Here is a 71,134-nt window from a genome sequence, read left to right on the forward strand (position 1 = left end):
TTGTTGTCTGACAGTTTTTACACTCCAGGTTTAGCAAAACTGTTCACGACTGCTATCCGCTGCATCTGCAAACCCCTCTGCTCCATGAGACGGCACAGTGTTGCTCTGCAGAAACTGTCTTAGAAAATGATGCAAGTTTTTAAAACATTTTTGGCTGAAAACTTGATAATCATATTTAAAAGGCCACTGAGAGTGTATTTACAATAGATCAAAAGATGATCAGAAAAGATCTTTTAACCATCTCAAATACACTTACATATACAGTGATCCCTCGCTATAATGCGGTTTATTTTTCACGGTTTCGCTACTTCACGGATTTGCATCGTGCATTGTGTTCTGCAGTCTGAATGGCAAAAGAGTCACTCCACTTCTTCTCTACCTGTGCGTCAACAACGTTGCAGTTTAAAGTGTACAGGTGCGTCAACAACGTTGCAGTTTAATATGTACACGTACGTAAAACAGCTTGCCAAATTTATATTACATATGTGAAAATTATCTTGCAATTTCGAGTTTCTCTAAAACCCATAGGAAAAAGAGCGACAACAACTGCCTATCACTAAGTTCTTCTCCCGAACAAACACACCTGTACCGCGGGCTTCAAAAAAAGAAAACAAGATGCAGCGGCTCAGTCTGAAGAGCAGTAAAATACACCTGAGTCACTATTTGTCCGACTGTACTTTGTATTTTTTTCATAATCATTTTAAATTTCCTCCCGTTTAATCCAATTACTCGGGTCGCAGTTGGTGGTGCTAATCTCCGCAATTTGAAGCCTTCCGTTCAAATCTGTTAAAAATTTTTATTTGACAGTACAGAGGTTATTTGTTTCTAAAGTACTTTTATTTGTGAAAAAAATGTTTGAGCCTTTAAAATGGTTTGTTCTTTCTTTTCAATTTATAATAGAGTATTTAATTGTATAATAATTGTAAAAAAATATAAATGTTTCTACTTTACGGATTTTGCCTATCACGGATTCTTTTTGGAACGTAACCCCCGCGAAGAACAAGGGTTTACTGTATTTTGTTGTGAATATCTGTAGAGATGGTCAATGCTAATCGTTTTAATATGCAGTTTGAAAACCCTGAACCGAAAATAAAACCAAAGGAGCAGAGGTGGGGATGGTCCCAAGCGTGCACCTCCAGATTTTTTCGTGCCTTGTCCCATCAGATGAGATAATGCAATGACTGCACCTCTCTGTGACTCTACGTTCTTTAAATCCAACCAAAGCCCATTTTCAAAGCAAAATAATACATTTTTGTTGTAGTTTTCATGTTTAATGATGATATAAACAAAAAAAACATGTTTTGCTTGTTTTCTTTTAAAAACCCACTCGAATCATCTTTTGATTGTTAAAGCATCCCCAGAGATCTTTTAATTATATTTATGCCATTTTAGTCAAAATTACAAAATTCTATGTTATTTTCTAGGACATAGTCTCAGGAAAGCGGCAGTAGTTCAATAAAAATTCACCTCTAAGTTGTGGACCGCCCCCCCCTTCCCTTCCCCATTACTGCGAGCTCTCTGTTTACAGGCTTTCCATATTTTATGGAAAGCCTGTGCGAGCTCACAGCCCCTCACACCCCCAACTCACCAACAAAAATTGAGCCGTATGCAGCCGTAAAAAATCTAGTCAACGTAGTACAAAGTAAAATATGATCTTTTTTTCAAGCAACGATTTAAATAAATAAAAACTCAGGTATTGGCTTACTTTTCTTCATATATTTGTCCTCCATAAGCAGAAAAATTGCAAAAGATCACTTAAAAATTTGATTGATGCACTAATAATTCTTTATTTGTGTTAACTGCAGTGTGAGAGAGCGGGGACTTTTTGGCAGGTTTGGCAGGTCCAAGAAGGGCGGAGTGATGACTTTAAATGGTTTCTTCCACAACCTCATTAGTCACATTTTTATTAATGAAATTTGGTCAGTTTTTTTAAAGATACCAATCATTTTAACCATTTCAATTTTTATTTACAGGAAACTGTCAAACATTTAAAAAATATTTACCAACAGGGTTGTTGTCTAACTAAAAAAAAGTTAACGGCAAAATGTTTCAATTCAATATATTCTATAATAATAATTGTATTTTATTTCTGTTTTTCTCACTAGTCTGTCTTCAACCCCTTCCTCCAGTCTTGTTATTTTTAATTATCCAGCCTTTCTCTCCTCTTTGCTCCTTCTCTCATGGCCACCACCCCCATCCCTCCTGTCTTCCCTGTCTTTAACCTCCAGACTCTCCCTCTGTTTTACATCAATCTCTCCCTGGAGAAAGAGGGACTTTTGAAAGGGAGCCGGAGAGGGAGGCGCAGCATCAGAGGAGGAGGTTGAAGTGAAGGGGTGGATCTCTATAAGAGCAGCTGTGTCCACGAAGTTGGGAGAAACCACACCAAGACGCAGGGAGGGAATCATACTCACAACTTCACCCCCCAAACCAGGTAAGAGAAGCTTGGATGAGAAGGAGAAGGTAAAGCAGAGAAGGAAGTGTGTGAGCTTTGGCCCCTGCTCCTAAATCATTTCCTTGTATGATATTCTTTGACGTTATTTGACATCTGCTTTAACTGTTTAACTGCAAAAAAGAAGATAGAACTCCTAAACTTAAAGCTATGCAATCTTTGTTGGGATGTAATATTTTAGTTCATAATTTCTTCCAGATCCTTAGGACAGAAAAGAAACCCTAACCTTTCCCTGATTTTGTGCAAAAATAAAAATAAAAGAAGAACAGGTGGTGAATGACACACAGCCAGTTTTGTGTTTAAGGGTGACGCTGATCAAACAGTTTAACAACTTCCACTGAGTCAAGCAGCTGGATTTCTCAGAAAACAAACTGATGCCATTTTCTCTCTAAATGTGATTTTTATTACTGTGACTGGAACAAGGTGAAGCATTTGTTGTGCTTGAACTCCTTCAAGGCAAACTCAATGAACCAGGAGGTTGTTGTTTTTTTTTTAATCAACTGGTGGTGAGAAGATTTTGATTAATTTGTAATTTGTTGTAAAAACTAAGTAATTTAGATTTTCCTTAGTTTTTTTTTTTTCAAATGCTCCACGTTATCCAACATAAATTGTTTAGGACAAATTCTGTCTTAATTCGGGGAAGTTTCTGAAGTTTTTACTCAAAAGCACAAACTTAACGTTTCAAACAGCAGAATTGTAGTTTCATGGGTTTAGTGAACATGGGTTGTGATGTCCAACATGGCCGTCCCACCGGTGTCAGTGTGTTCAACAAAAGCAGGAGGGATGTACTTCACTGGAGGTGAGGAGGTTTCGAAGAGCGCTGGTATTTGGCAAAGATGGAGGGAAAGGTCACAAATAGCTTGTCTTGATTAGTCATAGTCGTTAGGGTCTGATTTACTGCTGCACCCTAGTGAGTTCTCTGAGCCGAGTTTCAGCTGGAATATTTTGTTTGCGTATAATCTGTTGCTCAGTGCTCAGTAAATGACCTTGTGTTGCTAAATCAGAGAAAAAACATGCAGAAAATCAGCCTATTAGATGACTGCTTTTGGATTTTGCATTTGCCTGAAGGTTACTGTGATTATAATTATGAGCCTCAGGCCAAATGTTTATTTAGAAGCATTTTGACGGCTATTTATGATTTTTTTTTTTTTTTAAATCAGAACCATTTCATCAGCGAGCAATGGGTCTTCCAGGTTGTCTGCTTTTTGATTCATTTACATTTTCAGTGTAAATTTCAACATGAAACTGTCATTTGAATTATTCTGCATTTTGAGTTTAAACCGGTTGGGATCTATGGTTTATTTTTCAAACCTGCCTTCCAAATTTCAATGACAGGAGATTGAAGAGACATGGATGAAGGGGAGGGATGACACGGATTTATTGATTATCTTTCTGCAACTGTCCAGATGTGGCCGGTGATTGTTTCTGCGTGTTTTACAAGTCTGAGTCATTGGAAGGCTGGGCTGCAAAAGCACAATAAATAGGAAGGAATGAAACATCAATTATCATCCTGAAATGACTCTAATGAATCACAATTAGGGAGACAGCTAAATAAATAAGTGTTTATGTTGCTCTTTTTTTTAGAAGAATAAATGTGTAAAGATGTCATTTCAAAATAAAATAGGACCACAAGTATAACGACTGTGTAGGTTAAGTGTTGTGCAGGCAAAGAACAATCAGAATAAGCTGGTTTACTGATGATGATAGTTGTAGTGTAAATTGTTGAAAGTGGACCTTTTTGGAGAGCCAGTCATGACTGGAAGCTACTGGTCTCATTCATAAACATTACCAACCAAATTCAAAGGTCAATTGTGCAGGATGTGATTATATTAATGTAGTGGGCGGCAGTGGCTCAGGCGGTTCAGCAGATCGGCCAATGATCGAAGGGGTCGGCTTTTCGATGTCAGCCCCCCCCCCCCAGTCGACTGTCGTTCACCCCACCCTCCAGTGTGGCTCCACTGGTGTGCGAATGTCCCGGTGATGGAAGCCACACCCCTGTCAGCCTGCGGCAGGTTAGCTGTGGCTCCATCAGTAGCTTACCATCACCAAGTATGAAGGAGTGAATGAATAATGGACTCTGTTAGCGGTTTGAGCGTCTGGAAAAATACAAATAAATCCAATCCATTATTTTTGTCATTATTATTATTATCAGTGTTATATTTAGCAAAATAGGATTGAGATTGCAACTAACACACCACCCATCCTTGCTTTCCTTTTAAGCCTCACTTGCTTTTACTTGTTCTAGCAGTTTCCTGTTTTATTTTGAAAGTCTCAACTTGTTTTCATATGACCTTTTCTTATTTTATTTTTAAATCGACTTTTTGAAGAATAGTTAGAAACTGCCTTTAACTTTTATTACACTAATGGTTTAAACTCAATTCACTAAGCATGTATTGTCATCTCAAAATTATATTACATTTGAAGACAACACAGCCAAACTATTTTTCTCACAGTTTCTTCTCATACTCCCTTTTTTTCTGTGCATGTGTGATCTGCTGAGCAGGCCTCAGAATTATCTTCACTTTAGCCTTGGAGTTTCTCTCCAGTCTCTTCGTGGGCGTGATTTTCACATGAGGTCCATCAGATGATCTTCTGAATATGCAAATGCAGGCTTTATATACCAAGCCCATCTCTGAGCTCGTTGGTTCAGACTTTGAATGCACCATGTTCATCTGTCTGTCCCCTTCGTGTTTGTACGAAGTGAAACCTCCACAAAAGATAAGTTTTGTCTCTGAGTCATCATTCATTCATTTCTGTGTGCAAGAAACGGATGGGGTACGAACCTAATAATATTTAATACAGTCCTTTCTAGAGAATCCAGTTTCTTCACAGCCTTTATTGTATTTAGGTATCTCTTTAAATTGTTCCATTTCTCTGCTCTCCTCACAAGTTTAGCAGTTTAATAACATTTATGTTTGGCATGACTTCTTTGCTCATTTTGATAAAACTGTGATTTTATTTTTGTTAACTAATGACTGTCATAATTTTTTTGTTTTGTTTCCTCCATTTGGATTTTGTTTTCAAGCATTAGATTATTTTTACTTCTCTGGGAAAAAAATGTTACAACTCATGAAAAACATAAAATGTTTTTTTTCCATCTTTTTAGCAACCACATTGTCATTTAGTTTTGTTTAAACCAGCATACTTTTAAAGGACTCTAAACAGAACATAAGAGAAATATCACTTCCTGAAGAGTTATATTATCAGTGGATGTGACAAATAATAAAATATTTCTTTTTTTTTTAAATATATTCTATGCCCGATACAAATGAGCTGCTGATTTCAGGCTGTTTTGAAAGTCTGAACAGTCCTGGTTTAGGAGCAGATTAATGAGATTAACACTGCTAATGCATTGAGATTTGGTTTTCTGATAGAACTTTCCAAACAAACTTATATTGTAAAAGTTATATATTAATACTTAATGTAGCGTCGGTTATTTATGCCACTAATAACTATATTTTAATTTCTAGATACATCCCACTGCTGTAAGGAAAGCGTTATTAGTGCTGCCTTTTGTGCCTTCAGGCAGGTACGTGTCATAAAACTCATTACTGAGAAGTGTGTGGTCTGTGTCAGGAAAACTTTTTGAAGTATTAGCTTTAAGATGGAAATAATTAACGTTATGATTAAGCTTATATTCCTGCTTAGCCGGAGGCTTACTCTTCCCCTCACCTTGAAATAAAAAATAAATAAAAAACACAGGACGCGCTGACACATATTTAAGACTCCCCCCAAAAAACATCTATTGCATCCTTAAAAATACTAATCATAGTATTTTGGCTCTTATCGGGGGAAAAAATAAAAATAAACGTGTGTTAAAACTCTGCAATACTGTTTTACTAATACCCATAAAATATGGTAGTTCTAAAATTGTATTCATTAAAATTTAATAAGTCAAGAGTCCACAGAGTTAAAATAAATATAATAAAACCCAGAGAATCGTTATAACTTTAACTTTAAATTCTGAAATTTCTGGGTTTTTTATTGCAACAACCACTATCAGATTTATTGTTTAGACAGATTGTAAGATTGATTCAATTTTCATTATTAATGGATCATTACATTGAAATTCATCCCAAATTATCGCAAAGCATCCTTTAATTACACAAAATTGTCAAAAATACAGAGAAAGTCTTTGAAAAGATCATTTTCTAATATTTACTCACAAGGTCCCATTCACACTTATCTATAAAGTGATTTCTTGGTTCATTCCTTCCACTTCCAATCCTCGATTTACATAATTCCTCCCCTTATGTCTTTCCCTGCATTTCGTTTACAAGTATTAACATATGTAGGAAAAAAATACAACTTTTACTAATGTCTCGTCTTTTGAGAAGCTTCAGTATTTTTACTTAAAACTTAATTTAAGGCTATTTAATGGGAAAACACAATCTGTTTTACTACACATGAGAAAATACAACAAAGAAAATTACAATCAAACAAACAAAACAGTAAAAACAATTTCATTAGTTCACCAGTTTTCATGATAAATGAACAGACATAGACACAAAAGGAAATCCAGACTCAGTCTGAGTAAAAAAATCTTTTATTATCTTCTAACGTCTAAATTATTACACAAACAACCTGACAGGACATTTACCGACTAGCGCCTCCATTTCCTGGTCGATGCCTCATTTATCTCATGGCTCTGAAGTTCCCCTTTAATCTGCCTCCTCTACTTCAGTTCTGCTGAATTTGTTGATTTCCTCCAAAACGAAGCACACTTCATTAGCTGCACACCACCTTGACCCCTTAAACCATTGGATGTATGTGGAAATGGGAGAACTACGTGAGACGTACCCCGTAGTGCTGGTTCAGGCAGCGCTCAGAACTGACTGTAGACGTGGGGAGTTAATCCAAGGATGCAATGTTCCCAACACAGCAGGATCTCTGGCCATCCATTTGTGCAACAAGGATTTTACAGATCTTTTTTCTCTCCATCTCTTTGCTTTCCCCACTGCTGTTCTTTTGCCTTCAACACTTAAACACAACAACAAATGCTGCTTCTTGTTCAGACGTTCAAAGGTCTTTTTTTTTATTTGTTAACTAGATTTTTCTTTGATCAGTTAATAAGTTGTTGTAGTTTTGAGCAGCCTTGGAGCAACTTAACAGCTACTAAATAGAAATATGATGCAGCCAAAAATCAAGATAGTTGACATGAGGAAAATCATTCAATTTTCTCAAAGTTTAAACTCTACCAGGATTAAAATATTGGTTTGAAAACATAGACATTTAGTCACATGTTTAGCTCATCTTAAAGAAGAAGGAAATATTAACTTTTGTTCTGAATTAAGGTTTAATAAATTAAAAATGGAGAAAACATCAGTGTCACAAATCAGTCAAAACACAACAGAAAGGCATTCATAGGTCCATGACTTTCAGAACATTTCACACATGTTGACCCTTATTTTGGTGATTTATGGTGAACTTCTTGATATATTGGAGGTGCAATTAAGGGCAACCACTCCACAATTGAGTAGATAACAAAGTATGCAACACTCCAGTCAAAGTGTAACTTCACATCCTCTTTAAGATATAAAGGAAAATGTCACATGTTAAATCTACAGAAAAATAAGAGAAAAGATAAAGCATAAAAGTGTAAAAAACAAGGCTTTTACTAGAAATCTCTTCCAGGACTTCCATGCTTTAGTTTTAATTTTTGCTTTTTGCGCTCAGATAAAAAAAAACAGAAAAGTCCTGTGCAGGGTATAATTCACTTTAAATGTTTGTTTTATGAAATGTTGAGGTTTTTGCCACAAAGGCCTGAGTCCTAAGTTTTTGATCCCACACCACTGGTTCCTGAAAATGTCCAGTGATTTCTAAGAGGTGGCAAACAGGAAATTAGTGTTAATAACGTTTGTTCAAGTTCAAACAGATCAAATGAATTGTCTCCTTTATCAGCGCCTAAATTATGATTTGAAATCTTTGTTGGAGAAAAGGTGTAATATATCCATAAAGTGCCTAAAAATTGACAGTTCAACAAAAGAGGTGTCAAAGCTGATGGCCCGACAAAGGGGAACTGAAAAGCAGACACTTAAAAATGTTGAGGACAGTTAACAGAAACTACAACTGCTGTGGGGGTACTACGAACATCCACCTGAAACATGACCAAAAGCCAAATGATGGCACTGAAAAAAACTAACTCGCGAGCACAAATCTAACAGACATTTAAAGACTCATTGTGATGTTGAAAATACACTGGACGGGCCACAACCGCTGTTAAGATTTATCTTGACCTCCTGATACTGAGTTGGAGGTGTGTTTCTACGTAGGGTCAACTCCACAGCTACAGGGGGCAGTATAGAGAGAACGTGAGTCCTACCCTACCAGGTATGTGGAGGTAGGAAGAAGTGACAGTGTGCAGGTGTGGGTTTTGTGTGGCAGTCATGGCGAGCTCCTGACAGACAAACGTTTCAATGCTTGGATGACTTTGGTGACGCCATTGGTATGTTCAATTCATACTGTATATTCTGATATTTGAGGGAACATTATTCGGCAAGTGAAATAGTTAAACGGTGAAATATTTGCAAAAGTTTAAAGTAGCAGTATTATCTTAACAAACACTTCTGATATCTGTTTAATCATCTTCTGTTTATTTTAAGGTTATCAAGCTCTCATCTCTTCTTGTTGGAAAAAAAATGAAGTTGAATGAGTGGAGCTGTCCAGCGTCATCCGTTGTCTCCTGAGGCTGGTCGAGTTAGGCTGGCATTGAAAATGAGGAAAAATAACTCGACAACCGCTTCATTCCGATGCATCCACTCGTAGACGACTAGATCCGTGCACGTCTTCGCTTTCCTCCGCTGGCATCTGGCTCAAATTGTAGGGCTGGAAAGCTCCGATATTTATTGCCGTTTTTGTTGCACCGATCGTTTTAAGCTGGAAGTGTGAGGAAGGGGCAGTAAGCTAGTGGGAGAGAGTGTTTAAACGGAGCGCTCCAAGTTATGGATGCTGCAGGAAAGGTAGGGTTACTCTGCGTCAACGGCCCACAACTCAGAGGTGAATTTCTGATCTACCGCTGCTCTGCAGAAACTATGTCCTAGAAAAACATTTGTTTCGGCTAAAAACGGCATAGAAGTGATAGAAACTGGGAACGCTTTGAAAATAAATCAAAAGATGATTGTAGTGAGTGTTCAGAGAAGGCGACTGATTTACATTTAGAACCCGTCTTTATGCATTGGTTACTGTAGTCATCCAACACATCGAGAGACTGGGAATATGTCAAAAAACAGGGACTTGAAAAGGCATTTTAGGATTTTTCTGATGTCTCTCTGAGTAATTAAACTATTTGTATAATTTCTAATTAAGAAAAATAAAGGAAGAACATTTATTCTATCACCAAGCAGTTGTTCCCGAAAATACTTTATTTTTAATTCTTTTTTTTTTTTTTTTTAGATGTATGACCTTAAAAAAGATGCAATTGTTACCACTGATGTATATATGAACAAAGATTATCTTATCTTTCAGTGTGCATGTGGATAGGAGAGACTGAAAATAGATTAGGTAGTTCTAATCCTCCTCAGTGCAAATCTCTACCCTGAACATTGCGGGATCAATAATGGATCTGTTTATCGGGAACACATCCATACTGAGGAACACAATGTATTTTCAGAGGGGAGAAAACGAGTTGCCCTTCCCACTAACTTTCTACATTTCAGCAGAAAGAAAAAACAAAATAGCATTTTCATATTTGTTAAAGTTACTCATCGACGTCCAACATCATGGATTCACTAAATGCGTTATGAGAAAGCTCTGTGAACATCCCTCAGATTAGGAATAAACCTGATTTAAACATGATCTGAAACTGTAATTAAAAAAGGAAAAAGTTCATTAATTAACTGTAAATTTAACAAAGGGAACACATTTCATTAAAAAAAACCCTGAAACACACTATTTACAACATTACATATTGAATTTAGAGAGTGTAAATATTTTTGATGCTTTTAATTTTTCATGAAAAAACCTTAAAACACTATTATAAAATGGTAAAAAGGTCAAACTCTCCTGTAAATTTTAAAAAGTATTCATGTAAAAGTCAAAGTTATTATATTTTGAGGGTAATGCAAGACTAAGAGGTTACCTAACACAATTGCTTTCAAGGACATATTGTGTTTCCATCATTTTAGTGGCTGCAGGATGAAATAAGCAAAGATGTCAAAACACCCAACAAATTCCCAGAACTGCCTTTTTCTGTTCCTGCATGGACACAACATACAGAAACAGGAGCTACAAGGGAAACATGTGTATTACTGTAAGAGTTGTGTCATGGTAGACCTGCGTCAATGTGAAAGAGTCACCACATGCAGTGGAATTTAGCACAGTCAGTGAAAAAACAGAAAAGACCAGACGCACATGAATCTGCTGTTGAGTCAAGCGTGAATAATCTGGTTTTAAGTTCAGCTTTGGGCTGGGAGTCATTTCTTTAATAAATTCTATTTTTGATGAGAAAAAAATTGCAATAAGGGATAAAATAAAATGTGGCAGCTGTTGATAACAGGGTTTTATGTGCTTTGAGTATTTGTGAAGACTGGGCTTTCAGCATGCTCTCCTGGGGTGTACCTCCCTAAGCTGGACAGAAACAGTTTTGGAGTTTTTAGTCTTCGCCGTTGTTGTTTTTTTAGAATCATTTTTAAATCAAAGGGGTATTTTGTAGTTTTCCACAATGTGCAATGTTAGCATGCAGTTTTAAGCAGTGAACTTATTAAAATCTGACTGGTTGGGTTTTCAAGGAACTTCAGGAGAATCTGACAAAGCAAAATGCAGAACTTCAGCAAAGAAAGAGGAACATCTAGGAATGTAGTGCGGTTTCTTCTGGGGGTGTTCTGCTGCTCCTGATACTCAACTACAGGCAGTGATTACTATCCTGTGGGTGGAGGAGGTATCCATAAATCAAGTGTTTGTCTCATCTGTGTTTGATTAAATTGTGTGGGGGGCTTGTATGGCTGGTCAAAGTAATGTTTTGTATAGCAAGAAAATTCACATGGCATTTTAAACTTGTGTTTCCTTGGCTTATCTGTATTTTATTAGGCTATTTTTTGATTGTGACATCAATAAAGAAATAATAGGTCTCAAAATGTCTTTAATGTGAGAAATTTGAAAATATTTCTTTCAGAAAATGCGAGTATTTCTCTTAATTGTAAAAAAAATCCTGTTAAACTATGACACCTTTTCAGTTATGCTAAATTGCGAAAGCTTTTTGGATACGGGGTAAGACTTCAGCTTTAGAAAACTCACTTCAGTTGATTATTCAATGCTTTTTCTGCTGTTTCTAAATGTTTATGAAGGACATTAAATAAGATGACTCCATTGCAATTTTAAATAGTGTTTTCTCCAAAAAAAGTGCCTAAAAATGCCTAAAAACAAAAACATTTCTGTTGATTCTTTGGATTTTAATCACTTGAAAATTATCCCAACCCCATGAAAACTATCCTAATAATTTATATTAGTCGTCTGTAAGGTTACTGATATTGAATTTTAAATTCTATTTTTGGAATTTGCTTGCCTGTAGAATACAATACAGGAAAGATTTTTATTTGAAGCTTTACTAATAATTTCTGTAAATAGCTTTTTAAATTATACCACCTTATTGTTTACATTTATGTTACATTTTTTGTTTTTTATTATTCTTATTCTTTTTTTCTCTTCTGTTTTACAATGCTGTCATTTGTTACGGTAACAATCAAATTTCCCACATGTGGGATCAACAAAGTAATTCTGATTCCGATTATCTGACTTTTAGTACAAAATGAAGGCTATTACTAAATTCAACATTGTTTTAAATACACCTCCTAATTGTAACTTTATGATGTCATGGTTGTGTCTTTTTTCAGCAAAAAAAAAGGTGTTTGCATTTTAAACCATTCTTATGCTTCTGTTGTGTTTTTCCCCGTAACGTCACGGTCCCTGAAGGGTTTTAGAATAAATGTTGGCTTAGTTTTCTTAATTACAAAGTACTTATCATCACAATATTGGATTACAGACCCTCAAGTAACTGATGCATGTCTTTTTTATCAAACAAACTTCTGGCAAACTAATGTGTTTTTAGGATTCCATGTAGGACTTTACCTGTTGTACCTATGAGACGACTCCTTCACTGGCAAAGTCAGTTTAAAAAAGATGGAGATACGCTGTGAACAAATGAACTCTTTGCTAGAATCTTCACCACACTTCCATACTCATCTAAACAGAAGCTCTTCTGCCCCTTCTTCCATTTTCCTTATCAGGTGAAAGAAGAAACACTCGATTAGGAATGAACTGCAAGGAAAGGACATTATCAGCTTTTAATTAGCTTTAATAAAATCCAACATTTAAAACTTTAAAGCTACTTTTTCTTGGACAAATTAACTTTACTTCTCTGCTCTTAAGCTTTGCAGATAATGACAGCTAAGAGGAGTATTTGTAGTACCTGTTATGTGCAAGTTAGAATGCATTTTTAGAATGTCTTGCATGAGAATCTTGTATGAAACAATGACTCAGTTTGTAGCCAGAGGCATCAAATGAGGCATCAATTAAAGAAGCTAACAAGTTTGTTTAATGAGATGAAAACTCTGTTTGTGTTTTTGACGTCACAGTCACCAGATGAGTCTGCATCTCCAAGAAGAAGGTCAAAAATGTTCTCCTCTAACTGTCTGCCTACAGATTTATCCCCCCCCCCCCTTTAATATCATTGTCATTTATTACTCTTTAACAGATGTTGGTGTGGCTGCACGAAGCTGTATTATTGATAAATCTGGATGATCTGGCTGTTGAAACTTTTACATAAAGAAAATTCTGGACAGCTGCTAACGTAATGCAGGGCATGGATAAATATTGAAATTGCATTTCAGTTACTTTAAATATGTTAAGAATCTCTATTTGACAAATATCAGTTACTCTCCGCTAAAGGTTAGTTTTAAAGGAGAAGTCTGTTACAGTGACTTAATGTTGATTTTTTTTTAAAGAAATGGCATCAGTAAACTAATATCTATAATGGGTACATAGAAGACTACTAACTATGTTTTGAATCTATTAGGTCTCAATAATATTGCAATAATTAAATGAGACTCAACACCAATCATGATGAATAATGGTTGATTAAAAATTACAACTGCTAAAGAAATAAAATCAACATTCGCAGAATAATATTTTATATTTTGTTTAAGGTGCATCAAAAGAAATCATGTTTACCAAAAATGCTCCCCAAAATCCCTAAATTCCTCCAACAAACTTAACAGCATGAATTTTAAGCAAAGTACAGAAACAGCTTCACACAGTTAGACAATAGCAGTGCAGGTAAGGGATACAATGACGGTAAACAGAAATCTCCTTTCAACAATTTCCTAGCATTTTATTTTTATTTAACCCTTTGTAGTTTGGGGAATTGATAGCAATCTTTTTTGGATATCATGCATGATAAATTTTAACTAAATTTCACAATAATTCCACAATAAACCTGAAACCAAACAAAAACCTTAGTTCTTAATTTTGTGTTTTTCTGGAAAAATCTCTAAAAATGAGATCAAACTGTTTTTATGTTTTAAAACAGCAATCTAAAGTATCCAGATATAAGAAAAATATTGTACATCCAAAAGCAAAGCAAAGAAAAAGCCAAAACAATGAGAAAAATGTTAAAAAAATCAGGTGAATCTTCAATAAATTATATAAAACCTTCCAAGGATTTACACAAAGGGGCATTGCAGTTATCTGCCATAACTCTTGTGTTTTCTTTTAACAGTAAATGTCGAAGCTAATAACTTTTTGAAACCTTAATGTTCAATTTTGAACGATGACTGTACTAATGAGGGGTCATTACAATGTCATTTTAAACAGCCGGCAGACGGACCGGTGAGTGCAGAGACAACTAAGAGATTAACCTCAAAATGAAAATAAAAGATCTTGTAAGGAAAAAAACCCATCTGAAATACAAAAATGGAGCCTAGAGAAACGTTTCGGGTATAAAAACATTTTTATCAGCATGAGCCTAAACTGGTAAATGGATCAGTCCACCTGCGGACCTGCAGTGATGTGAGAAATGTGAGCAGGTGGAGAGACGGATATTTACTTTTTTATTATTATTTATTTAACCTTTATTCATCTAGGCAACACAGATTAAGGGGGGGGGGGGGGGGGGGGGGGGTTTTTAACCCTTGTGCTGTCCTAGGCACTTTAACGTTGGGAGTTGGGTCATCTAGACCCACTAGACAGTGCTCTGAACCTTTTTTCTTCAATGATTTGTGATCTTCACTGGTGTCCATGGATTACATGAAATCTTTCCACCTTTATCCACCTTTGTCATGGTAGGGAGAACACGTCAAAGTAAGGGTGGGGTCATCTAAGATAGCACAAGGGTTAACTGTGGCCTGCCAAAAGACAAGACCTTTTGAATGATATCTGAAAATCGGAGAATGTGAGAAAAACAAGATTAATCAAATGTAACAGCTTGTTGATGATTCGCTGAAAAGACGATGTATCCAGATCTAACTGGATAGAAACCAAAATGCAAAGTTGCATGATGAGCAAACAATTTTCCTGACACAACTTGTCTTAAGCTACAAATATACTTTTTTTTATGTAAATCTTAAGCTATGGTTTATATTGTCTTAAACTATAGTTCTAAACCTTTAATGATGGTCAATTAGTAAAAGAGACATTTATTGTGTGAATCTAAATTCTTAAATACATAAAGGAAATGCCAGATGACTTAACAATGATGGTTTTGGCAATAAAAAAAGGGATGGAAATACATGTATTTATTGTTATCATTTATATAGATTTTAATAGAGAATATTTTAGAAAATTAAAGCTGAGTGAATAAAAACAATTAAGAGAAACAATTTTTTTTCACAAACATGTGCGTGAACTGAAACAGATGATTTCCAGTCCATACAAAGTTCTCTGTCCCAGCTTTGTGGAGCACTGTTGGGTGGTGTTGGACTGAACGTGTGCGTCTGCTTTGTCTTGTGTTTTGCAGCAGACGGTGGGACCATGAGGACGGTGGTGGCTCTGCTGTTTCTCTGCCTGTGTGATCCTGGACACAGTGACTGCCAGGCGGACTGTCTGTCCTGCAACAACATCCTGTCCAAACATCTCAGTTTTGACCCCACGGTGAGGCCTCCACGCACACACACAAACGCAGAGCGTCAGCTCAGAGTCTATCTTAGTGTCGGTGCTTCAGTGCTGTCAGTATAATTGTATTTGCCAAACATTTTAACAAAAGTGGACCATGCTGACACAAATCAACTCATGCAAAACCCAGTGACCCAACTGGGACTTGTTTGTATGTAGTGATGAAATAAGTGGAAACCCCTCACCCCACCTTCTTGTTCTCATCCTGTCCTCTCGACGGCTCCCTGTGTGACTCAACAAATTACCCTTTTGGCATTTGAGTTTTAATTTGTTGTGGCTAATTGATTCCCGGGGACAGAAGTGCGTTTCTCTTCACTGTGGTTGTTTCTTTCTGTGTAATGACATGTCTGCATCTCAGACATTTTCAGAAGCAACACACTAGAAGGCTTTTAAGTACAGAGGGCTTTAAATATTATGCTTTGAACTGGTTGTGTTAGGCCCTCAGATAACGGCGGTATTAAAAGAGACTTCAAATGAGGACAAAATTGGACGTCGTTTCAGCAGCGCTGTCTCATCATGACAGACGTCTATCTCTTAGTTCATCCTGTTTAATTTCTTTTTTCTTTTAACCATTTAAAATGGCCTCCATGTGTACATGTTTTATCTATTTTTTTCATGAAAAGTTTTTTGAGAATTTTATTTGTGCTTTTTTTTAAAGTTATATGTCATTTTTTCTGAGTAATTCTTCTCAGATTACCTTTGGACTGTACATTTTTTAAGGCTGTACTGATCAATAACTAGGACCAACGATATCTTTGGTATTGTACTGTGCCGTTTTCTTCTAAAACTTAAATTATTTATTCATTTCTTTTTTTAATGAACTTTATTAGGCAATAAATACAATTACAAATCACACCACTAAGTACTCCATCTGAGAGCAACCAATGTTATCTTTAAGCAAAACATAACAACTGCTAGTAAAAAAAAAAAAAAAAAAGATAATAACCATATTAGCAAAAGATTTCTCAAGAGAGGGAACTTCTCATTAAAAGAGCATGTTGTTCCAGTGTTATATCCCTCGGATGTATTAATCTTTTTAGGAAATTCATAAAACTGATAGATCTCTATCATAAATCCAGTAAAATTGCGAGTGTTTTTACTCTGCACTTATGTAAAGAAAAGTGTCATAAGTCAGAGTTGAGTCTCTCCCTCTGGTCACCAGCAGGAACCGTCTCCAGAGTTCTGAATGCACTACATCTCCCAGCAACCCCGCGCACAGTTCCTGGAGGCCGCACACCTGACTATCATTCCTTCATCAACCACAGTCTACTTAAGCACTGCACTGAGCCTCACTCAGTGTGAAGTACTGTTTGTGCCACTCTGGCTTCATTACAAAGTGTTATGTCAAGCTCTGATCTTCTGATTTCCCGACCCTGTTTTGTATTTGACTCCATATGCCTGCCCCAAATATTGCCTGGATCCTGACTACCCCTATTTCTTCTCTCGTGCTCCTAAGCTCGTTATTGACCCCTGCCTACCCGACCTTGATTTAGCTTTATGGACTTTCAGCTGAGCTAATAAAACCTGCTACAATTGGAACCAGCCTTCTGCCTTTTCTTGTGACAAAAACTTTGATTGGATATGTAACAAATTAATACTATTTGCTACTCTTTTAACATCAGAATTAACATATGTGAGAATTTATTTGAAATTTAACATAACATTAAAGTTTACTTTGGAGCTTATAAAATGTTTTAATTGTATCCAGTAGTCAAGTGAGGATTTACAGTGGTAGACAAGGTGAAGAAAGGAAATATTACAAAACAGTTATCGTCTGAATTGTTGTTTTATTTTGTGTATCCTGCAAATGTATATACTGCCAAAACTGAATATTAACCCTTTTGCTATCCTAGGCACTTTGACATTGGGAGTTGGGTCATCTAGACCCACTAGACAGTGCACTGAACCTTTTTTCTTCAATGATTTGTGATCTTCACTGGTGTCCATGGATTACATTAAATCTTTCCACCTTTATCCACCTTTGTCATGGTAGGGAGAACACGTCAATGTAAGGGTGCGGTCATCTAAGATAGCACAAGGGTTAAGAAAGTGAAAAAAAATACTTGCTTCAAGCAAAATAGTCTTATACTCTGTCTTGCAAGAAAGAGAAAGTTTTTCAGTAGCAAAGTAAATTATTTTAAGTGACTTACCGGCAAATGCTTTGCTTAAAATAAGAATTCTTGGTAAGACCATGTTCTTACCCCATTGGCAGAGTTTTTTCTTATTTAAAGAAATTTTTTCAAATGTAAGATTTTTTTATTTTTTTATTTAGAGGGGCCTGTTTTTGGATTGTAATGCTCCAAATAAACTCACCCAAACTGCTACTTGTCTTTTTCCCCCCTCCAAAATGACAAAAAACCCAAACCATTTATATTTGGGTTTTGTCTCCAACAGGTATGTCTCATTGAATGTGAGGGAAACCTCTCCCCTTCCTTCTACTGGAACTTCTGCCAAACAACCCTAACATCCCCCATTTCCACCATCAACAGCAGCATTAAGAAAAGATCTCGAGAGGAAGCTGAAGCTCTGTTTCCTAAAGAAGACGAGCAGATGGAGGAGGATCTTCTCCTACCACTAGCATTGCAAAGGTTTGATCATGTAACCCGGGCACTAGGCATAAATGAAAAGGACCTGGGTGATGAGAGCAACCAGCTGAACACGGCCTACAAATCCTTAAATGCTTTGTCTCTTGAAAATGAATATGACGAGCAGGAGGGAGAAGATGCTAATGTGGCAGGAAGAGAAAAAGGAGATGCAGGTTTCTCCAAAAGGTTTGGCGGCTTCGTAAAAGGAAGACACGGCTACAGGAGGCTGATGTCTCCAGGAAGATCATATCAGAAGAGGTACGGCGGCTTTATTGGCATCCGGAAGTCAGCTCGCAAGTGGAACAACCAAAAGCGCTTCAGTGAGTTCCTCAAGCAGTATTTGGGGATGAGCACCCGGGCCACAGAGTTCAACAGCCTGTCAGAAGACCTCACCGAACAGAATGAAGTTTAGGAGGAAACGCACATTTAAAAAGCATACCTAACCTTTTCACACTTCTCCAGTTTTGTTTTACAATCACTAAAAATTAAAAGCTTAAACTGTGATGTCAAAATTAACAAGTCAAAATTAACAAGTCAAATCTAACGTTCTTCATAAAAACAACTTAAGATGAAGGACTTCCATTGAAAATCATGTTTTCTAAAGAAATTAAAACGGATTTGTTGGTTTTCCTTATGTCTTAAGCTCCCACCAACTCAGCTTTATTTTGTCATATTCGACTCCTGTTCAGCAAATGCAACCTTGAAATGTTAGGACTAAAGATTCTATCCGCCTCCTGTATAACTAACATTTAAACTCAAATACATTTTCTGTTTTAACCTTTTACCTTTGCTCACCAAAACATTCCTGCTAAACAATTGCAGACCCTTCTGCTTCACGGTACTGCCATCTAATGGTCAAATGTACAAATCGCTCTCTGTTCAAAACTGTTTTTTTTTTTTGTTTTTTGCTCACATGTTGACATCTTGACCAGAAACATTTAAGCCGTACATAATGTAAAATCAAAGAAAAATACAATTACATGTAAAAAAATTTCAGGGCTTCTCATGTTAAAAACACACCTGAGACAGGCCTCAGTTAATGCCTAAAAGACAGAGTAGACATTTCAAATTTATAATGATTCTCTCACACTTGTGTTAAATGGAGCATTATACTTGATTGGCTCCTCTGTGTAAATGTTGCTGGTCTGTATGTGAAAGGAAAAAAATATGTATTTGAACTGTATTGATGTGAAATGTTTTTGTTGCCCAGTATGTGAGACCTTGTAAATAGCCGAATCTAAACATGTCAATAAATATAGTTTACTATTTTCTTTGTTGTTCGTCATGCAGAAAAAAACAATTCTGTGTCTTGAAGTGTTTTCATTAAAAAAAATTCCATAGTGCTTTTTTAAAAATCTTATCCTTTTGTTGAACCAATAGACTTTTGAAGTGAAGCCATTATTTATTTCCTCAGCCAAAGCAAAGTCACTAAGTCTACATGAACGTGTTTATTTTGGTTGGGACATTAATAAAAGAGACAAACTGCAAAGCATCACAACTGATGAAAGGGTGCAAGTTGATGGTTATTATGAAAAATGTCCTGAATCGGTTAAAAGTTAATAAAGACAAAAAAAAAGAAAAACAAAGAACCAAGTCTATTTTCACAAACTAAGTTTTTCAGTTTTTTTAGATTTATTTGTGTTGTATCATCTGTAATATTGTAGCATTGTATTAAACAAAGAAAGTCAGACTAAAAGTGAACCCAAAAAGATAATAGCAGTTAATACAATACTAATACAATATGCGCGGATTTTTCCTATGGAAGGAAAAAAAATATTGGGACCATATTTAAAAAAACAGCATAAGAAAAAGTTTTCTACCAAAATAAAAATAAATAAAATAAATCATAAAACAATGGTGGCCAGGGGTAACCACTTTCACACCAGACTCAACTCGCGCGTCAAATTCGCGTCTCCAGCCTCTCTCGACGTGCGTCCAAATTACTGCTCGACCGAAGACTTGACGCCCCGGCCGCAGAGCAACCGTCAACGTTTTTCTGGACTTCATTCGTCCCCACGTCATGGAAAACTAAACATAGATGATGTTAAACGAGTAGCTTGGGTTATGATATAAGTTTTGAAGATCTTTGCAGAGGCGCCGGCAAGCACATTACCTTGTCAGGGGAGAAGCCCCTGGCTGTAGTGGGCGGAGTTAAACACATTGAGCCCCGCCCACAATGTGATTTTTCGTCACAGTAAAAGTTGGCATTACAAAAACACCAAATGTCTCAGCTTTGAAAAGCTGGTCTGGTTTCTTCAGTCAGTAATCTGCTCTGTTTAGGAGAAGGTTCTCTCAGTCCTCAGGTCCAGGTTTGGCTGTGGAGCCGGTTCTAGATGGAACTGTTCTTTCTTGCGGACTCTAAACTCTCTTTTCCTTTTATCAATTAAAGTGAAGTGGTTCCGGATTTTGCTTATTTTTCCAGCGTCACTCATTTCTGTACGTTTTTGTGTTGATATTGTCTCTTCTTGTTGCACCTGACGCTCTTTCCGTTCTCGTGCTGCATGAAGTGCCTCAAACCAAGGACTTTAAAGTTACTTCAGACCGAAATAGCTGCTGCCCCTTTCTCAGCATAAACACGCATTGACAAGGTATGAGCGACTTGAAGAGGAAAAAAAGAAAGAACGAGTGAAGGAGAGTTTAACAAAAGGCCTCCCACTAAGAAGCCGGCTCTTGTCGTTCGCTCTATCCCTTGTGCTATCTTGTGGGGTCCAGATGACCCCACCCTTACATTGACGTGTTATTCCCTACCATGACAAAGGTGGATAAAGGTGGAGAGGATTTCATGTAACCCATGGACACCGGTGAAGATCATAAATCATCGAAGAAAAATGGTTCGGCACACTGTCTTGTGGGGTCTAGATGACCCAACTCCCAACTTTAACACGCCTCCAAGGCACGTTAACGTTGGGAGTGGGGTCATCTGGACCCCACAAGATAGCACAAGGGTTAAAGGTCGGTTTATACTTCATAGTGATCAGTCACGCACCAGCTTTATCCAAAAGCACGCGTTTAGTTCATAGTAATGTTGTTTGGAATTCGTTGCAACTGTCCGCGAGAACTGCGAGGAACTTCTGAGCAGCATTTTTTTTGTTTCAATCAAGGCGATCGTCTCCAGCGTTTATTTACAACATGAACGACATCCTGCTCATTCACTTGCTGCTATGAATGTGCTGAGGCAGAGGAGGGTGGTATGTTCGTCCGCTCAGCAGAAGCAGGCAATACCGATGCGGAAGAAGGAGAGAATTTGCATTCTCTAATCTTGAGCAAAATATGATGTTTATCTTTATGAGATAAGAGGCGTTTCGTTCGCGACCGACACATCACTGTTTTGTTCAGTTTGCCCTTCTTGTTCCTGTAGCCATTAATAAAAAGGGATGTTTAAAAAAAAAGGTTCTTAAAGCAAGAGAGTACACATCCTAAAATCAAAATAACTAATCTTTTCTCAAACTATAAAATATGTACATGATGAACCTTAATTTAATCATCTCAGGATACACGCTGAATCCATAGGTGGCAATCTTCCAGGTACAATTGGCGGAGTACAACGTGTTTAACATCTGTTTATTATTCTCTCAATGAAATTAAGATAAACATCATAAGCCCATGGAGTTGAAGTGATCACGGCCACTATGATGGCACCCACTTTCCGTCTGCTGGGCAGCCAAGCGCCCGTGGGCCGGCATAGCGAGCCCTGCTGTTCGGGGTCCGGCAGTTGGACCCTGAGTAGCGCGGTTTTATCCTCTTCCTCTGCTCGCTCTCTGCTGAGTTGCCGGAGGCTGTCTCAGTTACCGTTTGGCCAAGGCGGATCAGGTCGCCAGCCTGTTAACGAGTCCATGGAACTGGAGCTACCGAACACTGCTGCCCAGGGTCCGGCCGGACCGCGGGTGCTGTCGTAGAGAGCTCGACCTGGCCTTCGCCCAGTAACTGGGACAGCCTCCGGCAACCCTAGTGGGTTAAGAAAATGGATGGAAGTTTAGGACGAAATCATCACATCGAGCAGCCATATTGGATTTATTTGTCTACCCCTGCGCCTGGCGCCCAAATTGTGCCGCAGGACATCAGATCGCATTTCTACACTGACGAAACTCGATGCTCTTGACGCGCGAATTGCAACCGGTGTGAACGCACCTTATATCATATGGAATTGTTTGTTTTTCAAATCAACTTCTGGCATTAGGAGATGAGAGGTTAGCACTGATAAAAAGCAGAAAAGTGTTTGTGAAAAAAAGCAGTTAACAAAAGCAAAAAACCCAGCTGTGACCATAATTCCCAGTTTCTTTCTTTTTTTTTTAATTATTGAATGTGACAAAAAATGGTTTAACATATAGTGAAACTTTTAGTTAATGAATAAAAAACAATTAATGATAATGATCAATGTTATAACAAAATAATCACACATGTAGTAATGCCAGGGGTCTTTTTAAGGTTATATTGGGTAGAATTTGATCTTGAATTACTTTAATTCAAACTGGTAAATAATTAAAAGGAAAAAAAGTACAATAAAATTAAAGAAAAAGAAAACAAATCTTGTAAACTGATTACAAACTGTAATGTAGCCCAATTAAATATGTTTTACCTCAAGTATTTTAATTCATACCAATTCTGTTAACATATCATACATTTTTTCACAGATATGCTTTTTTTTAAGGATTTCCAGTTCATGCAAAGTAATTTAAAAATTGAGTTTTTTTTAGCACCCAGTTTATGTTTTCCAATTAGTGTCTTACAGAAAATGAAAGAAACATATGCTGTTAAAACAATAAAACATAACATAGAAACAGGCTTTTGTTTTGAAGGTTCACACCGGAAGCAGCAATTAGTTATCAAAACAGGTTAACATTTCCAGTACTTTTAACTCACATCACTGTCACCGGCTGTTGGTTGAGCGTTTAAATCCATCGACCGCCTATCGATTTAGTTGGTAAGTTAAAATACAATTTTAACAATAGGTTTAACGTCAGAAATTGTGACGCAGTTGTTTTTTTCTCCTAGCAAAGCCACTGGGATTAGCTAGCTTTCATGTCAGACTAGCAAGACTGTGACACTGTGTAGCTACACAACATCAACCTTTTTAGCGCTAACTTTACTGTTCTGGCGTCAAGCTTTTAAAATGTCAGGACTCTGTTATGCCACAAAGAAAGGTCGATAAGCTAAGATACTTTATCTGTCAGCATATATCGCGGGTAAGAGTTATCGCGACAACTGAAGGGCTTGTAAATGTTGCAGTTTTATGGTGCTAAACAACAGCAATAATATTTTGACTGTGGAAAATTGGGGAAGCACGTTAACCTTGAAGGACCTCCCATTACTTTCTCTAGTACTACAGCGACTCGTTTGTAGTATTTAGCAACACCTACGTATACCGTATACGAGGCACGATTGACCTTTAGGTGTTTGTTATAATCTTGACGTTAATGCATGTTGTTTGCTATAATCTGCAACGTTTTGTTGTCGATGTGTGGTTTGCAGAAAGCACAGCTATGTGTAGCTGTGTTCGGAGCTCCAGCAGGGCTCTGTCCCCAGTCTTGCTCCCGAGGCTGCTCCCACAGCCTGGATTCAGGGTGCCTGAGCGTGGCCTCTGGACCTCTCCCCAATGTCTGGCTGTCAACGGAAGCTCCCAGCAGCCTCCTGTGCCCAGCCGAGCCCGGGTGGTGATCTGTGGAGGCGGAATCGTTGGAACATCAGTGGCCTATCACCTGGCCAAACTGGGATGGACAGATGTTGTGCTTCTTGAGCAGGGCAGGTGAGATAAATTTGTCATTTAACTCCCTGTAACATTGCATATACTGCACCAATATAGTTGTCATAACACTCCTGTGGATGTAACATCTCCTTCTGGAGATAAATGTCGGTCTGCAAGGACATTATTATGACTTATACCATGGCCCGGTGAATTCTTGATTCTGATTGGCTGCTGGGTGGGCATTAAAAAGTGATAATGCAGTGATAATACACATCTAAAAAAGATGCTTCATTCACATTACATAAATGTTCTCTATCACTGTGCTGGCATCTTTAAGACAAACCTTTGCTTCCTCCTTTTTGCAAAAACAAGCAGTAAGAGGTGAACTTTATTTCTGATCTAATGCTTTGTTTAATCCATCGTGACGATCAGCATATATATTGCTTTCCTTTGCCGCTGCAGTCGAGGTCCGTGCAGGCTGAGCTGGCTAAGCAGCGTGTTGTCACAGTAACAGTTATAACGTGCCGCACCACATGACAAATAGTTCGCTGTTTGCGAAAAAAACGATTCAAACTTTAAAAATAACAAGAAAAAAGTACTAAAAACTGATGAATATTTATTTATTTTGTAAGTGACCATGGTTAAAGCGAGTTAATGGCCTTCGAAGTGTGCATTATCAGAATTAACGCACTCCGCTTTGCGTTGGACGGTTCAGGCTTCCGCGGCGTGCGTTAATTTTTGATAATGCACACTTTGTCAATCATTAACCCTTACTTATTGCTTTATTTTTCTGCTCTAATCCCATTCAGACTCGGTGCCGGAACAACCCGACTGTGTGCCGGCATTGTCAGCATGGCTAAGCCTATTTCCATAGAGTGTCAGATGGCCAGTTACTCCGCCAGTCTTTACCAACGCCTGGAGAAGGAAACAGGGGTTAAAACAGGTCAGACTCTCAGATTCTTTTGATTTTCTCATAGCTAGTTCAGTGTGTTGACTTATAAGTCTATAACCAGGAATAGACTTGAACTATGTTGCTGCTCTATTTGCTTTAACTTTTTCTGTCTAAACAGAAATATAAAAAAAGTGTATCTCAGTGCTTTTGACCATAATTCATATTGCATAGAGGCTGGAACGTTTTTAAATACCCACTCCAATGAGAATTGTGTTTTTGGTGTTTTTAACATTTTTTCTGATGATGGTGGACATTAATAAAGAAATGTAATCTCAAAACTGTATTTCTGAGTATTACTTTTTTCAAATTGTTGTGAATCAGGAGCAGTCTGAAAAAGAGCGTAATTTTTTATGTTGAAAATACGCTGGGCGGGCATCAAGCTTCCTGCTCCACTCCATTCTGATGCATCCACGTGTAGACAAACAGATCCACAAGTGTCTTTGTTTTCCTCGTTCGAGGTGGCATCTGGCTCAAAATTTCTAATGAAGTACTGCCGTTCTGCAGAAACTATGTCCTAGAAAACAAAGTTTTTTAATTTTTTTTATTTGGGCTTAAAACAGCATAATCATAATTAAGACCACCCAGACCACATTAAAAATAGTTTAAAATATGATTGAAGTGGGTATTTAAGCATTGATTTGGAGGCTTAGTAGTTTCATGTAACACAAACTGAATTTTTTGTTTTGCAGGTTATGTGAAAACGGGTTCTCTGTGTTTAGCACAAAATCAAGACCGTTTGATCTCACTTAAGCGCCTAGCGTCAAGACTAAAGTAAGAACTGGATTGATTTGGTATTTGCTTTGCTCCTACTATATTTTGGGTTTTTATCTCATCCTCAGGGTTTTAGGGATCAACTGCAGCATCATCAAACCTAAAGAAGCGGCCAAACTCCAGCCTCTTGTTAACATTCATGATCTGGTGGGAGCGCTCCACCTCCCGTCTGATGCTGTGGTTTCCTCTCCAGACGTTAATCATGCTCTGGCTGTGGCTGCGGCTGGACACGGTAATACTTCAGTGGCATTAATGAGCAGCATTGACATGCTCAATACAGATCTTTTTCATTATTCTTCTTACTCCATCCTTCTTTTATCTGTTCAGGAGTTCAAATCTTGGAGCAAACGACAGTTCAGCAGGTTGTGGTGGAAAAAGGCCATGTGAAGGCGGTAGAGACTGACCGCGGCTCCATTGAATGTGACTATTTTGTCAACTGTGCCGGTCAGGTGGGCTATTTTTAAATTGTCTTCATTTCCTAGTTTTTGTGCAGTTTTTACCCTCTCCTATCTCAGAGATTGAAAGCCTGTATCTTGTATTTAAGCATCTAATTTCCATAAAGGAGTATGTTGGACGTGCATCAGCTGATATTTGCTTCTGTTTTGGGCTCCAGTGGGCTTATGAGTTAGGTCAGGCCAGTGAGGTGAAGGTGTCGGTTCCTCTCCATGGCTGTGAACATTTCTACCTTCTCACCAAGCCTCTCCAGGAGCCAGTTTCCCCTGACATGCCAGGTATCACACTTTAACACATACATTTAGTTTAGCTAAAATCTATCTATCTATCTATCTATCTATCTATCTCTATCTCTATCTCTATCTCTATCTCTATCTCTATCTCTATCTCTATCTCTATCTCTATCTCTATCTCTATCTCTATCTCTATCTCATCTCATCTCATCTATACTGAAAAACTTTGAAGTTTTATTGGGCGCTGTATATCCTTTTTAGTGGTGATTGACATGGATGGCAGAATATATGCAAGGCCATGGCAGGGGGGGATTCTCTCTGGAGGCCTTGAGAAGAACCCCAAACCTATCTTCACAGAGGGCCGCAACCAGCTGGAGATCCAGAACATGCAAGAGGACTGGGACCACTTTGGTAAACACAGTTAACTTTAGTACAAGTTGTTGCTTAGAATCTCAGGGATTTTTGTGTTTGTTTGTTTTTTTTTTTTGTTTAGGTTGTGACATAAAATGATCCTGATTGCTTCTCTGACTTGTAATAATAAAGAGAAATTGAAAGGTTCTTCTTGCTGCTTTTCCGTTTCAAGCTATTTAAAATCTTTTTTTAACTCTTTGAAGCTCAGGCCCACATTTAAATATAAACAGAGAGCTGTCATTTGACCATGACCTTATGGTAGTAATCTGAGAACCTGCAAGTAGAAATGCATGAAAGGATAATTCATTACCAGCTAAACTGAAACTGCAGCAGCTTATTACACATTTTTCATTTATAAACTGTAGAGATTCGGGTTGCTCCACATTTAAGTTTTTACTGCTCTGTCTTTTTTTCATAGTTATTTTAATGTTTCCGAAATATTGATTGACTATACATGTCATTTATTGGTTTTATTTATTTTATAATGACTTTCTCTTCAAGCAACGGTAAATGTGTATTGGCGTGTCTTGTTAGAGAATGTATGGCAGACACGTTTTTCTCCTTTACCTCCAGAACCAATTCTCAGCGCTCTGCTCAGGAGAATGCCCAGTCTTGATTCAGCTGAGATCCATCAGCTTGTCAACTGTCCCGAGTCCTTCACTCCTGACATGCGCTGCCTGATGGGCGAGACCCCGGGGGTGTCCGGCTACTATGTGCTGGCAGGAATGAACTCGTCAGGTCTGACCTTCGCTGGAGGAGCTGGCAAGTAAGTTTGGAGTATAACGAGTATGACCGCCTTTCTCTGTTTGTTGAGCAGATTTGGAGGCTAGACTTCATTTTGGCATCCATCTGATTACATGGATAAGAAGATGGATCCAAGTCATTTGTTAGCAGCAGCTTGATATTAAAGTCATGAGCGCTGTAATGGAGACAGCCTCTTGGATGATCTTTGTTGGGTGTTTGATCTCCAGGTACCTGGCAGAGTGGATGACCTACGGTTACCCCACTGCCAACGTCTGGCTGCTGGACATCAAACGATTCGGCAACCTGCAAAGCAGCCGAACCTTCCTCCGGCACAGAGTGATGGAAGTCATGCGTAAGTACTAGCATCTTTTACTATTTTTAGCCCAAAACACAAGTCGTCTGTCTGTTTGGCTGCAGCTGAGCAGTGAATCGCCTTAAGAAAAGTGTGCAGGTGATAGTTTACTTTTCTCTCGTCTGACAATTCTTCTCCATATTTGTTTCCACTCACAGCCCTTCTGTACGAGCTGAAAGTTCCCCGCTGGGACTTTCAAACTGGTCGTCAGCTGAGGACCAGTCCTCTGTATGACCGTCTAGACACACAGGGCGCCCGCTGGATGGAGAAACATGGCTTTGAACGACCCAAATACTTTATTCCTCCTGGAAAAGGTACAGCCGTCCTTTGGATTTTCTAAGTACAATAAGTCGTAAACAGCAGCTACAGACATTTCTCGGGATGCTCTGGTCCAAAGACGACATTTAAAGGGATTATTTTCTTAGTACTGATGTGACATGAAAACAAATACCTTTAGAAGAAGTTTCCTTACATGAAATAAACATCTCAGTTGGTTTGTTGTTGTAGATCTACTGTCTTTGGATCAGAGTAAGACTTTCTACAAGCCTGACTGGTTCGACATTGTTGGAGCAGAAGTCAAATGCTGCAAGGAGGCGGTCTGTGTCATTGACATGTCGTCCTTCACAAAGTTTGAACTGACAGTGAGTCACGATGCCCCACAGTCGACACAGTTTTACACCAAGTAGAACGGAAAATCTAGCCTCTACATTTCTCATTTTTATACGTCTATCTTTAGTGTTAAAGCTTCTAATCTGTCCTGTTGTTTTTAGTCAACAGGGGACCAGGCGCTGGAGCTGCTGCAGCATCTGTGTGCCAATGACCCAGATGTTCCTGTGGGACACATCGTCCACACTGGAATGCTAAATGAGAGAGGAGGCTATGAGAATGACTGCAGTGTGGTCCGCCTCAGCAAAAACTGGTCAGAATATTAAATCGCTTAACTTTTTCTCTTAACATATCTCGACCAAAAAAAAAAAAAAAAGAAATTCATAATGTTGCCTGTTCTCCAGCTTCTTCATCATCTCTCCAACAGACCAGCAGGTTCACTGCTGGTCGTGGATAAAGAAACATATGCCCAACGATCCGCACCTCCACCTGGAGAATGTCAGCTGGAAGTACACAGGTGAGCATGCAGTCATTCCGCTAAGCCTGCGATGATGTCTCCATCTAGTGGGACAAAGACAGAATTTAATGATCCACCCATCCTCCTACCCCCTGTTTGAGTAATAACCTAGTTTGAGAATTTTTAATCAGACTCCAGGGAAGCATGGGAGGTTAATTACAAGTCCAAAATGTAATTTTTCATTTGAACAGTATAATTATATAAAGTTTTAAAGGGCAGATGGTGCTTGACCTAAATTCCAACTCCAGGCACAGAATAACTCTGATTTGAGGATGTCTCATTATGATGGGGGCCAGCAGGGACTTTTATTTTGGAGGTCCTTTTGTTGATTCCTCATTATCTGTCTTCTGTCCTTCCAACAAAGCTCTAAACCTGATTGGACCTCGGGCAATGGACGTTCTGGCTGAGCTGTCGTATGTTTCCATGACGCCTGACCACTTTCCCTCCATGTTCTGTAAGGTAAGAGAGATGCGTTGACGCTGAAGTGATGAATGGCTTTAGATGATGATTCTACATCTGTCCTCTTGTGGTGTTTTTCAAAGCAGTCACTGACTTTGTCTGTTTGCAGGAGATGAGCGTGGGTTACGCCAACGGAATCAGAGTGATGAGTATGACTCACACCGGAGAGCCAGGCTTCATGCTCTACATCCCCATAGAGGTGCATCCTGCTTACACATGAAAGCTATTTAGTAGACAAAACACAGAAAGGCTTGACCCTATTAGACAAACATTAGCTCATACTTGAAGGAACTTTTAATGTTATGAGTTTATGAAAAGAGGCGAGGAACAAAGTCAATGAGTCACACAAAGAAGATATAGGAAAGAGTAGCGAAAGCTTGACTGAGGTGGAAAGCATTTGTGAGCAACAGCGAGGTTTTATGCCAAGATAGAGAACCCATGATGCAATATTTGCTTTGAGAAAGCAGAAGAATAGTAGGTCAGAGGCAAATTTCTAATGACCCCTGTCGCTCGACAGAAACTATCCTAAATAAATACTTTTTTTTTAAAATTTGGGCTAAAAACAGCATAATCATAATTAAAAGATCACTGGGAATGCTTTGAAAATGGATCAAAAGATGATCAGAGTGGGCCTTTAAAAGATAATTGAATTTTGTTAATTGTATTGCACTATACCCTCTTTCCCAACACAAGCAACGTGGAAAAGGGAATCAAACCAGTTCCCTTCTTCCGAACGTTTCAGCATTTCTTCCGTCTTGAGAAACACTGGTGTATTTTTCTGCCCCCCTACAGTACGCCCTGCATGTGTACAACGAGGTGATGTCGGTGGGTCAGAAGTACGGCATCCGCAATGCAGGATATTACGCACTGCGGAGCCTACGCATCGAGAAATTCTTCGCTTTCTGGGGTCAGGACCTGGACGCCTTCACCACCCCGCTCGAGTGTGGACGGGAGTTCAGGGTCAAGTTTGACAAGGTCAGTGGAGGAGCCCAGAACTGCATTTTCTCCCTTGCTTACTCATTTTCTCATTAAAGACATATCTAACCTTTAGCTCAACTTCTCTGCTGTAAATGGACCAAAGAGCTGAACAACACAAAGCTTCATAAATGGTTTTTGCAGAAGTTTGGAGGAAAGGAATAACCAGGCTGCACCTGCAATCTAATGTGCTTCTGTCAATCAGCATTTGTAAAGAAACCATCAGTCTTATTATGAAAACAGGGGATCATCAGGCGTTCTCATATGTCAGGTTGCAGTATTGTTGACTTGTCTCACAGATGATTGTTAGATGAGCTTTAAGTTAATAAAGACATTTTTGTTTCAACAATTGACCTTATAAACTGGACTGAGTGACTCCTCCCCATGGCGTTTCAAACAGGAAGTACCCGCTGGCTCCAAAAAGTTATAATCCCATAGACTTCTATTGAGGAATAAACAGCTGTTTGTCAGTCATTCTATTGGTCAGAATAACCATTCCTGCTCTGATACCTTCAGCAACATGTTCTTGTTACATCCAAATTTGTTTTTGCGATATTTTTGGCTTTATTGCAAGTTCTTCATCATAAACTGACCCATCAGATGTTTCAATAAAAGTAGGTGGAGCCTGCTGGCCCCCACATCAAACGTTCAAAACATTTGATTGACAGATTTTCTGTAGCCCGCTTTCAAGTGGTCAGTCAAATTCACTCCTGATTGATGAGAGCGGTTGCTACGGAAACATTGATTCGGAAACGTGGACCAATCATTGCTCACTAACTGGCTCCAACATGATGGCATCCATACTGCAAAATAAACAACCTTATTTTGTAAGCTAATATTTTTTTATGGATGACATCAGGTTCGCTCGGTCTAGTCCTCAGAATTGGTCAATGGTTGCATCTGTTTCCTCTAGGCTTCCATGTTTGTAGTTTTTTTTCTTTTCTTTTTGTTCCTTTCCTAGAATATTTCTTCTCTGTTTCCTTCCCAGGACACTAACTTTCTTGGACGGGAGGCCTTGTTGCAGCAACGCCAGGAGGGAGTGTTCCGTCGGTTTGTCATGCTGGTTCTGGAGGACCACGACACCGAACTGGACTTATGGCCATGGTGGGGAGAGCCCATCTACCGCAACGGTCAGCTGGCCGGAACGACCACCAGCAGCGCCTACAGCTACACTCTGGAACGCCACGTCTGCCTGGGCTTCGTGTCTCCTCCTCCAGACGAAGAGGGGCTCCCCAAACCCATCACTCCCGACTTCATCAACCGCGGTGACTACGAGTTGGACATCGCTGGTCAGCGCTATCCCGCCAAAGCCAAGCTCTATCCATTCAGCTCCCTGTTTGCTCAACAAAAACGCCGCAAAGAAGACATGGAGCTCACCAACCTCCAGGCAGAGGAGCAGAAGTGAGGCAGACGGGCAGAAGCTTTCCTCCTTTCTCCCTGCTCCTCCTCATCAAGGCTTCAACGCTCTTTGTCTGCTGGTTCCTTTCCAAGTCTTGCTGTCAGACTGCTTGTATTTAGGAAGCACAAACGCTTAAGGCCGTGTTCCCGTCTCCCCTAAATTCTCCCCGTCCTGTTTGACGCTCAAACTCCATCCTGTCACGCTCAAGTGCCTTTATCCAGGCAGGATTTACATTAGCCGTTGCAGACTGGCTGAAGTGTGAAGAACTGATTTACACCTACAGTCTCTCCAGGTGTTTTTCCAAATACTCTGCACAGTCTGAGGGAAACGTCAGCGGCAATGTGCAAACCCACACACGGTCCATCTGCTGCTGTACAGAACGAGAGACTTCAGACACTAAACTTTTTGCACTTTTGTCAGCTTTACAGCACCTGACAAAAAAAAAAGGAAAGGAATTCTTTCCAAACGGAGGAAAGGGCTCAATAATCTGAGAAGCCCAATGATTACCAAACCTATGATGTATTTGCCATTTATGACACTCGAAACAAATTCTTTCTCCGGTTTAATGTCCTCATGATCCGCTTTGAGCTGCTGCGTGATGTTTTTGCTCAAACGTTGCTTCAATCTGTTATTTATGTTTTACGATCGTCCTGAAACCTCGATGCACTTTCAGGCTGAAGTTCAGTTTTGGATGTTTTGTTGAATGTGCTGCTGATGAAGCATGGATGAGGGGAAAGTGGTGTGCTGTCTCCAGTAATTCATTTTAGATGTTTGTGTTCAGGGTTTTGCTGCAATTTCAAAATAAACGATGTATTTTTGTACGGTCGGGTGTGCAGGACATCAGTTTCTGAGCAAAGATTCAGCAAAGTTCTTATTCGGAAATGAATATTGAAGAAACAGATTTGACTTTTTAAGACACCATTTGATAAAAAAAAGCTTTAAGTGCTTTAAAAATGTGGGCAAAGAGTTTTAAGATGTTAAAACTATTTAAATTGATTAAATATATATATATACACTTTCTATAAAAGGGGATCATGATTTGTTATTTTCCAGTGTTCGATGGTGAAGGGGAACATTAAAGACAGAACAATTTAGTTACAAAAGTGTGATGTTGCAAGAGTGGATCACATCTAAATTAAGATTATAGAGTGAAATTGTATAAAAGGAAGAGAAAGAACAGTTTTTCTATAGTTGCAAACTGAAAATGCCACATTTAACCAAAACAGCAATCGATCTGATCATAATTTATAAGATCTGCTGGGTTATTTTCACAAAAACAATAAAACATTTTCTTACCTGAAGTATTATTAGACCAAAAGGAAGCCATAACTTATTGTTTTCAGAACAACCAGCCTTTCCTCTTTGTCCCCATAAAGGACTAATTGTTGAAAAAAATAAAATAATTGAACGAATGTGATTCAGATGTGGAATGTAGAAAATCTTACGGATCTGGTGTCTTAATTGCTCGTGCGTGTACCAGGAGTCGGTCGCCATGACTACCATCTGTGTGAAGCCCTGTGCTCTTCACGAGCAGCCGCTTTCCGTTCACACATCAATCAAGACTGCAGCCGGGGGTGCTAGAAGTTTATTCACGTGTCAGCGGCGGCGCGGGACGGGGACACCTGTGCTTTGTTCATTAGGAACGCCATCTGCAGGCGCATCCACGGTACATGAGGTGCACTCGGAGCCGAAACAGCTGCACAACATTACACTTTATTAGCACAAAAACGACTCCTGTTGTACGGCATCAAGCCTCACATCCTCCTGGCTTTCCTTGGGCGGCATCCATTGTGTGGCACGGGGGTGTTGTCGGTGATGGATACCACCTCCAGCCCCCCCATCGCCAGACCTTTGATCGCCGACTGCACAGCAGAAAAAAAAGGTGGAAATGTGTGCGGCTCCTTTAATTGACCTCATAAACAAACATCTGAAAATAATTAGAGCGCCGCTTCTTCACGCAGTGACAGGTTTAGTGGTGCTAAACGCCCACTCTGTGATCTATGAGGGAACACTTCTGCATGACGGGGGCTCCACAAGTGTGGACAATTAAGGACACCCAGACACCAAAACCTTATTTGTAGCAAAGACAAGGACTAACCGCTAATAGAGGGGATGCATGACATAAGTCATAAGACGAATGTTTTAATCATTTACCCAGAAAGATCGGTTTTGAATTCAACAAGAAGCGTTGAACCTTAAAGTTTAGCAGCTTTTTTAAATGAAATTCCCCCTAATTTAACCTCACCGCTGAATGAACACGTCCGAATGTGGTCGTCTCTCGTTATGAAACGATCTAAAAGGTTCCCTTTAAATGTTTTAACCCCGAAGAACCCAAAAACTAGTTTATTTGAATTTTCAACAGCAGCCAAGAAAAAAGAAGGATCGTGCATGTTGGCAAATGCTCCATCATCTTACAGTTTCAGAATTAAAGGAAATAAAACAATAAATTAATTAACTCCTTGAAATGTGCAAACTGGCCACAAAAAGCCTTCGCTTTATATATATATAATATATATTGGAATAAACCAAGTCCTTGCCAGGAACTGAAGACGGGAATCAGCGACTGACCGCAGTTCAAAGATGGTTTTTACTTTCCCGTCTCTGCATCCTCTCAAAGTACTCGAAAACGGCTTAGTCAACGTGAAGGAGAAGAAATAGTGGGAAATGTTGTCCAGTTTTAAAATATAATACATAAAGTTTAATAAAACAAAAAATGACAAATGAAGTCAAAACTGATTGTGAAAAGCTTTGATTCCATCAGTTTATCTGTGGTAAAAAGGAGAATTCAAATATTTTGTATCATAAAAAATTTGTAAATCACAAATTTGATTCGGTGATAAAACTGAAGATATGTGTTAAATTGTTTAAATAATAACAGCATAAAGGATCTAATATCAGAATTATTTAAAAAAATAATAAAAATAAGTCAAAGTTTAGCTATAGTGAGTGCTCACCTGACGTCCAGGACCGATACCTTTGACCACAACACGAACAAACGTAACGCCTTTCCCTGTTGCTTTCTGTTGGAAGAAATAAACAACAATTAGTATTTTAAAGACAAATATCCGAGATCTTTTTACCAACAACGTTTGAGGGTTTATGCTGCCATCATTCTTAAATTTTCCAACTTTTCCTAAACTTCTTTCTCCACTGCAGAAATGTTTGCAGACATGAAGTTCAGACGTGTTTTCCCCTCTGAGAAACACCCACCGTCTCTGCAGGTCCTGAGCAATAAAAGCATGACGAGTATCGCAGTAAAGAACTCACAGCAGCAGCAGAGATCCCTGCGGTCTGTGCAGCGATGGGCGTCGACTTCTTAATGTTCTTGAAGCCCTCCGTGCCGCAGGACGTCCTCACCAGAGACTGTCCCTCGCTGTCTGTTAGCTGGATGTGTGTGCTGGAGCAGGACATTTCAATTGACACGGCGCTCACAATTCAGCTGAAGCATCCAGTTCAATTTCCTGCTTCATACTTACTTGTTGTAGGTGGCTTTAATATGAACAATTGGCAACTCCTCAAACTTCTTTCCACCCCATTTCAGAGCACTGTCTTCACCAGGTAGTGGAGGCAAGAGGCTGAGATATTCAAACTAAAATTAATATATTGTGATCTTTTTTCACATTAATATTGAAAATCTCAACTTACAAACAGCACAAACTGCAAGGAAGTTTTTTGGTTGTTGAATAACTTCCTATTTCTATGTCCTGGCAATAAATGTAATGTGAAGAATAGTTAGAAACTGCCTTTAATTTTTATTACACTAATGGTTTAAACTTAATTCACTGAGCATGTATTGTCATCTCAAAATTATATTACATTTGAAGACAGCACAGCCAAGCTATTGTTTTCACAGTTTATTCTAGCCTGTTTAAACATGGAACCACGTTTATAAAGAAGACGCATTTGTTGTGATTTGCTTATGAATGTGGCCATATTTGCAAGAGAACTAAAGCAAACTTTCCAATGATTTATAAAATATTGCCAAGCAGCATTGGAAAAACAAAGTTAACAATTAACCAAACACACATTTCCTTATTTTTTGTGCTAATTTCTAGCTTTTGTGTTAGAGATCAAATAGGATGCGTGATGCATTTTCTCCAACCTGAAGTCTTTTCCTGAATTTTCTTTAGGGGCTTCTGCTTCTTGAAGTCTTACAGCACTGCTGTGTATGGTTCGCTGTAGATCTGTGCTTCCATTTCTGAGAACCAACAAAATTAGGCATTTAAAAAAAAAGTGTTTTAATTAGGCAATGTTCTATTGTTGTTTGCAGCAATGGAATAAATATAGCTTGCATAAAAGCTGGATTTACGTCATACTGAATAGGTTTTGCAATATCCATTATATTGCAACTGATAATTATAGTTTTATTAATAAATGCAATAAAATAATAAAACAATGATCACAAAGAGAGAAACTCTCCCATCGGATGAAATTCTCTCTAGCAGCCAGCTATATAAGCTAAACCATGCTAATCCTTAAAACACTTACATTGAGGTCGTGTGAGCATTTACGGAAACAGCCAGCTGCCGGCACACCGTCCTCACGGAATTACCAAGTACACAGCCTAATTTATACATTTTCAAAACGTTTAAACAAAGACTTAAAACTGTTTTAAAATGCTAACAACAAACGTGACATTGAGGGTGCTCCATTCTAGAGCGCTACCATGTTGAAAAAAGACGGGGTGGTTGACCTGAACATCACTTTTTACTTCATCATTTTTTGTTGAATTTGCTGATTTGAAATGTTTTTTTATTTAATTTAAAATACTAAAGTAAATATATGTGTTAAATACAATTTTTTGACTGCTTTTAAACTAAAAAATAGTAGCGCTGACCCCTAATTTATCAAGATGGAACATTCTATAACAAAGAATTGTGGGTAAGTATCTTCACAATCCCCTTCAAGTGTCGGAAATAGTTCATTCAAAGTAGTAGAAGTTGTCTCAGTTGAATTGTATTTATCTTAAAAACAAATATTTATACATTTAAATTCAATATATTTTTGTATTACGTATCCTTTATAGTGCTTTAATTGAGCAATTTATCGTAAGAATATTTCAATGTCGACATGTTATCTAAAGAAAATCTTTTTTTTGTACGTACCCTGAACGCAGCAAAAGAAAATGGCTGCGCCCTGTGGAAGGATGGCGACTAAGTCCCTATCTCACGTTTTGTCTGTTTTTGGTCGAACAGCCGCCGGTAACGCAGCGTGTCGACATTTTTCCGTCGCTTCAGTTTGTCGGGCGACGCCTCAGTCTAAAATTGCAGCGGAATCCGGGAGTTCTTCGTGGACTCTGATGGCAGCGGTGTGCTTGCAGAGGCTCCCGGTGGTTTCTGCAGACTTCAGTCCGGTCGAGGAGCGCTTCAAACAGATGTTACTACAGGTGAGGTGGTCCAGGACCGTCCCCGAGGTCGGCAGTTGGTTTTGTAGAAATAGCACCAAAAAATCTTTTTCCTAAAGATCGGGCTCCTCTCAAGCAAGAGGCTCTGCTTGAAATGTCCACCATGCTAAATGTCTCAAGTCAGCTGTCAGTGATATTAATGCAGTTAGAATTATTTTGTTTTACTTGATTGAGATTGCACTAGGCCAGGGGTCGGCAACATTTACCACTCAAAAAGACATTTGGATCAGTTTCCCACAGAAATTAAAACACAGGGAGCCACAGCAAACCCGGTGTTTCCAGTGAATGGCATCAGTTCACTCGGTTTTTAAAGGTGGTGAAGAGATGTTCATTATTTTTTTGTATCCTCTCATTTAACGTGTTTCAATGAGAACTATTTCCCGAGAGTCCACACAACTGGCAAATATGTCGTAATTCACCTGCAGTTAATCCGCTTCTTCGATAGATTTTTGTCAATAAACAACTTTTTTTCTCATCTTTATCAGGATGTTTTGGGGGAAAAGCTGCGTGTTCATGCTGGGATGTCTCCCCACATTTGAGACGTTGTTGTTTGCTAATTCCTCGACGTTGTTGTTTGCTAATTCCTCATTACATATTAGTGGTAAAGCTGTCGAAGGCAAACAAATCTCCCCAGGTGCCATTAAAAGTACTGTTTTCTTCAGGAACTTCAATTTTCTCCAGATTCTCCATTGCTGTCCTGCCTGGGTTGGAACATTGTTGGGATTACACGCCGGCGGGAGTCATGGGGATGACGTCAGATGATAGTCACATAGAACTTTACTGAGAAAATGTCTACATTTAGATTTTATTTTTTTGACCTACTCCTCAGCCCGTGAGTTCTTTGTTTTTTATTTTAAATTATTTTTATGAACCTTTCCTGTTTACTGCTTGCCGACCGTAGTGACCATATTACTTTTACTATGTTTATTATTTTAACTATTATATTTTTTATCCTATTTTTTTTATTCTTTCTCTGGGAAGCACTTTGAGATGCTATGTAGAATGAAAAGCGCTATATAAATAAAGTTGAATTGGAATTTGAATCTTTACAATATATACGCTTTTAGTGGCTAGCATTACTCTCCCCCTGTTCCTACCACAAATATCTTTTATATCTTTGTTATTCAGTAAAAAAATAAACTACTGAACTAAGGTATTGAAGCCCCCATTGACTGGTTTCAACTGGTTTGCAGCTCCATGTGTTCCTTAGGATTCAATAAGTGGGTTAATATAAGCAAAATGTGTTAATTCATGTTAATAGAATTAACAAGTATCTTATAAAAGTATAAAAAGCCTTGATTTACTGTAAAAATAAAACCATCAGTCGCCTTAAGAAACTCGAATTGCTTGAGTACAGTAAGAGATTTCAGGCAATTCAATGCCTGCAACAGTTTGGGGAGGACTCTTTCTAGTTCCAAAATCCCTGAAAGATCCTTAAAGACATGTTCAATAGTTGATATGGAAGATATTCTTGTCATTGAAAGTCGTGTCATAAAAGAGGAAGGAAGGGTATGTAAGAGTACAAAACGAGGCTACGAGATCTGAGCAACACTGCAGTACAGACGTCCCACCGGGGTTCATTTCACATAGACTCAGGATTTGAACCAACAACCATCTTGCCCCAGGCCTATATTGCTAGCCAACCTGTAGTCTTGTAAATATTTGTAAAACTACAATCTGGATTATAACGTAAAGATAAAAAACAAAATCTGTTGTGGTCGACAGTGTTATGTCTAATTTTTAACATTAAAGGTGCTTAACAAAACAGAAAAATGCATTAAAATCAAAATACATCTTAGAAATAATCAACGTAAAATTTACTTTAAAAGAAAAGAAAAAAATTTGAAAATGTATTTAAAAATAAAGGAAGGAAAGGAAAGAAAGGTGCAGATAGGACCTTTCAGTCATATACACGGCTAAACAGAAATGTTTTAAGTCTAGATTTGAACATGAACACAGAAGAGGCCTGTCTTACGACTTCAGGGAGGCTGTTCCAGATTTTAGCTGCAGAATATTGAAACGCTGATTCCCCTTGCTTAGTTCTGACTCTGGGAATCAACAGGAGGCCGGCCCCTGAGGTCCTCAGAGTACGAGATGGTTCATATGGCACTGACATGTCAGAGATGTACTTTGGTGCTCGGCCATGGAGAGACTTGTACACAAGCAGAGCTGCTTTGAAGTCTATTCTTTGAGGTACAGGGAGCCAGTGCAGAGACCTGAGCACAGGACTAATGTGATCATACTTCCTGGTTCTGGTCAGGACTCGAGCAGCAGCATTCTGGATGTACTGAAGCTGTTTTACAGCTCGTTTGGAGAGGCCGGTGAGCAGGCCGTTACAGTAGTCTAACCTACTGGAGACAAATGCATGAATAAGTATCTCCAGGTTTGGCTTTGACACTAGGTTTTTGATTTTGGCAATGTTTTTCAGATGATAAAATGCAGCTGATGTTACTGACTTGATATGGCTGTTAAAGTTCAGGTCAGAGTCCATGATTACCCCTAGATTTCTGACTTGATTTGAGGGTTTAAGAGACAGAGAATGAAGGTAGCTGCTGACACTTTCTCTTTGTTTCTGTGGATGGGTTTCTTGTAGTCATGATTTTTCTAATGAAAATAATCTGCATATATTATAAATAACTGATCTGCATTTGCTATGTTGTTTTCTAAAAAAGAGCTATGTCTATTTTTACATAATTATTAGGTAATTCCTCTTTGTCGTGGGGTTTATTGACACTAAAGGACTCCGAGTTCTGTCTGATAAAAGTTATGATCCGGATGATGATAAATCATTTAATGATAATGGTTATGGTGGAACAGGGGTGGGATTATATAAATTCACTTCCTTCCACTTCCTTTCAAGCAATCTTTGATTTAATGTTAACTAATACTAAGTCTGATACGTCTTTTTATGGATATAAAACTGCTGATTGTATTGTTATTCTTGCTTTGATTGCTTGAAATGAACCATTTCAGATCAAAATGATATTGATATAACATTGAAATGTGTGGTTTCTCTTTTTTTTAGTGTGTGGGGTAGGGGGGTTTGTGCATGAAACTGTAGTCCAAAAGCAGAGACGGAATTTTTGTCTTTCCCAGATGGAGCTGGAGAAGAGCCTCCTGTCGGACCATGAGCTCCGGCTGCTGGATGACGCGGACCGAATCCGTCGGAAGCAGACGGACGACTATGACTCTGATGAAGAGGGCGCCCACGGCGACCAGGAAATCATGCTAGGTCAAGACTTAGAGGATACATGGGAGCAGAAGCTGAAGAGTTTCCAGCCAGCACCGAGGGTCCAACGTGAGTGGAAGAGAGCTCAAAGATAAACTGAGTGAAGCAGGTTGAGGTTTTTCAGCAAAAAAGTGCAAACGTGTCACAAAAAATGGCCATAGAACGAGGAGTCGTCAAACTGTCTGAATTAAACTGCCAGGAAGGAGAGACCTTTCCTTTCTTTCTCTTTTTTTTTTGACATTTAGGAAATCTGTCTGCCTCAGAACTCTCAATTAGCATTTTCCTCACTGTGACATTTTCAAAGTTAGTGTAAATGTTTAAGCCCTCCGACACCATTGACGGTTGTCCCCGCTGTCTCTCCCCCCCACTCCCCCCGCCTTGTTTAGCCGAAGTAGATAAGGACTTGACCTCGGCGAAGCGCTGCCTGGCCGACTCTCTGGTTCTCTTGGCGGAGCAGCGTGTGGGCGGCGAGAAGCTGTGGCTGCTGCCTCAGGCTCAGTGGCAGGAGGGAGAAACACTGCGGCAGACTGCTGAGAGAGCGCTCGCCTCCCTGCCAGGTAACAGGAGCTCATCAGGCTGACGCCCAGCCGCTCAACTCTGGATTAGCATTTCCATTTTGTCCTAGAGATTTTGTGAAAACCGGTGTTTTATGTGCAGTCAAGGTTGGAAAAAACCCCAAAACATTTTATTTACAAATAATGATTAAACAATAGAAAAACAAAAACTTTGTCTTTAAAAGATTGATAAAGTGGCACCATCTGCCAAATGGCTGCCCCATCGTTTCCTTAAATCTAAGGAAAAATGATGTTCAACCAAAATAAACCATACATTTTATTTTTTAATATTATATATTTTATTTTTTAACATTTATAAATGTATTCCATAAAATACCTATTATTATGTTAAATTCATTGAAGTTTAAAATTTTTATTTAGGTTTATAATCACTTTTACAGTTTTAAATCATAAATTATCACACATTTTTTCTATAATATACTTTTTTTTACTTGAAAGGAAACTTAGTTTTTATATATTTTTGAGTTCAAAGAAGTCAGATAATAGTTTCTGCAGCAATGATTCCAAAACTCTATATTTTCTTGATTTGTTTTATTCCTGTCGGTGTTGGGATTGAATTGCACATCATTTTCTACTCATTTCCATGTTGTTAGCTCAAAGTCACATTTTGAAGCTACAGCTGTCTTTATTTGCTGACAAATCCTAGATGAGGATATAAATAGTTCTTTCCATGACTTTTTTTTTCAAAAACATGAACAGTTTTAAGTGTTTTTGTCTGTAAGAAACTGAACGATGGGCATCAATAAGTACAATTATAGATTTTCAAAGGAAATATAATTATGATCAACATTGATTATGACATAAAAAAATGCAGCCTTTCATTTTAGCTCTAAGATTTTGCTTTGTTAGCATATTTAGGTTGTGAAAAAACAGGATAAACATAAAATTAATTTGACACTTGCTATTTAAAATACTGATTTTAGAAATTCAAGACAGGCTGTCATGTTGTAAGTTTATTTCTTATTATTTCAAATTCTCAATCGAACATTTATTATCAAGTAAAATATGTGAAATTCCTGAAATAAGAAAAACTATAAAAAGCTGCACCTCAGAGGTCAGTGATTGCGTATTGGGGGGAAAAAAAAGACACGTTTTCATGCACAGCTTAAACTCTGATTTTTTTTTTTTTTTTAACACCCAACGCTTGTGGCACAGGCGTTTCAGCGGATAATCACAGTAACACGATGGAGCTGCAGCATCTCACAGCTTTTCTTTTAAGCACTTTTCTCTGACATAAAAAGGATGTTTAGGAAAGAAAAGTCCCCCAGAGTACTCGAAGCTTCAGCTGATAAAGAATTAGTTTTTCTCCTGGACGGTTTACACTTCAATCACTTTCTCTGCTTGTCTGTGGATAGTTGCTGAACAGAAAATGCAGCTCAGAGGTGTGTTCCTGCCAGTAGATAGCAAAGTGAGTGAGATGTTTCTTCAAAGCTCAACACTGCAAACGTGGATCTCCAGAAGAAGCTGGTTTGTAGAATGAGGAAAGAAAGGAGGAGGGTCCACTGCGATCATCTTGATCTATCGTTAAAGCGTTCCCAGTGGTCTTTTAATTATTATGATGCCGTTTTTAGCCATATATTATTATTATTATTATTATTATTATTATGATTATATTCAAAAAACCTGTTGATTTCTTGGACATCGTTTCTGCCGAGCGCCAGTATGTCATCATAAATTCACCTCTGAGCTGTGGGTGGGCCGTTGGCCGCTTCCCCTCCCTGTTGATGAGATCTCTCTGTTTACAAGCTCTCCCACTAGCTTACAGTCCCCCCCCCCCCCCCGACTTAACATTACTAATGCAACAAAAAGGGCGAGCAACATTGGAGCTATCCAGCCATACAGTGTTGAGCTAGAGACCAGCTCAGATGAGGAAAACAAAAAACATTTAAGGATTTATTTGTCTACAAGTGGAAGCATCAGAATGGAGAGGAGCAGGGAGCCAAAGGTATTATGTGTGTCACAAATATGATATTTGTTTCAAACGTTTGTTCCTGATTCACAAGGATTTCATTAAATAAATACTCAAAAATGCCATTTTTAAGCTCAATTCTCTTCCTGTATGTCCTCGGCCCACAGAAAAATGCCACAAGAACATGCATGTAAAAAAAACCACCATTTTTAATGCTGCTCATTGTCTTTTTTTTTAACAACACATCAACAAGTTTGAGAAAAATATTGAGTAGGTGCAGGTTATCAAGCACTGCAGTGGAGAAGTGTGTGTTAGTCCAGGATTTAAGTTCCCATCCTTAGTATCAGGCCGTTTAATTGGCTTCAGGCCTCATTTGCTGCGTCCTCACTGTATTTGTTTGTTACATTGACCCAGTTTTAATGCGAGGATCATTAAAGTTTGATGGGATCTTCAACTGCAGCATGGCGCTTAAAGCGCGTTCATCCACAACAGGAGGCATTAATACTCATTTTAACCACCAAGCTGCTTCTCATTTACATACGCGGGGCTTTAGGAGTGGGGCTGTAGTCACCCGTTCGTATGTATGCGGGGCTCCGTTTTACTGACACAAAAAAAGAAAAAATTGTTTGGCACGACCGAAGCTAAAGCTGCAACTGTTTCCTGTGACTCAGTGCAGATATGAAGCAGGAAACTGGCGAATGAAGCGTCTCAGCCTCAAAGTGTTGAAATAACACACCAATGACAAACTGTGAAACCATTTTTACAATGAACTAATAATGCTCCAGTTCCATCAATCACTTCCTATTAAGAGTTTTCACTTGACATTAACATGCAGCACAGGTTGCAGGGTTTTATTTAAAGTGTCTTGCAGAGGCCGAGCTGATCCATTTTTAATATCGCAGGACTCAGAGGGAGCCGAATTGCTAACAAGGTGGTGTTGGAGCTCTACTCTTATGTTGAGCCAGCCGAGACCACAGGGATTTACATGACACGAGATGAGATTAAAAATGTGCTGTTGTCACAGCACAGAATGAAAGACGGAGCATGTTGGAGGATGGGACGCTTTAATTAGGGTGGACTATCCCCGGTAACCCAGAAGTATCCTCAAAAATAGAGATGGATGCCGATGAGCTGACTGGGCCTGTTCTCTTATCTGCAGCAGCAGGTTTCAAGGCGACTTTCCTTGGCAACGCCCCCTGCGGCGTGTACAAGTACAAGCTCCCCAAGGCCGTCAGGACGGAGAGCTCGACCGGGTGTAAAGTGTTCTTCTTCAAAGCCATTGTGGCAGACGACGGCCAACCCAAAGCTCCAGCAGGACCTTTCCTGTGGCTGAAGAAAAGCGAACTGCAGCGATACCTGAAGCCTGCGTACAGGATGAAGGTTGAACGCTTCATCCTCGCTCTCTGACGTTTAACTCGTACAGACACACTGACTCAGAGAACAGTGTTCATGTTGCTCCTCTGTCATCGCTGAATGTGCACTTGTTAAATAAAAGATGCGTGTTTTATTAAATAAAGACATGGTGAAGCAGATCTTGAAAGTTAACCCATATATGATACGACACTTGGGAGTCTGACTCAGAATGATCCTCCACTTTGAGAGGAAAAAGTCACTTAAATCTTTAGGAAGCTGCCCAAAAACAAGACATGTTGGTCCTGAGTGACGCATAATTTAATCCATCCATTATGTACTGCATCCTGGAACATGCACATTTCAACTTGGTAAGTCAGGGGGTCTGCAACCTGTGGCTCTTTTACCCCATGTGGCTCTTTTACCCCTTCATTGTGGTCTCTGGTTTAAAAAAAATGTAAACTAATATTTTCTTTTGGGACTACAAGGCCTTTCAAGCAAAGCAAAGCAGTCACATAAGTCGTACTTTACCTAACTCATTGACAAACAGTTGAGGCATACAGTAAGAACGCATGTCTCCTCCTTACTACAGTACCCATAATGCCCCATTAATCCATTAAGCAGTAGGGCTTCATAGTTTGCCAAAATGTTGACAGATTTTGGAGTGCTGTGAGTTGCGTGCCGGATTATATGGCAGATTTCCAAGTGTTGAAAAATTCAAGGATTTTTTGCGCCTTTTGGTCTGAAAAATCCAGTAAAGGTTAATTTAGGTGTGATTTACAAATTTTTGGTTCAGCTGCACCAACAAAGGTAAAACAAATTGTACATTTTGAATTTCTGCTTATATTACACTACCTACTTGTAAATTTGCTGCATTGAGATGATCCTACATGGTACAGAGTGTCTTTTATTTTGAAAGGAAATCATGTGACCCTCTGTCAAGAGTTATAAACTACTTCATATTTAGAAAAAAACAGATGTGATCTCATATATATATATATATATATATATATATATATATATATATATATATATATATATATATATATATATATATATATATATATATATATATATATATATATATATATATATATATATATATTATTCATTCCAAAAATATTGGTTCATCATATTAGTAATAACATTAATACAAATCAATGTCTTAATTTTTTTCCAAAGGGCAAGTTAGAATTTGTGGCTCCTTCTGGGTAAGAAATCAACATGAATTGCCGGGTGTTGAAGGTTGCAGACCACAATTCTAGTGCATTTTATTTACCTTTATTTACTTATTGCCTTGAAAAACACATTTTACCTTTTAATCATGATTCTGTTTGAAAGGTGAATGATGTTTAAAGATTGTTTTTTTCTAAACATAAGTACTGCTAGTTTTTTAATGATTAATGCAAATCGACTACATCTACATTTTAGTTTATAGTTTGACAATGGTTAAAGTTTTTCATGAAAATATTTTAAATCTGATCCTACAAACTAAATTTTTCTGCAGGTTTAAAAAATTATTAAAGGTGCATTTTTTTTATATTAAAAGTTGCATTTTTTAAGTTAAGTATTCAAAAGTGTAACAAGTACAACTCTTTCCTCTCTAAGAATAACAAGACTTTGACTTTGTTCAAAACAAAAGTCTGGAATAGATTTGGTGTAAGTTTCATTCTGGAAATCTTTTTAGAAGGAACTGTAGAGAGCAGATAGACCAGAGAGGTGGTTGTGGAAAGTTTTTTGTGTGCTAAGATCCTTCAGAGCATCTGGACAAACAGCTCAGCTCTACATTACTTTCAACTGAACATATTTGTGGCTCTAACTAAACAAAGTTTCTTCAGATTCTCCACGAGACACTTTCACAGGATTCTACTTGGTTTTACGAACATTTCAGTGATATCTGGTCGGCTTGGTCTTAGTTTTATTGTCCATATATTTTATCAAATATGGAAGGCTCCCGTGAACACATCACCCCCGTCCTTCAAGACCTTCACTGGCTCCCCATCGATCAGCGTATCAAATTCAAAGTTCTCCTCATCACTTTCAAAGCCCTTCATAACCTGGCCCCACCATACCTCACCGATCTCCTCCAGCAACACACCCCTTCCCGCTCTCTGCGCTCGTCCGATGCTAACCTTCTGTCTCTCCCCTGTCGGACCAAGCGTCGAAATTGGGGAGACAGAGCCTTCTCCATTGCTGCTCCAACCCTATGGAACAGTCTGCCCCAACATCTCAGAGACTACACTGACCTCCCAGTTTTTAAAAAATCACTTAAAACTCATCTATTTAAAATAGCTTTTAATCTTTAAATCTGTCTTCTATGTTTTTATTAATTATTTTATTATATTAGCTCTGTTCTTATTAACTGTTTTTGCTCATGTGTTGTAAAGCGTCTTTGTGTGTCATTTAAAGCGCTATACAAAAAAGAAATTATTATTATTATTACTATTAAAAACGGAAGTGGGAAAATGCTTCTTTTTTTTTTAATAACTACCACATCAGGAGACATGAAAGACACAAAGAAAAGCGAGATCTGCAGAAGACGGTGCTGCTCAGAGGATGAAGACAATCATTTCAGCAAAAACGTCAGAGTCCTAGCTCCAGAAAGGGGAGCTAGGACTCAAAATAAACTTGACAGTTTATGCACAACACTTTTGGTTAAAATACACCAACTAGGTACTGCCCCTGCTCCTCTCTATAGTTAGATGCTGGAGTCACTTCAAAAAAACTGAAAAAATAAAATAAGACATGCATAATGGGACACAGAAGCTCCATAAGAAGTAAAGTGTGCCTTATAACATTTAGATTCAAGAAATAAAAGCATTTAACACTTACATTCACTTACCAGAGACACATGTGACGTGAGAGAAAGAAAAAACCTGCTACAGATAAAAGGTGGAGCTTAGTTGGGTTGTAGATGAGGATGAGTCGGAAGATTGCTTGTCTGAACCGCAGACCTGCATTATTGACCTTAGATGGGTACAGCCTCTGATTTGTCTTCTGTTGGACAACTGAAGAGATTTAAATGTGAACAAAGGCTACTTGACTAATGAAGTAGCTTGGCATGTATCTTTAACTATGGAAAATCTGATGAGCTGCTGCTTTCCAAACTGTTTTTCAAGGTTTCACTAGACAAACCAGACAGGAATACGTTCCAGCAGTTGAGACGAGAAAAAAAAAACAGGGAAAAATTGGGTCGCAAGCTATTTTAGGGAAGGCGAGGTCTTCTGTAAACTGAATACTAAAAATCTTGAAGAAAGACAGCCAGGTTGGAGATGACTCACCTTTTCTGGATGGGGTGATAGTGGGGGGAGGCTGATATTGATTTTGAGGTCTTGCTGGCTGCTCAGCCTCGGTTCAAATGAAGGCAGATTTACTACATTTAAGTAAAAATGTCAGATGTGCTGAGCAGATGCTCTGGCATCATCTGTCAGAACTGGGAACAGACTAACATCTGCAGAGCAATGATTTGCATGTAAATTGATGTGGTGATATGTAATCAGCAAATAAAGCAGCCCCAACGGTGAACCTGGGGATACACTTGTGGACATTGGAAGAGGTGACCATGATGGTTAAAGAAAAAAAATATATCAGATTGAACTAAATTTATAGAACACTTTTCCTGTTGAAGAACAGCTTTACATTAAATTAATTAATACTAACAATAATAATCATAATATGAGCATACATACACATCATACAAAAACAAACAGGTAAAAGCAGTCCATGAAATCAATTTAAAACATGAGGAAATTCAAAAAAACTAGTGAAGCTAAAAAGATGAGTTTTTTTTCCAAAGATGTGGGTTTTTGTTCTGACCTAAGGGACCACCAGCAAACCTGCACCAGAGGGATCTGGGAGAATCATGAACTAAAATCAGTTCTGATAAAAATAAAGGTCCTATTCCATTAATCAACCTATAGAACAATCTAATGAAAGGTCCATGTCATAGGTGTACAAAGCATAAATAGCGGATTACAGGATCATTCACCATATCTAAAACAACCTTTAAGTCCATCAGGATGAAGACTGAGGAGGGACCAGCAGCCTTTTCTGCTCTCAACGTGAAACATAAAGCAGAGCTGTTCAATAACCTCAGTGATCAAGAGAACTTTCATGATTTTAAAGTTTATAGAACTGGTAAAAAGGATGTTGATGGCATCATTTTAAAAGAACATGAAATGATAGTTTTTGTTGAGAAATGTGTGGCTTAAATATGCTTGAAAGTGCAAAACACAGCTGTGGTTGTGACCCTAAAATTTGCTTTCAGTTCTGCAAAAAATATTTCCACTCCACACCATGACACTTCCACTTCTGTGTTTCAAAGTAGGAGATGCTCATTAATTCGGAAACATCAGCTACAAAAAATACAGTGGTTGTAATCCACTACTTAAACGTTTTGTCATAATAAGTTGCAGAATTGCAGCGCTTTAAGTTTGATGTTTGTTCTTTTTTTGACTCAAAGATGAAAATATTTGAATTTTGAACTACTGCTTTTGCAGTAGTTCTGCTGTGAACTTCATCTCTGTGTAACATTTATTCTCATGATCAAAAGTGCTGCTCATTTTGGCAACAAAAACAATGAGATTAACTGTTTTACACATAAGCCCTCAGGTGGTTACTGCAGTGTTGAACGGACACATGGTATGCGTGAAGTGCCTCTGCACCAGCAGGCTTCCGCTGACTGCCAGTAGATGGCAGTGTTTACACATGGGTGATTGTGATAAATCAATGTAAATAGGCCTGTGTGGTGACCCTAGAGGGGAACTGCTGAATGCTCCCGATCAGCTTGGCCTCGTCTTATACTTACTGAAATTATCCATCATAGGCGACTAATGTTCCTCTGCAATAGCAACAATCATTTGTCTTAGCGGTGTATCGTTGCCGACTCATTCTCTGCCTGCAATGCTGTTTTTCTCTCTATTTGTGTCCAGTAGGATAAGGAGTTATGAGCGCTGTAGCTTTTCTTTTCTCAGGCCTTATTTTCAGAGTCTGCATGAAAGCTCTGTCCGGAGCTCTTTGTAAGCTTTGATGGGTGCAATTTAGTCCCACTACTATGGCAGTTGAAATGTAAGATGTAAGGGTCAAGTGAGGCTAAAAAGCCATTTTGTAACTCGCAGACAGTTCGGTTTGTACTGTTCTGTGAGGCTGACAATGGCGTGATTTCGCTCTTTGTCCTGTTGTGATAGCTGATATAAAACTAAGACAATTATAGGTGGGGAAAAAAAGAGTAAAACCGACTGCTTTGTCTCCTGGTGGAGTCTGACATAAGCAGCTATAATCAGCTTGCAGGAACAGTTGTGAAAACAGTGACATACATAGTGTAGATTTCTTAGCTATCTTTGGAGGGCTTTGGTTAAATTTGAGTTGATAATTCTAACCAGGAATTGTAAAAAAAGTGATGGATTTACTCTTTAGAAAATAAAGATTTTTTTCATCTCAGCACATGGTCATCATCTCTTTTAGTGAAACATACCCTTGCATGTTTCACTAAAATGTAACTCACTGTGAGGACTCTGACTTGTTTGAGACACCTTTGTAACCCTTGTGCTATCCTAGACACTTTAACATTGGGAGTTGGGTCACCTAGACCCACTAGACAGTGCGTTGGACGTTTTTTCTTCAGTGATTTGGGAACCTCACTGGTGTCCGTGGATTACATGAACTCTTTCCACCTTTATCCACCTTTGTCATGGTAGGGAGAATACGTCAATGCAAGGGTGGGGTCATCTAAGATAGCACAAGGGTTAAAGTATTAAAAATTTGGAAATTCAAAATACCAAATTCTATAACCAAGTAAGTTTTTTCTTAAGGGTGATTATGGATGTTTACTAGTGGGAAGAAACCTAAAAATAGGTCCAGTCAATTTATTAACAGTAACATTAAGTTACGACATAGTGCGGGAAAAACCCTAAAAACGTCAAACATAAAACAACAAAAAGTCCTCAGGGAATAACTTAGCCGGAGACAGAGAAAGAAAAAACCCAGACAACACCACTGAACACTTGATTAAATACAGACACTAATGACCAAGTATAAGCAGCTGTAACTGTCAGGAACTTGAGGTGTAGGACCCAATATGCAGCAGACCAGGTTTGGTGGCAGAAACTAAAACATTTCACAAATAAACTTAAACATGACAAACCCAAGGGAGCAACAAAAACAAGTCAAAGTTGAACAGGTGATCTGACAAGGATGAACTGAAAACCAGACACACCGAGGCGATTAACTGAAATGATGACAGCTGTGAGTCATGAAAAACCTGTAACTGGAGCGACCAGGAGGGACAATTCAAAACATGAAAAAACACCACATACAAACCGAACTGACCCTAGAATCCTCACATAATTAGATTCCAGATAAACTACAGAGGGGGCGTGGAGCCACAGCCAACCTGCACAGAAACTATTATTATTATAATAATAATTAAGGCTACGTTCACACTGCAGGGCTTAATGCTCAATTACAATTTTTTGAAAAAAGTAAAATTTTTTCTGCAAGGCCGTTCACATTTCCAATTAAATTCGAACTTTTGTGATCTCCTGTGTGAATGTACATGCACATAAGAGTACTCAACGGTGAACGACGTCACTCGTTTGCGGAAGTAGCTAACCTTAACAATGGATGTCAACAACAGTGTTGTCAACAGCGGAGCTCTTTTTGCATTATTAAATTTATTTTTATAAAGGAGCCAGCACAATTACAATCTTTTCATTTTAAGAAACAAATTAAAAAGGAGGATAGCAAGGTTTTTGGAAAAGGCGTTTTGTAGAGCAGTGTTAGCTAAATCGGTACAGAGAAACATGTGGGTGCGGAGTCGCAGCCAGGAGTGGTGGGATCCTGATGTGAGGAGCCAGGATCGTCTGTACCCACGCTCGTCCATTTCGCTGGAATTTAAAAAAAAAAAAAAGAGCCCTCGAGTTTGGCCTGAATAGAGTTGTCACCGCAAATATTAATCAAATCGGTGAGCTCGCTTCCCTTCCACTGACTGGTCTCAGCAGCATCGTCCGCCATGGTTGATGTTTATGTTCTCGTTCCGCCTACTTCAACGCAGAATTATGATGTTTGTAGCGTATCAAAGACGTACGGGTCGGATACATGTGGCCTGGCTGGTCAGACGGAGGTTGCATTTCAAAAGATCGGATACGTATCGGATTCAGGACCACATACCCAAGTGGCCTGGGTCACATTTGAAAAGATCGGATCTGTGTTGTTCAGACTGTCATGAAAAGATCGGATACAGGTCGCATAGGGGCAAAGAAAATCGGAATTGGGTCGTTTCAGCCTGCAGTGTGAATGTAGCCTAAGAACTGGACTGAGTGACACCTACCCCGTGGCGTTCCAAACAGGAAGTAACTGCTGGCTCCAAGACGCCAAAATCCCATAGACTTCGATGTCCAAATTCCCACCCTGCTTACTAACTACTAAAAAACAATATAGTGCGTGACCATTTAGTGCCTTTGATTTTTAAAGCAATTTTGGACACCAAGCTCAACATTTTTTCTTTTTAAATGACAACTACAATATCGTCAATTTCACGAAGTGAAAATCTAATTGATATGAGCGTTTTAAGACTGACCACTGTGTTCTGAAGATGAAACATTGGTGGTTTATTAAAAAATATGCTTAAATACAATTCTTTATGCAAAAATTGTTCAAATGCACTGCATTGTGGTATGTATTTGCCAATCTAGTGAGTATTGATGCACACTGGTTTTTCGCAGAGAGTTCTGGGAAATTTCTAGGGTTCTCGATTTTGGAATTGTAGATTCGGACAGCACTACAAAATGGCGAAAGCACTTACTGTATATAGTGCCTACGTAGTGAATAGTTCAGATGCGAGGGGTGTGGCCTTCCAACAAGCTCACCTCTGATTGGTGGGAGTGGTTGCCATAAAATTGATGACTCAATTTTAACTCAGTCTTCATTTTTGATAGGGCAATTTTTTCACTTTAAATACAAAACTTAAAGTTGAAAGTCAAAATACCGTTAGCTGTCACACACCTAGAGGTTTGAAATTTTTTCCCCGCATTTGACCCATCCCCTGGGGGAGCAGTGAGCTGCAGACACAGCCACGCTCGGGAGCCATTAGAGAACCTTCCCTTTCTCAGAAAAACGTATGACTTCTGTATATATATTCTGTATATTCTAATCCTGTACGCAAGTTTTCAAACCTCCACTTTTGAGTTTTTCAGACAACATTTAATTGAAGTAGAACTCCCTCAAACCATCAGGAGAAATCACAACAAGCTTTTCATCCAACAGATATCAAAACAGCATCAGATTAGCACAAATTATAAAAAAAAAAAAAAAAAAAAAAAAAAAAAAAAAAAAAATTATAGGGTTTGTCTGTGTTAAAGCGATAAATGAATTAATAAATAAGTAAAGGAATGAAAGCGCCCCTTCTGTAGATTTGGAATCTCTAATAGCTGCCTCTTTTGCCGCTGCAGCTCCACATTCACGCCGGCCTCCTTCGCATTGGGGATTGAACTCATTTTAAAGGAGCCACTGAATTTTTTAACCCTAATCTTGAGACTATTTGAAGTTCAGTGTCAGCATGAGGGACTCTACTCCATCCAGTTGACCCGCTCTGATAACAGGACACTGTACCATGGCCATGTCATGCACTGTGAGGTGCAAAAGTTTTCACCACATGCCAGGCAATGCCTTCTCTGGAGTGGTGCATCAAATGCAACAATGTGGTGGACCATGACAAAGGGATTTTAGGTAACAGTTATGAAAAAAGTTGCTGCCACTTTTGGCACCACAAAGGAATAAAATCTGCTTTGGAAAAAAAGCACAAGTGCTTGACTAGCTGAAAAAAAAAGAACAGCTCCACAGGCCTGTTTACACACTGCAAGGCTTAAAAAAATGCAAATCTTTTCCAACTGAGTGGGATGTAAGCAGGCCGGTCTTTCACAACAGCTTACCAAAACATTTGATAGAGAAGCTTATTAAAAAACTCTTTATGTAACACACAATAAAGGCAAAAAACTATGCAGATAAAAAGACTGCAGCTACACGCAATAGTTCTGGATCCTTCCTGAGCCGGACCACCTTAAGCCCCTTAACCAGCACCCCCCTTAGCTCGCAGCATGTGGTTCTACCACCACGGGACTGTAATTCTTACCTTTAATCATACAGTGACAGTCAGCTTAGCATGGACACTTTCAGCCTCCACGTCTTTGCCTTTGAACAGCTGCGCTCACAGATACAGACATCTGCTGAGGGAGTTTTTCTCTTTTCACCGCCACTGAAGAGCATTCACTCGCCACTGCGCCTGCAACCTAAGCATCTTACCTGGCTACTGCTAACAGTGGCAAAAGTATATAAAAAACCCATTTAAATACTCACAGAAATGCACAATACAACTCCAGTGCAGGCTTACTAAGTCAGTAACCGCACAGTGAACCATCTAATGCTGCAAACAAGCCCAGATTTCTGTAATCTGTCTAAGTGACACGATGACATCCCTTGAAGTGAGGTTGAACATCCCACTACTGCAACAAAGTAAATATATAAATAAAATGCAGTGTGTTGTAAGCGTTAAATTCACACTGGACGACAGAACATCCTGTTTTTTTTCTGTCATTTCTCACCGTCTTCAGTTAGTGAGCTGGCAAAAACATCAATAGTCGAACAAGAAAACCCAATGTTCACAGAGGATCCTCATTGTGACAGCCACAAGCAACTGAAGAAAAGCTATTTTAATGGTTTATAACACCTAGACCAGGATAAAAGACACCAAGACAAACCTATCTGGATACTAAACGTGGGATTGTTCTGTTATTTCAAATACCCTAAAAATGATCATAATCTGTAGTAATATGCCATACAAATATGCACATATTTTGTGAAGAATATTATGATTGACAGTAAAAACACAGCAAACAAAACTAGGAAAACAAACAAAACTAAGATAAGAACAATTCTGGCAGTAACACAGATCACGCCATGTTGAAGCATGTAGGGCTTCATTAGCAGAGACAAAAAAGAAATAGTCTAGACTGGACCCATGTCATTGTTCGCCAGGGCCCCCAGAACTCCATCACTGTCACCACTGTTTAGGACTGTAAGTTCAGTTAAACTCATGAAATACATACCTTTTTTCTGTAGAAGGTTCTACTGTTTGACAAAAGAGATTTTGCAGATTAGTAAATTTAAGATGATCTTCACACAGATTATCAGGTCTCAAGAGAAAATGACTTGTGTGCATTTCACTGTCAAATGTTTGAAAGTCTTCGAATCAACTCTTTAAGTCACCAGCCCGCACCTTAAAAACCAAAGAGCGCCTGCAGAAAAGATCAGTTGATGGTGTGTCTTCTCTCAGTGAAACTTCACAATTGGCTTAAAAGAACCATCCTCCTTAAAAGCGTCAATAAGGTGTACGTTTCATTTACACCAATAGACCTTTGCTTAGCAGTTTGCTGTTTAGTTCACTCACAGGTGAACTCATGTCAACAGCAAATGATCCATCCCTGATCTGAGCAGTTCTTTAACTCAGCTCTGTGATTCAGAGCTGTTATAAAATCCCTGGCACTGTTAATTTTTAGCTCTGGCTTACACAACACTTCTTTAGGGATAATAACATGCCAAAATACCTGGTGAGTGAGTGGGTTGATTTGCTCACCTTAAGGGGAAAAAAGTATTTTGTTTGTGGATTTGGATTGTTGATGTAAAAGGATAGTGACTTTTAATTATACATTTCTTATAGACATTATGTTTGTGTTGACATTTAAAATGGCAGAAATTAGATCTATATTTTGTACTTTTTCTTTGAAGAACTGTAAATTGAAAGAAGAAAAAAGCGTATTGCACGCAAAAAATACTTTGATAAATGTTGCGGTGTCAGAGGCTTTTCTGCAGTCAGAATGAGGGGTCATCTCAAGATGAGACAGAGGTGATGGGAGCCACCTCAACCCTTAGTCTGCAATCCATCACCAAAAACCTCCCACAACTAGCTTTGGCTCCAGTGTTAACGTTCTTTGAATGATTGTAACTCTTCAACCATTTACGCAATTCACATAATTTCAGCTGATTTGGAAGCAGAGAAAAGCTGCGCTGATGTGCAACACTTTACAATAGTGAAGTGTTTATGCAATCAATGTAAATTATCAACAAAAGGTTTTCATTAACGTAAAGTGTTGTATACTGGCACAAAGCCACTTTTCTCAATGCCAAAATCTGTAGGAATTACGTTAATTGCGAAAACAGTAAAGAATTACGGTAGTTTGAAAAGTTTGTGTTTTTTCACCAGCGACAGCTCAGGAGTAAAAGTGTTAAGGACTCTGCTGTAATTGTAATTTTAACATGAAACTATTGGAGTGAAATTAAATGTATAAAATAAAATTTTGATAAACCTCAATTGAAGAGTTTTTATTAAACGTTTTAGTAAATTACAGAGTTTCCTTGCTATATTGTATTTCATATTTTGCGCTCTCACTCTTTCACAGCTTTTTATTAATTCCAATTTTGCACACTTTTTTTTTCCTCATCGCACTATGTACTTCATCATGACTGGCTGTTGACCTTGACAATCAATAGCCTTCATGTCTGTGCCTCATCTTTGTCTGCGATCAGATCTTTGCCTTCATTCCATGATACTGGACTTATTTTCTTCAAAAGTTTGAACTTTGAGAGTTTAAATAAGAGAGAAAAGTGTTAAAAATGTTCGTGTCTGTTTGAGAAAGGTGTACAGAGTGTGTAGTGAGAGGTTTTACAACCTTAAAACATCTGTAATCCTACTTTGGGATTTCACATGATGTATCACGGGTTATTTTTAGAACATAACCTGTGCGATAAATGAGGGAACATTCTACCTGCAAGATTTTGATAATTTAAGGAAACTGCTCTTGATAACAACAATGAATGTTGTTGCAGGGAATGCCAACCCAAACACACAAATATGTTTGTTTCCTTCTGGAAATTAGTGGTATCAATATTGCCTGAAATATAGTGTAGATGTTCAGTAGAATGTTGTTGTTTTTTAGGGCTGCACGATATGAGAAAAACTTGCGATATGCGATATTAGTGATCAATATTGTGATAACGATAAATTTGCGGTAAATAAACAAATAGAAAAATAAACAAAAACATCATTCCCATTTCATTGCAACAGTTTAAAAATTATACTCCAAATGACCCTCATCGACATGGGGGACAAACGTCAGGGTGGCTAACCCTGGTCCTCAAGAGCCTCAACCCTGTCTGTTTTCCAATTCTCCCTAGACTGCTCGATAATGATAACCAAAATCAGGTGTGTTCAGTCAATCAGGATGTGAAATCACTTGAGTCAGCCAATCAACAGCAAGCTGGTTAAGGAGAGCTGGAAAACAGGCAGGGTTGAGGCTCTTCAGGACCAGGGTTAACATAATAGGCCTCCATCTGATTGGTCAACAATGGGAAGGCGTCCATCTGATTGGTCAAAGCATAAAGGGATTTATTTGATGTGTTAAATGCTTCAAGCTGCTAGAAGATTGTTTTAACACATTTTGGGTTTGCGATTTATTGCGATATTCGCCGTCTTTTGCGATATGCATATTGCAGAGCTGGATATTGCGATAACGATAAATTTGCGGTATATTGTGCAGGCCTATTGTTTTTTAACAGAGTTTACCACTCCCACCTACAAAGTGCACACAAATCCAAACTCATTTCTTCATGTAGTTTAACTCATCTATGCAAAAGTTTGAGCATCTAGGTCTGAACTGACACGGGTTTGTAAGATGAAGACCAGTCAAATTAAAAATATGTAGTCAAATTCTGTTCAGTCATTTTCTAGATTTATTAAAGACATTTAAAGTTTTTATGTTGATGTGTCTTAGTTAGTAAGAATTATTGATACATTGCCAAACAAGGAAGACCTGAAATAAGTGTTAGAGCTTCTTTTGACAGTTTAGACTAGATAACAATTAAAGTAAGTGTAAGGCAATGTTTGTTTTTCTGAGTATTTTTTTCATTTTATGCTCATTTTCTTCTGATGGAGCAACAGGCCTTGGTTTGGAGAATGCAAACTGGAAGTGCAGTAATGCTGTTCTGTTGGATCTAGAAAGCGGAAGTGTTTAAATGAGAAATGAACTCATAGAAGACCAGAGATTTGCCTTCACCTATATTTTTCTCTCAGTATTTTTAATCAAATCGAGCTTCACTTTCCCCCCAAATGGGTTAGCATACTTTTTAATATTAATAACAATGGATTGCGCTTTTCCAGATGCTTAAAGCGCTTACAATGTGTCCATTATTCATTCACTCCTAATTCATACTTGGTGATGGTAAGCTACTGATATAGCCACTGCTGCCCTGGGGCAGTCTGACGGGGGTGTGACTACCATCACCGGGACATTCATACGCATTCACATACCAGTGGAGCCACACTGGAGGCAGGGAGGGTGAAGTGTTTTGCCCATGGACACAACGACAGTTGACTAGGGGGATCGGGGATCGAACCCCCGACCCTTCAATCATTGGCCGACCTGCTCAACCGCCTCAGCCACTGCCGCCCATATTAAATATTGTGAATATTTAAGTTTATGTGTGAATTTATGAGGGATGATAAAGAGTTAGTGCACTGGAATATAGACCTAGAGATAAAGCAGGGCATTAAATCATGAATGCACTGTTTTATATGATATTACACAGTTAACTGTAGTGGGTTTGTGTGAGTCCAGCTTGCATGAGAACAGTGAGATATGGGCTATGAAAGGATGGAACAGTTGGAGACGGCAGACGCTCCTCCTGCTTCCTCCTGTCCAGTTTTCCACTCTGTAAGAGGAAGTATTAGTCCTCCACACCTCCATTTATCCTTTCCTCTCACCTCCTTCACTTCTCTTATATCCAAATGTGTGCCTATCAGTCATATGTATACATTCATTATATTTGGTTCTATAAACCTTTTTCTTTCTTTTTTTTATTGTAATTTCAATTTTTTTGCATGTCTTACAGCTAATTTGTTTTTTGTTTGTTTGTCAAATCTACAAATGAAATCACTCAGCCAGTATGAAAGTCTTCTTACAAATCATTTCCCCTTCCTCCTTCCCTGACTCACCTGCTTCATCACACACAGCCCCGTTCATTCTGTGTCTGGCAGGCAGACCTCTGGCCTGCAGGGCGCGTCCTCCTCCCCTCCGCTGACTGTCTGGATCTGCCACCTCCTTTGAATCTCCCAGATCTCTACTCCTTTCCCTGGAAGCTGTCAATCCAAAGCAGACCTCTGAGTAGGTCTGGTGGTGTGGGGGTGGATGAAGAGGATGGATAGATTTCATAATGGGGGGCTGTGTGCTGTAAAAAGGCTGTGAATCGTCAACAGCAGGTTTAAGGTCAGATCCCGCTGTGGAAAAAGCTGGGGACTGTCAAGGTGGATGACCCCTTCACTGAAACCGACTTCCTCCATCAGCAGTACCACCATCATAGGACTCCTCTGCCTCCCCATCCTCTTGAAGACTGTGGGCCATCTGATTGGCTGTGTTGCTTACCACCAGCTGGATGTGCACGTCATCACACTTACAGGTCACTGGAAGCATATGGATGGAAGCTGAGGCAAGTTCACGGGTTCACAAGACTGTATCACAAAGAAAGCTTTTCAATCCAATGTTTTCCTCTTAAAAGCAAATAACATCTAGTCAAAGAATGTTCTTCAGAAGGTTTACATGAAAAAACAACAAAAAAAACCATTTGAAACCTTCACATGATATAACACTCATTCACTCATGTGCATACTATGTTGTTGGCAGCGGTCCGTGAAGAGTTGAATCCCCTTCCAACGACCTTTCCTATAAGGATCAATGGTCCTCAAGGGATTTCTTAATGGTTTTATTTTGGCAGCTCTCGCCCTTCGTCCCCTGTGGTTGGAGGGACAACAGCTGTCAGAGCAGAACCAAACATCTGGCACTGAGAGGAACAAAAGTCAAAGTGTTGTCTATAAAGTTGTCACTGGTGCCCAGGATCATGGCAAACTGAGCTGCAACCTGTTAAAAGACAATCCATGCAAGACACAACACTTCTCTCCAGACGGCAGACTAATCTTCACCTCAAAATGCTGCTGAGGAATCTCAGCAACCATCAAAGACACAGTGATTCTGATAGGAAGCCTTGCGGGACTGTGTTAGACTATAGTGATTACTTAGAAGAGCCTTCTTAAAGCTGTGAGCCGGTGTAACTTCATCCGCTATGTTTCAGATTTTTCCCTGAAGAGCTGTCATCAAGAACATTAAGTGTGCATTAATTTACTTTAAACTCAGTGACTCTTTAACATCCTGTCTGAGTCTGTAAGGTCACAAGACAGCCATTAGAATCACAAGAAGGTGTGCTGTTATGAGCAAGCCCTGTGATGACATGAAAAAAGACTTTTGACATTTGAGAGGGAGGAAGCCACTCCTTATGACTCAGTCCCATAAGGAGATATGCTCCTGCTCTGTTCTTCTGGATCACTTTGGTTTTTGCCTTATTCACAGTGCAGCTTAAATCATGTTCTTTTCAAAATGTGAACAGTTTATGCAACACTCTGTGGCTGTATAGGATGGGATCTGTTAAGCATCTACAGCATCTGAAATCCTTAGCCATACCGGTGCTGCAGGTTTTTGGGTTTGCCAGGCCTGTGGAAGGTCATAAAGAGCTGTTTGAGCGGGGAACGCAGGTGTGTTTTGCACACCTCCAGGATGTCACGAACCTGAAACGGACGGTTTTTGTGTGTGGAAAATGTATCATGAAGTATTTGTAGGAATAATGTAAGTTGCACGCACTTACGACGTACTGGTGATGCTGTCATACGATGCCCTAACGCCACACTCAAATCCATCAGGTGCACGTTCTGTTTCCTTGACTGCTCGCAATGCTGCACGCACAGGATGGGCACATGATACATAAGTTCCCGTAGGATGCCTGTAGGATGTCCACACAAGCTACAATTTGGTTGTCTTCAGCCTCTCCTTAACAAGTTAAGAGTTAATTAATTGCTGTATTTTTTATAGAGATCATGGAAAATTGGTCACTATCCTTTTATATCAACAATCACATCATCATTAAAAAAATCCACGATGACAAAAAAATATCTTCAACATCTGGCAGCGTCTAGCTTCTTGAAGACAGCGTTGGTCTTTGGGTTTAGTTCCTTTGAACTTGCCTTTGAACTTCTCTCACCACTGATTCTGTGTCCCAGGTGACGCAGCAATGGCACAGGAGAGGCAGGATGGGTTCTGGTACAAAGGAAGTCAGATTCCAAGGAATATTGTGGAGAAACAGCACGAGATTTCTGGTTCTTGGTTCTGAAGGAAACAGTAAAAGTGGTGTGCCAGGGATTTAGGCATTTGCTGTCTTTCAGGTTAGAGAAGTTCTTATAGTCAGTCCAGATTGTGAATGGGTGTTCCGTGCTTAGACCCAAAGCCTCCTTTCTTCAAGCACCAGTTTAATGGCTAGTAGGTCCTTGTAGTTTTTACAGGTGAGGTCAGTTTGCTGGAGAAGAAAGCACGTGACTGTTATCAGAGTCAGAAAATTATGAGAGCATAGAAACCACAGCAGAGTCTGATGCGTCCACTTTTAGAACAAATGGCTTTTCAGGGTCAGCTTGGGTCAGAATTGGTGCAGAAGATAAACTTGTTTTTGAGAGAACTGAATGATTCAGAGACAAAAATGTATCCACGAAAGGTGATTATAGGAGGAGAGAGGAGCTCACATTTTTCTGCTTTATGAGTTCTCCAGTAAAGGCTGCAAAACAAAACAGACATGATGAACGTAGTCTGACTGATTTCTGGAGAAAATCAAGATCAAGTTGTACAAAAAAAAAAGTGGTACAAAAAGCCACGAAGAACATTGTTCAACATGACTTAAGAGACCGCGGGGGCCTCAGCTAGACAAAATGGCAGAACCAAGGATTTCAAATGTTGAAAGTCGTCTTCCACTCATACTCTATTATGATCCTAAGGTGGACATAAGCATTGATCCAGCTTTATGGTTGCAATGCTCATCTTTTCCTTTATAAAATATTTTGCAGAGCATAGGGAATCGATCTCTTACCTGCTAAAGCAGGCATACCATTATCAGTGTCTTTATTTTTTTGACCAAATATGAAAGGAACCTATAGGATTGCCTTGTGCTTCAACCAAGTTTCAGGTTACTAGACTCTCTGCCCCGTCCACGTCCTCCCCTGAGTCCAGACTGAGATGGTGAAAATTCAAACTAAACCGTTTCAGAAAGCTGCATAGCTCCTAGTCTGAGTTTGTTTCAGCTGTGAACAGGACCCACTCTCCCAACACCACTCACTCCATAACAGTCTAGATGCCATTCTAAGGCCGCTGAAGTCAAATCTCTGTGTTTTACTGCCCAAAGCACTTCTGTCCATCAAAGTTATTAACAGAATCAAAGGTGAAGCCATGGAGCTCATTTAGACTGAGCCCAAAAGAAAACATGGTGGAAGTAACAGCCAGTAAAAACTAGTCCCTCCTCCAGTTCTGGCTCCAGGCTGAGGCAGGTAAATCTTGTTGGGAGGAATAATTGTATCCTGTAGTAACATGTGTTTTTGTTTGAATCGTCCTGAGTCTTGCAGGAGCAGTTTACCATGAAACAGCCCAACCGGGCAAATGCTTCTAGCAACACAACTCCTGGGGTCATTTGGGCACGCATACCCCTCCACAACGATAAGGTGGTGATTCAGGGAGGGGTATTCATCAGTCACTAGCCAATTACTAACAATTACTGTGAGGAAACCGAAGTACGAGGAGAAAACCACAGGACTGCCGGGATTTATTGACTTATTTCCCAATAAATTTAGTGACTGATAATTTTTTTTATTGGATAAAATTGAATGATTTTATTTTTGTAATTGGTTTATTTCACCAAGAGGTGGAACTTCAGAGGAGCTTCCTGAGTAACCTGGAGCTTGAGGAGCTGCAGACAGCGATGAACTTCCTCTTCTAAGATGAAACAAGCTCATGGCCCGCATCGCGTCTGTTTAGATGTCTTTAACTCCACAATCAGAGCTGAGCAGATAACTACTATAGTATTTCTGCAGTTATATGTTGTCAGCAACTTTATTGAAGTAGCTTTTCAAGGCAATGTCAGATCTGCACACCTGGGCCTTCAGTAGTGCTACGTCTGAATCACTCAACCCCTCATTTACCATTTTTATTTCTCTAAATAAACAGAATAAACAAAACAGTAAAAACATCTCATTATACAACTACAGCCAGCACAAAACAATGAAAACAACCACATTACTTTGTAATATCATTTCTTATACTTATCATTTCACTTATCAAAAAATCGTATTATTTGAAGAGAAAATCCATCCTCCTCTCTTTCTTCAAAAACAGTTCCATCACCCTGTCATGTAGATTATCGTGCTTCAGTTCCGTCAAGAAGTTCTTTTCTATTGCAATCAAGGCCAATGCAGAGAACCGAGTCTGTCCAGTTGTGTTTCTGCGTAGGTTTGAATTCACTTCAGAACCCAAAATGTCCACTAGACAGACGCAGTGGACACGTGGATGGTCAGTGCCAAACACACAAATCTGCACAGCTACTCACGATCTCACTCAGATTTTTCTGATGAAGGAAGTCAAGGAGATCAGTGTGAGATTTCCTGCAAATCCTCCATGGAGGATTTGCTGTTTTTAACAGAGACAGATCAATAAGTGCTCCGCGGCTCTGTGTCAAACTGAACAAGGCTGCATGTGACTTCCTGAAACTTCTGTCCAATCAGTAGGTCTGAATACTGTGACGTTGCCTAAGCCTCTTAGATGGCCCTGCTGACACCACCTCCAAATCTGATTGGTTGAATGAAATCAATGACTGACATTGGTTTCGCATCACAGGACCTTCACAACTCATGGTGAAGGCCCTTACCCTGCCTGGCAACAAAGGACAGCTGAAATGCGAGTGGTTTAATGCTCCAATGTGAAAATACGTCTGTCTAGAAGCAGGATAAACACAGTAAAAGAGAATGGAAAGACAATTTGGAATGATTTAATAAGTATGCATGGACAAAATATAATTAACACGTGATTCAGATATTTTTTAGGCCTTTACAGAAGGCCTTGAAGGCCCTGACGGCCCACCACTGCCTTAAGGTGATGTCACTCTCATGTAGTTACCATCCCATAGTGCCCAGCGCATTAATCCATACACTTCCAAACATTTTTATTCAATTTACCCTCATCAGAACCTATCCGTCTTTACCGGTACTCTGATGAAGAAGTTCCACTGGAGGTTGCTGAGCATACATTCCTAACAGAATCCCATTTCAAATTAAATTTAAATGACCCCCTCAGCTCATAACCAAAGGCTCTTCTGACAACTTAATTCATAATTCAGTGCTGAGCCAGGGCCTTGAGGGCTGTAATGACAGTCTAAATGGAGGGGAGATGCTACTAAATGGGCTGTTTGTTTGCACCTAAACCTCTTTACAGGCCACAAGTCCACAGCTCAGCAATGTGGTAGTGAGGAGGAGGAGGATGGGTGATAAGAAGAGGAAGTGAAGGGCAGAGTCAATTTGCTAACCATCTGTTTCATGTCTTAGGTTGCCATTTACAGCCTGACCACTCAGAGATTTAGGGAAGCGTGAGGAGGAGAGGTAGGTGTTTTTAGGAGCATTTGGCAATTGCCAGCAGGTAGAGGTTTAGTTGGGGGAGTAAAAGTCTGTCACTCAGCATGCAGAATGAGCAGAGCAAAAGAGGAAGATCCTGATGAAAAATAAAGGAAACGTTGAGAGGCCATTGAACACAGTGAAGAGACATGCAAGATGCACACAAGACAATATTCTTTCTTAAAGGTAGCATTTTTTACCATGACTCCATAAATGTTAACCAAGTACAGCATTCGTCATAGGGCCCTTTGTGTTTTTAACATGTTTTTGTGGCATTTTTAACACGATCAAGAACATATATAAAAGAAATTAAGCTCAAAGTTACATTTCTGAGTGTTGTTTTTTCAAATCGTTGTGAATCAGAGGCAGGCAAAAATAAATATATTTTGTGAGCTAGAAAACTATAGCTGGCAGACCACAGGCTCCCTGCTTCCCTCTTTTGATTGATATATTAGGTTGGGGGTATGTGAGGTGCTGTAAGATAGCAAAAGAGTGAATAAACAGAAGGGTGATGGGGAGTGGGGGTGGGCTAACTTGTCCTAGAAAAATTACAGTTTTTTTTAATTTTAGCAAACTGAGGGTGTATCCAGACTGGACACATTTGGTTCGCTTAAAGTGAATCAGAGTCCATTTCCCCCAAACAAATTTTCAGTCTGAATAGACCCAAGCGGACCGTGGTTTCAGGACCAGAAACTGCTCTGACCCATCTTTGGAGGATTTCTTGGTTTGTTTCCACTTGGACTGAGCTTTGGTTAGCGTTTTGAGATTCCTCAGTCTGAATAGAATCTGTCTTCCAATTGGAACAACTGAACCAAAACGATCACCGTTAGCCGGTGATCATGTGACGTAAACAGAGTAGGAATGAAGCAACAGATGAGCTGCAGACAAATGTAATGCAACAGTTGTTGTTTTATTAAACTGAAAAAAGGGTCCAACCGTTTATTTGTTAGAATAGTTAGAATGTTACCTGCTTTTCTGTGTCTCGTCATGACGTCATCCTAAAAGCTACAGTGCAGTTCCTTAACAGAGTTTTCTTTAAAAAAATGTCAGAACACCACGATGAGATACAGCAACTCTTGTAACCCTTGTGCTATCCTAGGCACTTCAACATTGGGAGTTGGGTCATCTAGACCAGTGTTTTTCAACCAGTGTGCCGCGGCACACTAGTGTGCCGTGGGAGATGGTCAAGTGCGCCGTGGAGAAATTGCCCTCATTAACTGATCTAAAAATATTTTCCATTTCCAGGAAATCAGCTCTTTGTCCATTCAAACAGGCCCTGAACACTGAGTAGTTAGGAATATAAAAGATCTTAAAATTACTTTTTCTTTGTGTTTATTTAATTCTATTAAAGACATTTTGATAAGAATCACGGTACCGCGATTTAGCTGCAGCTATAACTGTGTAAGGAAAAGTCCCGCCCCTTACCCCTAACTGTCTCCGCCAATCATTCTTGAAGGCTTAATCACATGTCATCAGTTTGACCAATCAGAAGTGGTTAAAGTCTTCACTTCCTTGTTCTTAATTCTGCTGATAAAGTCGCTCAGTTCTAACAAAAATACCAGCTAGAGCTCGTCTTTAGCTGGGGGTTCATCTTTTAGAAAAAAACAGCCGCAACTTCCTGCTTTTTCTGCCACAATTATCACAAAAATCCACGTGAGATTGCGCGGGGGGGGGTTGGGGGGGGGGCTGTCGATCAATACAGACCATGAATTTCTGCTTTTTTTCTTTTTTTGGATGCTGGTGTGCCGCGGGATTTTTGTCAGGGTTAAAGTGGGCCGTGGCTCAAAAAAGGTTGAAAAACACTGATCTAGACCCACTAGACAGTGCGCTAAACCTCTTTTCTTCAATGATTTGTGATCTTAACTGGTGTCCATGGATTACATGAAATCTTTCCACCTTTATCCACCTTTGTCATGGTAGGGAAAACACGTCAATGCAAGGGGGGGTCATCTAAGATAACACAAGGGTTAAATGTGGTCAGATGAATTCAGGCTCACTAAACAACTTTTAACGTGACACACATTGGTCTCACTGTTTTCCCAAAAATGTATACATCATGTCAAACACTTTTCAGTGTACCTTTGTAGCCGTCCCTCAGTAACCACCCTGCAGCACGCCTCTGCCTTACCGAAGTAAAAAGTGTTGTAGCTGACGTTGATACAGGCATTTAAAATAGCTCAGCAAAATATAAAGTTTGAATAAGTGAACTATCCCGACTATCCGGATTGCAAAGCGCAGGATTGTCATCATTTCTGTCTCTAGATGCTTTGCCGCGTCCTGGTAATTCTTGACCAATGACTGATGAGATCTTTAGTCATGTGGTTTTGTTTACAAGCTGTGGTTCAAATCAGAACATTTTGCTTGACGGCAGTCTGAAACCAGACCAAACGCAAAGTTCAGGACTTAATTGGGACCAAATTAAGTGAACTGGGTCCGGACCAACGGATTTTTCCAGTCTGAATACACCCTTAATTAAAAACAAGACTACTGGGTCATTTTTGTTAAGGGTCTCTAGAGCTCAAATCTAAGTCTTAAAACATAAAAAAGCAACCACATACTTACAATTTGTTTGTCTTAAAGTAAAAAAAAAAACTTGATTTGTTTGTCCTAAATTATCAAAACATGTGAACTTAACTGTGTCTTCCCTCTGGATCATTTGAGTTTTGAGATTATTTCTAAGCTCCTGCCAGGCAATAGTTAAGGAACTTCTGTAAGTGGAATATGGTTACATTTACTTTTTCAAAATCAATGTGTTGCAGTGCATTACCTCACAATATTAAATTACTTTCCATCTGGGACAGGAAATTGTATTTGTTCCAAACATGTTTGCAGTTTTCTTTAGCCTGTATTGGGCCTTGACTGAACAAGTTCACAAAGTTAGGTACTGCCATCAAACTTTGAACCACAATTAACTCTCCATAATCCTTCCTAATGCTCTAAGAGGCAGCTTTATTTCATATTAGCTGGAGGCCTAGAACTCTTTTAGTGGGTGTTCAGTGGAAATGAGGAAACATTTACCGATTATCAAAAGTTGTGATGTGCTGAAAGAAAGATCTGAAATAGATTTAGCTGCAAAAGGAAGTTAACCTTTCTTGCAAAAGTCATAAAACAGTCAGTGCCTATCATTATCATTACTAAAAAAATAATGTTGTTTTGTGATTATTTTGTTCATGATCTTGCAAGAATTGTGTAAAGGTTATAAGAGGCGAGCCTTGTTAGTGCTGGAGTGGGCGATGAAGTCACCCTGGGGTTCATTCAGGTTAGAGGTGCTTTTATGTTATGATTACCCTATTTTAAATGAATACTTCTGTAAATGTGTAATACAGCGTTTGTATTTATGGACTGTTAGGGGTAACCATCAGTCAATGTCGGTTCAGGTAAATCAATTCAATAAATAAAAGGTGGAAAATTATTCCCAAGAGACTTGTACAGAAGGTGTCATGTTTTTTAAAGATTTGTTTTCTAGCATAAAAATATACAAATTGTATTTTGCAACAATCCAACATACTTCTCTATGGCCCAAATTGATGGAAATAAAACTCAGCTTTTCTCGTTTGTTAATAAGTCAAAGGATTTTCTATGAAAGGCTTTCTATTCGGGAAAGGCATAGATGGAAAAACAGTAGAACTGGTGGGCGACCACTCTATCATGTGAGTCACTACCACCCCCGAAATCACTGAAAAAAAAAAAAAAAAACACCTTAGAGGGGTGGTAAAAATACAAATTTGTTCTCTTCATTCAATCCAATATAACAACACCTGAAAAATGCCATGAAGCAAAATGGTTTATTCTATTTTGTGCATTTATTTGACAACCAAGAAATATCAACATTCAAGAATCTTTTGCTCCACTTATACATTTTTATAACATTAAATTGGATAGTAACAGTACTTTTTACCCTTGGTTAGGTGTTTTTTCTACACCTACATTACCGTTGATTTCATTGGTGTTTTTGTTTATGAATGCAAAGTATGCCTATTCAAAAACTGTGACCAACTTTCATCAATATTTCAAATTTTAAAACATTTGTTTGAGAAAGATTAAAGTCTCACGTGTTTCTGAATCTTGGGTTGACTTTGGAGCTTCCAGAATAACAAGTCATGTTCATCTTTATTTTGCACAATACTGACGTCATCTAAGTGATAAGAAATTGGGTTATCATCATGTTATTTATCTGTCTTGATAGTATTTTCTGTCACAATAAAACCTAAACAAGAATAGATTTTTATGATGTTGATGCAGCATGTTTGGTTTCTAAAGTAAAACCCTATTTAGATTGACCAAATGTTTAGATAGTGTGAGTGACCAAACAGACAGAACAATGTGCATGTACCCCCCCCCCCCCCAAAAAAAAAAGAAAAAACATAAAAATAAAATAAAAAACCCAGAAAACTGAGTAATGTATGGCATGTTTTTATCCTTTAATTACTTTTGCTTAACATTTTTTTTCCTATCAAATTGTAAAATTTCTATCCCTCTTCTGAACCCGCTGAATGACTTTCAGGGAAGAGTCTGGTCACCAGTACGGTGGCCTAAAAGTGCAAAAATCATCAAATAACTCAACGCAATGAACAAATCAAATCACAACAAAAAAAGAAATTCAGGAACCAAAACATATAAAAACAAAGTCATAATAACAACCTTTGGGAAAACAAATGTAATTTCCAGAGAATAAAATGAATCTTTTTCTATGACACTTTTCAGTCAGGTTTTCATAAACATCACTCCACAGAGACAGCCCTGCTGAAAGTGTCCAGTGATATTTTGATGTCTGCTGATTCTGGCAGATACACAGACCTCATCTTACTAGATCTTTCATCAGCCTTTGACATGGTTGACCACCAGATCTTATTGGACAGATTGAGGGACTTGATTGGTTTGTCAGGGTCAGTTCTCCACTGGTTTTCCTCTTATTTATCTGGTCGGAATTTCAGTGTCATGGCTAACCACATAATGTCTCAGTCAGCAGACTTACTGTATGGGGTTCCTCAGGGCTCTGTTCTGGGCCCTGATCTGTTTCTCCTATACATGATCCCCCTCGGAAAGATCATTCAGGATTTCAGCGACCATTTCTTTGCTGATGATATCCAGCCATATTGCTCTTTAAAGCTCTCCGAGAAACACAAGCTGGATTCTCAGATGAACTGCTTGATGCAGATAAAACAATGGCTCTGTAAAAACTCTCTGCAGCTGAACTCAGAGAAAACAGAAACCTTAGTTATTGCCCCTGATGATGCTATACCAGGGATTAAGCAGCACTTGGGTTCTCTTGGCCAGGCTGTTAAACACAGCCTTAGAAATTTGGGTGTCATTTTTGACAAAGGATATGTCGCTGGAGCAGGACTCCAAACAGCTGATCAGGAACAGTTTCTTCCAGTTGAGGAATATTTCTAAACTACGGAAAATGGTGCCATATGAAGATCTAGAACTTCTTAATTGTGCCTTTGTTTCTACACGGCTAGACTACTGTAACAGTCTGTTTTCCTGTCTGAATAAGAAGGAGCTTTCTCGCCTGCAGCTGATCCAGAACTCTGCTGCGAGGATCTTGACCCGCACCAAGAGAAGAGATCACATCTCCCCTATCCTCAAAGCTCTTCATTGGCTCCCGGTTGCTTACCGTTATCAGTACAAAATCTTAGTTTTGACTTTTAGGGCCCTTCATTCTCAAGCTCCTCCATATGTTTCTGATTTGATCACCCCCTACCTACCATCTCTTGCACTGAGGTCTGAACCTGTTGATGGTCCCTTGCACACGGTTCCAAACTAGAAGAGACAGATCCTTCCAGGCTGTTGCTCCCAAACTCTGGAATGAGCTTCCATTGTCCCTGAGTTCCCTGGACTCTGTGAATTCTTTTAAAAGTCAACTGAAAACTGTTTTTGTTTTATGTTTTTATATGTATATATGCATATTTTCACCTGTGAAGCATCTTGTGACTGCTTTCTGTGAAAGGTGCTATACAAATAAAATATACTTAGTTACATTTTAACTAAAAGTTATTTGCCATGAAGCGATATTGGATACCATCATCCAATCAGCGATGTCCCATGGTGTCAGAAGTAAGAGCTCTGTCTCCCCTCTGGTCACCAGTGGGAACCATCTCCACACTACATCTCCCAGCAACAGCAGCACACACTTCCTGGAGGCCGCACACCTGACTCTCATTCATTCAATAACTTTCAGCATACTTAAGCACTGTACTGAGTGCGAAGTATTGTTTGTGCCACTCTGCCTTCTTAACCGAGCATTATATTTATAGTTCTACTGTTGAATACTTTTGTTTTCCGAAGTGCTTCTTTGTTTTTTTACAGTTTGCTTTCTGGAGTTTTGTTTTGTTTTCTAAAATGCAACCCTGTTTAATTTATTTTTTTTACTTTTTTAATTGTCGTGATCTTTAAAATGTTTGTGTGTCGAGTGATCTGTTGTTGTGATCTGCACTTCGGGGCCTCCGTACACATAGTCTGTTGCACGGCCACACAATCCCACACACGTGGACAAATTAGAATCTCCAATTAACCAATGAAGCAGGTTTTTGGACTACAGGAGTAAAACCGAGCACCCAGAGAAAATCCTCTCATTCACTGAGAGAGTATTCAAACTCTACTCAGAAAGAACACAGCTGGGATTCAATCACGGATCCAGGGCCTTCTCGCTAACCACTAACCCCCCCCCCCGCAGCATTTTTCACAAATTGTTTGGATCATCACTCAGTGAGACATAAACTTCTGGCATCTTTAGGTTTGCTCCACTGCAGTATTTGGTTTGCAAATGAAGGAGGCTACATAAGAAAATGAAGGAGGCTACAAACTGAGGGGATGCAGGCACTTCAAGATCAAATTCATGAAAAACCCACAAAGAAAGGTTTCTGTGGGTCTTTGTATGGCATTAAACTTTGGGATGGGTTACATAATGAGCTCAAATAATGTTCAAATATCCAAATATTCAAGAAAATGTATTAAGAAACTCTCATTTCACAATAAGAAGATAAGAGGAGTTAAGGATCAACAGGTGTTTGAATAATTCCAAATACATGTGTGAACTTGATTGTGGTGAAATAATTAAAGCTCTTTTAATTACAATCTACGAGCATAACATTGTGTAATGTGCAATAATGATTACTGAAATGTTTTAATTACAATTTGTAAGCTACAAATTTTCTTTACTTGATCTGCAATGTGTTGCAATAATTACTGGTTTAATGTGATGATGTGATCTAATGATAATTAATGATTATTACATATCGGTTTCCTAAAGTTTGAATCATTAATGTTTACTGAAAGATGTAAGAATTCTTTCTGAGGATAATCACTGTGTTACTTTCTTTTATTTATGCATTTTGTCATTTCTGCAATGAGTTTGATTGTACTGACTACAAATATTGCTTGAAATCAAATCAAATCAGTCAAACCTTA

The 71,134-nt window shown here is 38.9% G+C and overlaps 4 protein-coding genes across 7 annotated transcripts; 3 read left to right on the forward strand and 1 right to left on the reverse strand.

Moving 5' to 3' along the window:
* The first annotated feature begins 2,253 nt into the window (after nt 1-2,253).
* On the forward strand, nt 2,254-19,627 carry LOC101168692 (prepronociceptin). Of its 2 annotated transcripts, XM_011493867.3 has the most exons (4): nt 2,254-2,431; nt 5,920-5,978; nt 15,396-15,529; nt 17,945-19,627. In XM_011493867.3, the coding sequence occupies exons 3-4, from the start codon at nt 15,410-15,412 to the stop codon at nt 18,545-18,547; spliced, it is 723 nt and encodes a 240-aa protein (XP_011492169.1). In that variant the 5' UTR covers nt 2,254-2,431; nt 5,920-5,978; nt 15,396-15,409; the 3' UTR covers nt 18,548-19,627. The 2 variants fall into 2 exon arrangements, with proteins under 2 accessions (XP_011492169.1, XP_004067505.1); XM_004067457.4 differs by lacking the exon at nt 5,920-5,978.
* A 3,296-nt stretch (nt 19,628-22,923) lies between these two features.
* Nucleotides 22,924-32,515, forward strand: pdpr (pyruvate dehydrogenase phosphatase regulatory subunit). Of its 2 annotated transcripts, none has more exons than XM_004067511.4 (18): nt 22,924-23,056; nt 23,605-23,878; nt 24,628-24,761; nt 25,460-25,541; nt 25,610-25,773; nt 25,869-25,990; nt 26,155-26,272; nt 26,489-26,638; nt 27,212-27,404; nt 27,610-27,734; nt 27,893-28,048; nt 28,242-28,375; nt 28,505-28,653; nt 28,745-28,857; nt 29,222-29,316; nt 29,426-29,515; nt 30,109-30,291; nt 31,280-32,515. In XM_004067511.4, exons 2-18 carry the CDS (start codon nt 23,616-23,618, stop codon nt 31,694-31,696), a joined length of 2,688 nt encoding a protein of 895 aa, XP_004067559.1. In that variant the 5' UTR covers nt 22,924-23,056; nt 23,605-23,615; the 3' UTR covers nt 31,697-32,515. The 2 variants fall into 2 exon arrangements, with proteins under 2 accessions (XP_004067559.1, XP_011492176.1); XM_011493874.3 differs by lacking the exon at nt 22,924-23,056 and adding an exon at nt 23,137-23,318.
* Nucleotides 32,516-33,257: 742 nt separating this feature from the next.
* On the reverse strand, nt 33,258-36,371 carry mrps11 (mitochondrial ribosomal protein S11). Its single transcript, XM_004067459.3, has 6 exons — nt 36,179-36,371; nt 35,793-35,888; nt 35,167-35,265; nt 34,958-35,087; nt 34,645-34,710; nt 33,258-33,552 (listed from the first exon to the last, which is right to left on the reverse strand). The coding sequence occupies exons 1-6, from the start codon at nt 36,265-36,267 to the stop codon at nt 33,445-33,447; spliced, it is 588 nt and encodes a 195-aa protein (XP_004067507.1). The 5' UTR covers nt 36,268-36,371; the 3' UTR covers nt 33,258-33,444.
* A 409-nt stretch (nt 36,372-36,780) lies between these two features.
* On the forward strand, nt 36,781-44,339 carry mrpl46 (mitochondrial ribosomal protein L46). 2 transcript variants are annotated; one of them, XM_011493891.3, is made up of 4 exons: nt 36,781-37,076; nt 40,191-40,392; nt 40,710-40,880; nt 43,970-44,339. In XM_011493891.3, the coding sequence occupies exons 1-4, from the start codon at nt 36,816-36,818 to the stop codon at nt 44,212-44,214; spliced, it is 879 nt and encodes a 292-aa protein (XP_011492193.1). In that variant the 5' UTR covers nt 36,781-36,815; the 3' UTR covers nt 44,215-44,339. The 2 variants fall into 2 exon arrangements, with proteins under 2 accessions (XP_011492193.1, XP_004067506.1); XM_004067458.4 differs by having other exon boundaries at nt 36,784-37,076; nt 43,967-44,339.
* The last annotated feature ends 26,795 nt before the right edge of the window (nt 44,340-71,134 follow it).

Source organism: Oryzias latipes, chromosome 3, assembly GCF_002234675.1.
Source record: "Oryzias latipes chromosome 3, ASM223467v1".
NCBI lineage: Eukaryota > Metazoa > Chordata > Actinopteri > Beloniformes > Adrianichthyidae > Oryzias > Oryzias latipes.

Coding starts and splice junctions, on each gene's coding strand:
- LOC101168692 (XM_011493867.3), top strand. CDS start 15,410: ATGAGGACGGTGGTGGCTCTGCTGTTTCTCTGCCTGTGTGATCCTGGA. Junction 15,530..17,944: donor ATCTCAGTTTTGACCCCACG/GTGAGGCCTCCA, acceptor TGTCTCCAACAG/GTATGTCTCATTGAATGTGA.
- mrpl46 (XM_004067458.4), top strand. CDS start 36,816: ATGGCTGCGCCCTGTGGAAGGATGGCGACTAAGTCCCTATCTCACGTT. Junction 37,077..40,190: donor TCAAACAGATGTTACTACAG/GTGAGGTGGTCC, acceptor TGTCTTTCCCAG/ATGGAGCTGGAGAAGAGCCT. Junction 40,393..40,709: donor GCCAGCACCGAGGGTCCAAC/GTGAGTGGAAGA, acceptor CGCCTTGTTTAG/CCGAAGTAGATAAGGACTTG.
- pdpr (XM_004067511.4), top strand. CDS start 23,616: ATGTGTAGCTGTGTTCGGAGCTCCAGCAGGGCTCTGTCCCCAGTCTTG. Junction 27,405..27,609: donor TTCGCTGGAGGAGCTGGCAA/GTAAGTTTGGAG, acceptor TTTGATCTCCAG/GTACCTGGCAGAGTGGATGA. Junction 29,516..30,108: donor TGCTCTACATCCCCATAGAG/GTGCATCCTGCT, acceptor GCCCCCCTACAG/TACGCCCTGCATGTGTACAA.
- mrps11 (XM_004067459.3), bottom strand. CDS start 36,267: ATGTATAAATTAGGCTGTGTACTTGGTAATTCCGTGAGGACGGTGTGC. Junction 34,711..34,957: donor CAGGGATCTCTGCTGCTGCT/GTGAGTTCTTTA, acceptor TTCTTCCAACAG/AAAGCAACAGGGAAAGGCGT. Junction 33,553..34,644: donor GTATCGGTCCTGGACGTCAG/GTGAGCACTCAC, acceptor TCTGCTGTGCAG/TCGGCGATCAAAGGTCTGGC.